This window comes from Antechinus flavipes, chromosome 5, assembly GCF_016432865.1.
Source record: "Antechinus flavipes isolate AdamAnt ecotype Samford, QLD, Australia chromosome 5, AdamAnt_v2, whole genome shotgun sequence".
NCBI classification, from domain to species: domain Eukaryota; kingdom Metazoa; phylum Chordata; class Mammalia; order Dasyuromorphia; family Dasyuridae; genus Antechinus; species Antechinus flavipes.
Window position 1 is genome coordinate 205,323,330 of NC_067402.1, and position 72,089 is coordinate 205,395,418.

A 72,089-nucleotide genomic window follows, 5' to 3' on the forward strand; every position below is an offset into this window, starting at 1 on the left:
AGGTTAATTGATGACTCAGTAGTCTCGGTTTCCTTCTCTCTCTGTTTCTCTGTCTTTTCCTCTCCTTCTCCCTCCCTCTCTCCTTCCCCCCACTCCTGTGTGTGTGTGTGGGTATTTAGGACTGTTTCCCTACTTAAAAACCTAAGAGTAAAAATGATGTTTTTTTACTTCATAATAAGATTATAATGAATGATGAAAGAATACTTCTGGAGAGACCAGAGTATAAGGTCCCTCTCTTTGCTTTTCAATGATTCTGACTTTTTTTGTGTCCTTCTATTTGCTCTCACAATAAACAAACACTAGTAGTAAGGGAATGAAAAATGATCTTATTAGAATCTTGAAATCAGTTGTGAACTTTTGTACTGAATGAATGAATGAAGTACTTACCATATACCAAGCTCTATTTGAAGAGTTGGGCTTGGGGGTAGGCGGGGTGGAGAGAGGCGAATACAAATTTAAATTTATGATCAGATGAAATACATGGAAACACAATGGCAATTTCCCATCAACTAATCTGTTTATATAATATATTACAGCATCTTCCATGAAGATTCAAAGTTTGCCATCAGCCTGATGGTTTTGATCCAAGGAATTGAAATTTTTTTCTTTGGCCTGGGGAGGGGAGAGGTAATCAGGGTTAAATGACATGCCAGGGTCACACATCTACTATGTGTCTGAGGTAAAATTTAAACTCAGGTCCTCCTGATTCCAGGATGGTATTCTATCTATTGTTGCCCCAAGGAAATTACTTTCTATTAGATGGAGATTATAAGGAGGCCTTTTATTGTGCTTTGGACAATCCAGGAAAACTTTAATGAGTAGAGCCATAAAGGACTCTTCTAATGGTAAAATTCATATTTTTTAAATTATGTTTCCAGAATTGGAAAACAAAGGAGATAGGAAGGGATTACAGGATAAATAAGACAGCAGGATTTTAGGTGAAAAAATGACTGGAATCTGCTAAAAGTAGTGGTTTGATGTGAGATACTTGAATCAATATAGCAGACATTTCAAACTAGATTTAATACTTCTTGCTAGTAGCACAGGGGCAGTTAAGAAGAAGAATTTATATGGTTATCACTAATTTTAGAAGCAGGTAGATAGCACAGTGAATAGAATTTAGGCTCTGATGACAGCAGGAGCTGAGTTCCAATCCAGCCTCAGATACTCAATGTGTCTGTGTGCCCCTGGACTAGTCACTTAACCCTGTTTATCTGTTTCCTCATCTGTAAAATGAGCTGGAGAAGGAAATGGAAAACCCACTCCATCTGTGCCAAGTAAATCCCAAATTGGGTCACTGAGAGCCAGACATAACAAAACACTATTATTTATTTATTTGGTTGGTTATTTATGGCAGGTAGATGGTGCAGTAGATGAAGCTCTAGTCTCAGAGTCAAGAAGACCTGAATTCAAATTGGACCAAAGACACTTCCTAGCTATTTGAACTTAGTCAAATCCCTTAATTTCTGTTCAGCACAAGAATAATAATAGTATCTATTCCTAAGGTTCTTGTGAGGATCAATTCAATTAAAAAAAAATTTGTGAAGCACCTACTATATGCCAGTAACTGAGCTAAGTTTTTGTGATTAAAAATAAGAAAAAGGAAGATAATTTTTATCTTTAAGAAGTTTATAATCAATGATGAAGATAAGACACAAAGGAATGTGGAAAAGGGAGGGCATCGTGATGTTTTATGGAGCACCAAATGAAATAGTATTTATAAAGCACTTACCAAAGCAGCTGGAACATAGTGAGTACTCTATAAATGCTGCTTATTATTATTTAGACTAGATCTGTGATTTCTTTGCTATTAGGAACTCTAGGGAACAAACCTTTTTACCAATGCAGGTTGGAATTTGCACTGCTATTTAGTCTTTTGTAAAAAGTAATTAATTTTTTATTTTTATATGTACATTCAAAAAAATATATTTCCTTATGAATCATATTGGGAGAGAAAAATCAGAAACGGAAAAAGGAAAAACCATGAGAGAAAAAGAAATCAGAAGATAAAGAAAAAAAAAGAACATACCATGTGTTGATTTACATTCAGTCTCCATAGTTCTCTCTCGAAATGTGGATGGCGTTTTTCTGTCTAGTTTATTGGACATAGTTGTTCACTGCACAATCTTACTGTTACTGTGTACACTGTATTCCTGGTTCTGCTTGTTTCACTCAGCATCAATTCATGTAAATCTTTCCAGGCCTTTCTAAAGTTGGCTTATTCATCATTTTTTATTGGACAATAATATTCCATTACCTTTACATGTCACAGGTTGTTCAGCTATTCCCCAACTGATGGGCATCCACTCAGTTTTCAGTTCCTTGCCTCCATAAAAAGAGCTGCTACAAACATTTTTTGCACATGTGGGTTCTTTTCCTTCTATTATTTCTTTGAGATACAGACCTAGTAATGGCACTATTGGGTCAAAGGGTATGCACAGTTTTATAGTCTTTTGGGCATACTTCTAAATTGCTCTCCAGAATGGTTGCATCATTTCATAACTCCACTAACAATGCTGCAATTTAGTTTTTAAAAGTCTTCTAAGTTTAAAATAAGTAACTTGTCCAGTCTCACACAATCGGGGTCACTCAAGGGTAGGACTTTTACTGAGGTTTTGCTAACTTCAGGCTAATTGGCTAGCTCTTCACTACCTTATACTGTTTCTCCATTTTTTAAAGTCTATTCATTAACCCTAAAACCCCAAGACATCTTGATCAGTAAGAAGAAAAATTTGTAGGCCCGAACTGTGAAGATATCATTCTTCAGCATTGAGACTTTGACAGTTCATGATTCACAGCACTCTCATTTTCCTTCTCTTCTTCTCATCATTATTTACATTTTATACATTAACTGATGTGAAAGATAAAATCTAAGTTACATTCAAAAAGTAACATTGGAATAAACATCAAATTAGTTTTATTATGATACAAATAAATTAGCACTTCATCTAAGACTTAAGATCTTAGGGATCTGAATATTGGGCCAAAGCAAAATGAGAAGGAAAAGAAAAGCAAGTAAGAAGAAGAAGAAAAGAAAGAAGGGTTAAAAAGAAAGAAATTTCACTAAAAAAAAAAGCAATATAGACCATTCCCACTGGGTTCCTAAGAACAGTTCCAACACTTATTACCGTAACTGGGAGTGGTGAGCCAGTTGAAGAAAAAAAAAATTATTCCTATATTATGTGTCAGGGGACTGTTAACAGAGCAAATGAAATTCTGAAATAGGAGGCTTAATGCAGCCAAAAGGCTTCAGAAGCATGGGTGGGGAGTGGCTAGCTGTCTCATTTTCATAGCCTGCTGTGTGGCAGTTGTTTGAGATTGCTTTTTTTAAGTGAGCTTTTAGCTCTTCAGTAAAGACAGTAGCCAGAACTGCTGGACAGCTGCAGAGATTTAAAAAGTCCTGAACTCTGGTTTTCCAAATTCTCCAACAAAAGAAGCTTTTACTATCAAGAAGTTTGTATTACAAGGGACATTGAAAGATGGTTTCAATACAGGTCATATTATTTTAAAAGATTAAAGAAAATGACCAGGATTAGGTGAACCTGAATTTAATACGGTGATAAATGTTAGATTCTACTGTGAGATATAGGTACATCCCATTAAAATGACTAAGAGGTAATTTTTTTTAAATCCCCCACTATCACATTACTACAATATAATCAAAGACCCAAACTCCAATTTAAAGTCAAGTAAAAGTTCAAATTCAAACTAAATCTAAATCAGAAATAATGCCACTGATGATTCAAGCAGGAAAAGGATTTGCACCTGTGCTTACCCAAAAACTCTCTTTGAACATTTATTCTAAAATGTGCCTTTCCTCTTTCCCCTTTATGGAAATTTCTATGTCTCCGGATTTTAAAACTATGGCTTCCTCTGGTCCTCTCTTCTTGGAACATCAGAAATGTGGAACTAATCAGGTTTCTCAGAGCAAAGAGCTGTGCCCTCCTTACAAAACCCAAAACTCTTGCCCTCATCATTGAGCTGACCTGGTGTGAAGATACTGGGGAACTCCCTGAGGGTGCTCTTGCCACATAGATAACTACCTCCCCCTTCTTCTTGCCATGATGCCCAAATTCCTACAGCACCTGAATTGTTTCCTCCCCTTCTGCCCCTGCCCTGCCAGGAGCCTCTTTCTAGACCTTGGATGAGATAATTACAATAAAAATCTATTATGCTATAGAACACTAATCTGCCCATTTCTTTTGTTAAGTCTCTTATAAGTTACCAAAGTGCTATAACAGACTGGATCAGCGTGTAACATAATTTCAAAGCAATCCCAGATGGTTTCAGAGAAATCTAGGAAGAAATTTATGAGGCAAAACACAATAAAGAGAACAAAAGCAGGAAAAAAAAGTAAATAATTAACATTATAGACACAGGGAGATGTTAGTGCTTGTCCATGTAGGACATGTAAAGCAAACTGCGTTTTCATGTCACAGTTATTTCAGGTTGACTGATGATTCAATTCTCCCTTCATCTGTACCAGCCCATGGAATATGTTCATGTCGCATCATCTTTCAATGGTTTCCTTAATTTAATGACTCCCAGTCTGGGAGTGGATGCTTCAAATGACTGATTTGTCCATACCCCACCCAATATAAATAAACTGCAGTTTGGCAAGAGAGTGGGAGGCAGCGAGGAAGAGAGGGGTGGAAAAAGTGGTTTCTCTATGAAAGGGGAAAACAACATCAACAAAGGTGATTTTGTTTTTGGAGAAGGAAGCTGGACCTCAGGAGGTCCATGTGCTGATCTCCTGATGCACAAAAAGGTCTCAAATTTCAAGAATTTGGCGATATGGCCAGAGAGAAATCATTCTGTAATCATAGAGATCAACAAATTGTAGCCAGTGGGCCAGATTGGGTCTGCCTGTTTTTGTAAGACCTATGAGCTAAAATTAGTTTTTATATTTATAAAAATGATACTATTTTTTAAAATATAAAAAAAAAATCATTCTTAACTTGCAAGCCATACAAAAACAGGCTGCCAGGTGGGATGTGATCCACTAGACTTACTTTGAAAACTCCTGGTATGTCACAGTCTCAAAGATCTGGATTTCAGTTTGGACTTGAGATACATACTGTCTGTCTAGGCAAGGTACTTAATTTTGTAATTCTTCTAAGAAACACTCTGACATTGTAAATTGTAGTTCTGCTATGCCTGAAGGGCTATCAAACTGTGCAGCTCCTTTGATCCAGCAGTGTCTCTACTAGGTCTGTATCCCAAAGAGATCAAAAAAAAGGAGAAAGGATCCACATGTACAAAAATGTTTGTAGCAGCCCTTTTTGTAGTAGTGAGTTAGAGAATGGAATATTATTGCTCTATAAGAAATAATCGGCAGGATGATTTCAGAAAGGTCTGCAGAGACTCACATGAACTGATACTAAATAAAGTGAGTAGAACCAAGAGAACATTGTACACAGCAACAAGATTATGTGATGATCAGCTGTAGTGGACTTGACTCTTCTCATCAATGAGATGATTTAGGGCAATTCCAATAGATTTGTCATGGGGAGAGCCATCTGCATCCAGAGAGAGGGCTGAATGTGAATCACAACATAGTATTTCATCTTTTTTATTGTATGCTTGCTTGTTTTTTCTTTCTTATTTTTCTCTCTTTTTGATCTGATTTTTCTTGTGCAGCATGATAAATGTAGAAATATGTTTAGAAGAATTGCACATGTTTAGCCTATATTGGATTGCTTGCTATCTAGGGGAGAGCAAGAGGGAGGGAGAAAAACTTGGAACATAAAGTTTTGCAAAGTTGAATGTTAAAAACTATCTTGCATGTATTTTGAAAAATAAAAAGCTAGTATTGTTTTAAAAAATTATAATGCTTGAACATGTTTAACATATGTTGTATTACTTGCCATATAGGGGAGGGAAGGGGGAGAAGTGGAGGAAAATTTGGAACAGAAGGAAAATTTGCAAGGGTCAATGTTGAAAAATTAACCATATTTATGTTTTGAAAATAAAAAGCTTTAATAATTTTTAAAATTATAATTCTTTTATTTTTCTTCATCAGTAGAGGGAGTCTCTTCACCTGGGAGTACCTTGTACCAATGAAATCATTACACCTTACAACAACAACAAAAAAGTGACCAAATGAAGTACATTAAAATATCTTTCAACATCATATTTCAAGTACTCTAGGAGAGTATACTGAAACAGGGAGCTCCAGAGGGACAAGGACTGGACTTATGGTTTACATTGGTATGGGGAACACCTGTCTAAGAAAGCTCAAGTGACAATGACAGTTGGTGCCTCCTCAGCAATATTCAGTTTTGAACTCTCTAAATCACTAGATCAACATCTAGATCACTGTGAAAAGTCCATTAACTTGCCCATGGGTCAGAGTGGAGTTTTGAACCCAAGTCTTTTTATCTAAAGAGGTGGCTCTTATGTTACCTCTTAACTGAATTTCTATGATCTTAGCATAAATCTTGAACAATGGACTCTGGTCCCCAAAGATTATTTCTCTGTTGTCACCTTTGGTAGATGGTAAGTAAAAAAGAACCATGCTGGTTTCCCAGAAAAAAATTCAGTAATAAGTAGAGCGAAGTCAATTTCTTGTTTTCATTCTGTGACACAAGACTGATTCACATTTTTACTGCACTCAAGTGCCTGATGTAGTTGATTCCCCCTGCCCCATGCTATCTTTTCCCTATGCAGAAACTACAATGGGTCTCAGGATTGAGTCAACAAGATATCTCAAATCTGCCAGGTTTTTGTCATCATAAATACTTCATTGAAATTAGCATTTAAGAGCCAAAAGACTCTGAATTTTGTTGCTTTGGTTTTGTTCACCATGCTCTTCATCATTTTTTACAAGTCTTTCCATGTTTTTCTAAGATCATTGAGCTCATCATTTCTTATGGAACAGTAGTATACCATCACAAGTATACATACCAGAGCTTAATCATCTCTAATGCTGGAATGAGATAATTAAGTGAAGACCTCTCATAAGGATGTAGCTTCGATCTGTGCCCTATTGTGACTTGAGACTGCAATAATAAGTTGAGCTATAACTAAAAAGCTGCTGGTGTTTGACTGTCTTAAATGAACATTTCCCCCTCTGTTCCTCTACCTCTTAATTAGCAGTTAAATACTTGATGGGTAAAGAATTTACTCTTTACTAGTATTCTTTTGTTTCTGGGATGGATTTCTGTGCTTAGAACCTGAATCCCCCCACACAATGGTAGAAAAGGTCAGTGTGAGGGCTTCTGCATTTAGTGTCTATATAATCTTGTGTTTTGCAGTTTGTGCTTTGCACTCCCCTACTGACATGTTGTCCATTGGGAGTTGACCTTTCTTTTCTTTCTTTCTTTTTTTTTTTTTTTTTTTTTTTTTTTGCTTTTTACCTTGAGAGTCTTTGATTTTAGTTTGAATAAGGGTCACTGTTCCATACAAGGGGATCCCTAAAATGACCAATTCTTTCCCATCACAAAGAGAACCATTATAAACATCCTATTTACAGTCAAAGTTATAATTAGTATTGTGAATTTTTCTCCATTTTATTTTTTTCTGTTTTTTTGTCTTTCTTTTTACTCTTAATATCCCTCCCCCATCACTATCCACTTCACCTACTCCTCCAAGAATTCCCTCCATTTCTTCCCCCATCTACACCTTCCACCCTCAATCTACTTACCCTTCTAAAAGTCTCTCAACAACCCTATCTCCCAGTTTTTTCACCTCTCTCAATATTCAAAGATTTCTATACTCTTCCAGATATATGCCTTGTATCCCCTTCAACCCAATTAAGAATAAGATGTAAATATTAACAGCCCTCCTACGTGCTTCCTTTATATTAATTTTTCCTTTTATACTCCCTTTTTAGACAATGAACTGCTCCTTTTATCTTTCCTTACCCACTTTTGTCATTGAGAATTAGTCATCTTGCAAAACTTAAAATTACCCATAATTCACAAGTGAGCCCTCACCTTTTTTCAAATTGCCCTCAGGACAGATGACAGTTTGGCATTCTAAAAAATGGGAATAGGACAGACTTTTCCAGGCTCTCCAGATTTCTTTCACAAATGTATAGAATATCACCATAGTTTGAACATAGAGAAGCAAAAATAAAAGGGTAAAGCAGTTGTCCTTCTAAAATATCTTTAGAGGACCTCAGAGAAGTTCCCACCTGCTGAAGTTTGGTCTCAATGAAGAACAGACACTTCCAAGCTAATTCCACTAAAAGGATAGCTGGCCTCAGACAAGCAAATGAGCTTTGGGTAAATTTTACCCCAACTTTCACATCCTTCACAGCTATAAGAAATTTTACCCCATGAATTTTGATCTCACAAAATTTCATCTAAAAACAGCAGACCCTAAATGGGAGCAGACTGAAGGAGCCTCTGCTATTTAGGAAAGTCAGCCCTAGCAGGGCAGACCAGTCACGATATCTTGCTGTAGCAGTAGATGAGGAGTAGTGAGCTCATACCCAGTGAGTGGGGTATAGGTACTGCAAGGAAAAAGAACATTTTTGGATCAGTGTAACTGGAGCTTAGGGGAGAAAGAGAGGAGTCCCTAAGTCTGAGCCCCCTGACAGAATTCAGGAAGCAACAGTTAAGAGGACCTAAGGGTGAAGGCAACATTACCTACAACTTAGGATCAAAATTTTGATAATATTAAACTGCTAAAAATAAAACAAAATAAAAATGAGTTAGCAAAGGAAAAAAGAACCTAACCATGGCTATTTTTGTGTAAAAGAAACTCTGAGTTCATATTCAGAGTTCTTCAAAACAAAAGAGTAACATCAAATTATCCACAAGCTCAAAAAAGAAATCTTAGAAGAAAATAAAAAGTAAGTAAAAAATCAAATAAGAGAAAATGAGGAAAAAAAATTTTTAAATAAGTAATTCAAGAAAATTTTGAAAAGAAAGTTAACCAATTAAAAAAAGAAAAAAATCATAAGAAAATAAAAAGATATTCAAGTAAAAGAATAGGAAAAATTGGGAGAAAAGTAATTCAAGAAAATTTCAAAGAAAGTTAACCAATTGAGAATGTTGAAGTTAGGAAGGGACCCCAAAAGGCTGAGGTCATAGACCTGTGACAAGAGGTATCTCAAAAGAATTTGCAAGTTTGAACCCATTTCCTAGTCAAGGGGCAAAATTTATTGTAATTGTAATGTCAATTGGAAGCGGTCTAAATTCCAAGAGAATTTAGCAGAGAAACAGAAGCAAGAAGACACATTTATCTAGTTCTCCATGTTATAGATATGCTAATTTTATGGCCCAGAGGTAGGATCAAGGAATGGTCTCTGGAATTTGGTTCTCCCTGACCAACAGATTATCTCTTTGACAGTCAATAATGAACTAAGGAGTGGTCTATTTACTAGTGTCTCAGGAATATGATCCATGGGACTATCCTGAAGCTAGAAGGCTTTAGAATATACTGACTGAACATGGGAGTTCCTAAGGCCAGACTCTAAAGCCAGAGGACTTTAAATCACTGACTTATTGTTAGAATAGAAGCCCCTTAAGGTCAGGATTCCTCAAAATCATTGCTGTCTCCTAGAAGCTATATTACATCAAGAAGAGATATAAAATTGTAAGAAAAAAGAAATTTAAAAATCAAGAGAAAATGAGGAAAAACTGGGGGGAAAGTAATTCAAGAAAATAATGCAAAAAAAATTAACCAATGAAAAATATAAACAAAGAAATGCAAAAATCGAGATAAGGAAAATTAGGGAAAAAATAAAAGCAAGAAAATTATGGAAAGAAGATAACCAATTGAAAAAAGATACAAAATGAAAAGGAGAAAAATAAAAAAATGTGAGAAATGAATTTATTTGGTTTCCACAGTGTTAAATTGGAGAAATGAAACTTAAATTAGAAAATTGAAATCCATAGGGACATCAAAAAATAATCAGGGATGTAGGTTATCTCAACCCAAAAGATATAGGAATGTAAGCTCCTTAGAGGCAGGGACTAGGTTTGGTAATTAGGGGTGGTGGTCTGAGATTTGAAAATCTTTTGTTTTTTGCTTCTAGCTTTCCCCAGTTATCTTCCCCTTCTAGAATGAAAGATCCTTGGGGCCTGTGACTAAATTGAATTGGAAACAACCATACTCTGTTAAGCTTTTGATAGCCTCAGGCTTTCTTACCTAATTTTAAAAAGAAACTACTTTTAGAAACCCCAGTCAATGGGGAAAGGAGCCAGGGGTTGGGGAAGGGAGCTGGAGTTGTAATAAAAAAAAAAGGGATGCCCTTTTCCTACCTGTGTCTCTCTCTAAAACCATGCTTTGTGTGTCATAGATTGCACACCCTTTCCCATGAGAAAGAAATAAACTTTTTCCTACACTCGTACTCAGACTTCTGATCATTTTAGCAATTACTATTGTCCCACACAAAAGGAATCCAAAAATCGAAAGAGAATGAGAAAAAATTAGGGGAGGAGGGAAGTAATTCAAGAAAATTATTGGAGGGAAAGTTAGCCAATTGAAAAGAAATAAAAAATTGTAAGAAGAAAAGGAATTTAAAAAATCAAATAAGAGATAAGGACAAATTAAGGAATAAAATAAGAGCAATTAAAAAAAACTTATGAAAAGAAAGTTAACCAATTGAAAAGACGATGCGGTTAGTGGCAGTGCGTGTGAGAATCCCCTCGTGGTCGGCACAGATCCAACATGAAAGAATTCACGAACCCGAAATATTAGTGGTAAAAAGGAAGTTTTATTGGTACTGAGAAGTCAGCTTTGCTAGGAAGACAGACTTTCTCAGTGGCAACTCACTCTCAGTTCTCAGACTCTCCTGGTAGGGAAATAGAAGTCCTAGCAGAGAAATCCTGGCAGAGAAGTAAAAAGGGGTTATCACTGAGAAGGGAATGTCTTCACAGCCCGCAGGGGTTCTAGTAGGCAATTGTGCCAAGATGGGAGAGGTCCCTTGGCAAAGCATACTACTTCAGACTCCTCCAAGTTATGACTTTAAGATTGTGTTCTTAATAGGAAATCTAAGACTGAGGTTTCAATTGAATGAGATTCCTTCAATGTTGTCACTGACCCCAGGCCTAGATTTTCTGTTGAATGAGACCACTTAAGTTCCAGCTATTGGAGGGGTCCTGGACTAATTTTCAGCTCAATAGAGGGTGTAGCCAGTCCCACCAAGATAACAGAATGAAGTCACTTTATTTTGATTCCCTGAGGGGGGCCTCTCCCAGAGAAGAGTTTCTCAGAGTTCACCCTCATGGCTTCCCCTTTCCCCCAGGGAGGACAGTTTCAGGTTCCCCCCCTCCCATCAAAGAGATACAAAATTGTAAGAAAAATAATTCAAAAATCAAATAAAAGATAAGGAAAATTAGAGTAAAAATAAGAGCAATACAAGAAAATTATAGAAAGAAATTAACTAATTAAAAAAAGATACAGAATCATAAGGAAAAACAAAAGGAATCCAAAAAATCCAAAAGAGAGAGAAAAAATTAGGAAGAAAAAAAGCAATTCAAGAAAACTATGAAAGGAATGTTAACCAATGGAAAAGAGATATAAAATTGTAAGTAAAATAAAAAATCAAAAATCAAATAAGAAAAAAATTAAGGAAACAATAAAAGCAACTTAAGAAAATCATGGAAAGTTAACTGATTGAAATGAGATATAAAATTATAAGAAAAAAGGAATTCAAAAAACAAGAGAATAAGAAAAAAATTAGGGGAAAATGTTAAAAACAAAATAATGGGAAGTTAAGCAATTAGAAAAGGAGATTCAAATTTTTAAGGAAGAAAATAAAAAGGGGAAAAAAACTAAAATTGGCAAATGGAATCTATGACATTATCTCATTCTAAAATAAAATAAAATTAGAAAAATAGAATCTGAAACATATCCTTAGAAAAACAACTGATCTAGAGAACAAATCAAGGAGATACAATATAAGAATTCAATATAAGTTATGATCAAAAAAAGAATCAGCATACTGATGTGTTCTATGATGTGGGATTTGTCACTGTATGAAATGAACTAAGTGAAGACCCTCTCATGAGAATATGGCCTTAAACTATTCTCTAATTATGACTTGAGATTTTTGCAATAACAAGTTGAGCTATGTCTTGAATGCTTCCTACTACCTTTTAATTAGCACTTAAATACTTCTTTTAAAGGTGATGATGGCTTTGAATTTTCTCATTTGAGGATATCTGCTTGTTTAGCAGTTCTCTAGGGAAATTTAAATTAAGAGTTTATTATTGACTTGTATAGATTTCTGGGTTTAGGATATAAGCCTGGACTCCTGGAGTAAAGGTTAAGGTGGGGAGAGGGATGGTTCTGGTCTATTTAATCTTGTGCTTTGCAGTTTGTACTTTGCACTCCTTTACTGATGAACACTTTGTCAGATGGGAGATGCTTTTTCTCCTAAGATTGTAATAAACCCCTTTTTGCTTTTTCTTACTCTAAGACTCTCTGATTGTTTTCATAGTCACTATTATTGTTGAAGGGTGAGAGATAAGGGATGAGATACCCTAATAGCAATAGAATCCCCAGGCTGTTGTCACAGGTTTTTGTGAAAGAATTGGCAGTCCCAATCTGCAGGGAGTTTTTTGGGAAAAAAAAAAGGGGGAGCGGTGTATTTTTACACTGAGAAGCTACCCAGCCACCTAGTTCCAGATAGGAATTAGCAAATGTTTGGGTGTAAATATGATTATATTTAGGTTTAAGTGACCCAGGGCTAGGGAGCTATCTCCAGATGAATTTGAGTTACTAATCAATAATGAGTGATAATTATGCCCCAGGCCAAGATCTCCAATTGAATTATAGGTGGAGATTATTATGGGAGTTTTCCCTAGGAATAGGAGGGTGAGGTTGCTCCCAAAAGTTAGGAGAGGTTGAGATGTAAGGTTTTTCCAACCCAGGTCCATCCCCGCCCAAAGATCAGGGGGACCAAATTCCTATTACATCATTATCTCACACAGTTTGGGGGTTCTTTCTGGGATATTTTCTGTTCATGAGAGGTCTCTCCTGTACCAAATTCTTGGGCAGGCACCTTCTGGAGAGTTCTCCAATGGCTCAGGAATTTCTTCTCCCATCGGGTAAATTCCTGAAGAGAAACACTTACAGAAAGCAAAAATGGAAGTAGGCTAGCAAAAATAAAGGATTAATTCAGCCCAGGAGATAAACCACCTGAAAAAAGTTTGAAATCAGTCAGGTAAGTTGTGCAGCACAGCACAGATGATTAACAACGAGTGAGGAGAGTAGAAATTCTATCTGTAAGAGATCTTTTCTCTGCCAAGTAACTGGTGAACCACCTGGATAACTGGGATTGGGATTGGGAGAATGTAGGCAAGTAGAATCTGTAAAAGGCTCACATTTTTCTTTGATAGTGAGAAAATTCTAGGTGGTTCAAGTCTGTAAGGATTTTCCCATTTTCCTTTGATAAGATTGGTGAGTAACTGGCTCTAAACCTATTTAGTGTTCTGGGAAGATGCTTTTTAGGAAAAATTGGGATGAAATACCAAAATGTATAGGATTAAATACTGTTGTTTTGTTTGGGCAGGTGCCCCATTCTTTCAGAGGAACTGTCGATCCTCCAGGGCTGGATGTGAATTCCAAGGAGTGTTCAATACCCAATGGCATCCTGGTGTTTCCTTATGGCTTCAGTTCCAAAACTCCCTTCCTTGCTTCCACTCCAAGATGGAGCTGAGAACTGGAGTTAGATTGATTTAGAAAAGCAGCTTGTGTTTGTGTGTTTTGTCTCCCGTATTTCTCTTAGTCAGTCTAACTACAAAGGTAAAAAGATCTGGCTATTTGGGATTTTAAAAGTGCTTGTATAATTGGACTTAAGCAAATACCTTTTGGCTGGAAAGAGAGAAAGGACTAGTTCTGAAATAGGAAAAGTTTTTAACTGCCACACCAAAAGCAAAACAAAACAAAACAAAACTGACATTTCTGTTGACCTAGAACTGGCCAATTTGGGCCTACAAAAATAGTTACAGAACTGTTAAAACATTTTAGCAGATTCTGAGGTTTTTGAGACTAAATTTTAAGTTGGTTGGCACCATCAATAAAGTTGAGTTAGTCTATTGTATTTTTAAGTAGTCCTAATTATATGTAATAGTAACTCCACACAAGGAAAATTAACCTATCACAAAAATGGATAGGAATCTCATGTAATTACAGTTAACTTTCCAATTTTAACATACACACCAATTTTTAAAAAGGTTACTTTAAAAATCAATACTTTAGCTTATGATATTCTAACTGGATGTTCCTTCAAACTATCAATTGCTTTTGCAAATCAATCTTATCATTTGTTTCTGCTGATCATTTCTTATAGAACAATAATATTCCATAATATTAATATACCATACTTTATTCAGCCATTCTCCAACTAATGGGCTTTCACTCAGTTTCCAGTTTCTTGCTACCACAAAAAGAACTGCCACAAACATTTTTGCATTTGTGGGTCCCTTTCCCTCCTTTAAGATCTCTTTGTGATATAAGCCCAGTAGAAACACTGCTGAATAAAAGGGTATGCACATTTTGATAGTCCTTTGGGATAGTTCCAATTTAGAGCTGACTAAAATTTAAAGCATAGTTCATAATTTTTACAAATTACCCAATATACATTTTAGAAAACACCATATTTCATCTAATTAGGAGATGCAAACATATGACCTCTTTAGGCAAATTAACAGAGAATTTTGTTTTAATAACCTATTTTTTAAACTTCAAATCAAATACAGATTTAAACTTCTAGTAGCAATACTACAATATTGATTCACACATATTTTAAAAATCCTATACCCAAATGCATCAATTGAAATTAATTCTCATATGCCATTTAAATTTAAACATACAGTAATTTAGGTTACATCTCTTGTGTAGATCCTTCTTGCATTCTGGTGTAGAGATCTCCATACTCCAGTGATCCCATATCACTAATATTTACTCAACTCTAGATTTTCTGATATTCCCTCTCTTCCAGAACTATATGAGAGATATGTCTCAGGAGTTCCTACTCCTTGGAGCCATTAAGTTCCCTATCTTAACTAACCTTTCTGACACCTCAGACCCTGTAAGATGGCCTTAGTCATTAAAGGCAATACTAGATAGTCCATATTTTTACCTTTAGTCTGTGCATAGAGTTTACCTGGCAGCTACAGAAGTTTTCCCTTCCTGTTTATTGGATTCATTAATGACCTTACTTCATAGTCCTAGGATTTTTGGACAATTATGAGGGGATAAGTCTGAGCTGAGCCATGAAAATGTTGAAATCAACAGGACACTCGTGCTTCAACAGGGCCACCTCCAACTCATAATGTCTGAATCCCAGACAAGCCCCCATTTATAAGAAAAAACATATTTTACCAAGAACTTCACTGATTCACTGATGAATGCAGGAAATATCTATTTTACATTCTTGCAAGAATGGGTGCTTAGGTGAATAGACACACTTTTGAAACTCCAAAAGCAGCATTTTATTTCCTATCCTGAAGCACAAGTCCTTCCCCTAATTTTTCATTATTTGGATGTTACAGAAATTATACCCATGAAACTCTACCCCTCATTATATAATCCAATCCTGCCCCAAAGGAGCTTCCATTTCAAAAGTGGAGGAGTAACAGTGGAGAGCTAAGAAAAAATAATAAAAAATTTTCAAAAGTCAAGCCATCATTCCTGATTACAAAAATCAGTCCCTGTACCCAAGGAGCTTACTTTCTTTTGGGGGAAAATCACCTCTACTCTTGATTATTCCTTTATGTATTTGTGGGCTTCAGTTGTCTAATTTAACTTTCATTTCTCCAATTTAATTTTCATAATTGCGGAAAATAAATGTCCATCCATTTCTCACAGGTGGTGTCCCTGGCTGTTCCGAATTCTTCTGGGGTTTGCACTGGTGCCCCAACATCTTTGACATGGTCCCTCCCCTCGTGCCCCCCCCCCCCAGCATTTTTCGCATGGAGGGTGATGTAGTCACTGGGACACAGACCTACAGCCTGGGTCCAAATTCCCCAACTCTCTTTCCCAGGATCCTAAAATCCATAATTTGATTAAAGCCTTGTGAATGGACTTGAAAGAGTAGTTTTCTATCACCTAAAATTTGGGGGCTGTGCATGTTTATATTGGAATTCTGATTTTAAAATTATATGAGATAATTACTATAACTATGCTAAAATTGTGAATTTGTTTATTCTGATATAAGCTTTTAGAAATGTGTGTGCATTGATATTGAAGTATTAAAAATTTAAATCTGTATTTGATTTGATTTTAAATTAAAAATTTTGGTTCTCTGGTAACTAACCTAAAGAGGTTATATGTTTGTATCTCCTAATAAGATGAAATATATTTAAACTATTATATTGCTTGCTATATTGTATATTTGGTAATTCATAAAAATTGTATGAGCTATGCTTTAACATTTTGTCAATCCAATTTGATATGTGATATAAATTTCATGGAATTTAGTACAAAGCTATTTAGACTATTAATCATAAGATTTGTCTTGCTTTCTCCCTTTAACAAAGAAGTAAAAGCAAGAAAATTTAGTGTATAAGGATAAGTGTAATTGCAGAATAAATTGAATCTAAAAAGTGTGTAATATGGCTAAAGATAAATAAGAAGGGATTGAGGAGGTGTTCTTCCACAGGGAGGGAGCCTGGCTCCAATATATTCAGGTTAGGTCTTAATGAAATGACACCAATAGGTGAGGGTAGAAGCTTTTCCCCTAAGGTCTATTGCTTTAAGAGGGGTTAGTGGAATAACTTTGGAACAAACTGTATCTAAATATGGATTGGTAGAGATTACTGATTCTAATAATGAAACATATTTTTACTTTTAAGGTTTTATAAGAAATAATGGGGAGGGACTGCAAATTGAGTAGCAATTCCACATACCTAGGCATCTATCCTCATTGGAGAAAGTGGAAAGAATGAATCAGATTCTTAAGAAATGGATTACTAAATTGATATTAGAAACCGAATTGCATTGGACCAAATGTTTGCCTATGCTTTGTCAAAAGAATTAGAACTGTTGAGGGACTTCTCAGGGGTGGAGACAAGATGGTGGAAAAGATACAAGTTTCTTTCTGACCTTCTCCTACAACCCTCAGACCAATTAACAAATCAACTTCTGAATTAGTTCTGGGCCAGCATTATCCATGAATATTGGGAGAGCTACAAATTACCAGCAGAAGATAATTTCAAAGATTGCCAGAAAAAGTCTGTTTTAATCAGGAATGGAGAGAGACAGGCCAAGCATAAGCAAGCTGAGCACAGATGCCAGCACAGACAGCACAGAGTCCTAGGGCAAATGCTGCTGGGTGGTGCAGACTCCACATGGAGGAGAATCTATGGGGAGGAATCTACAGCAGCAGTGTTGGCTACTTTGCCCTGGTTGCAAGACAGTAGATCAGCAGAAAAGTTATAAAACATCCAACATAAACACAAAAGATCAATAATGAACCCCAAAATGCTAGAATCTCACAGTACCTGGCCATGCCCACCTAGCACTAGGAGTGAGTTGCTGTAGAGAAAGCTTGGAAAATCTCCCCTGCCCTAAAAGCAGACCTTAACAATTGTGTTTGGTTGGTTTTTAATGAGTAAAAAAGCAAAGAGAACTCTGACAATAGACAGTTTTTATGGTGAAAGAGAAGAACGGATTTCAAACCCTGAGGAGACTAAAAGCAGATCATCTTCAGATGAAGCCCCAAAAGGTGATATAACCTGGTCCCCATCACACAAGGCTCTCCTAAAAGAAATTTAAAAGGATCTTAAAAGAGACCGAGAAGGAAAATGGGGAAAGAAAATGAAAACTTTGCAAGAGGGTTTGGGAAAAGGCATATAACTCATTAAAAGATAGATTTGATAAAATAAAAAAAAGAAAACAACTCTCATAAAAACACAATTTGTGAAATGTAAAAAATTACATAGAATAAAACAATTCATTTAAAAATTCAATTGGACAAATACAAAAAGAATTTAAAAAATTAAATGAAGAAAATAATTCACTAAAATTCAGAACTGAACAAATGGAAATGAATGACTCAATGAGGCAATAAGAATCAGTCAAGCAAAACCAAAAAAATGAAAAAAATAGGAAAAAAAGTAAAATATCTAATTGGGAAAACAACTAACCTGGAAAATAGATCTAGGAAAGACAATCTAAGGATAATTGGACTCCCTGGAAAATATGATGAAAAAAAGAGTCTAGATACTATTTTTCAGGAAATCATCAAAGAGAACTGCCCAGATGTCATAGAATCAAAAGATAAAATAACCATTGAAAGAATTCACTGAACACCTCCTGAAAGAGACCCCAAAATTAAAACCCCAAGGAATATCATGGCTAAATTTGAGAACTATTGAACCAAGGAAAAAATATTACAAGCAGTCAGAAAGAAACAATTCAAATACAGAGAAGCCATAACATGTATTACTCAGGATCTATCAGCTTCCACTTTAAAGGATCAAAGGGCCTGGAATCTGATATTCCAAAAGGCTAAGGAACTTGGAATGCAGCCAAGAATAAATTACCCTGATAAACTGAGCATTTTCTTTCAGGGAAGAAGATAGACATTCAATGAAACAGGTGAATTCCATTTATTTCTGATGAAAAAACCAGAGCTAAATAAAAATTTTGACCTTCAAATAAAGAACTCAAGAGAAGCATAAAAAAGTAAAAAGAAAAGAACTCTTGAGAACTGTATTTCTATTATAGGTACACATAGAGAGTGCATGTATAATCTGATTTTACTGTTATAAAAAAGAAACTAGAAGTGAAAAGGGGAATATACTGGAAAAAAGGAGAAAGTGGAGGTTAAGTGAAGGAAATTACATCTCAGGATGAGGCAAAGAAAACCTATTATAATTGAAGGAAAGAAGGAAGGGTGATGAACATTATGCAAATCTTACTCTTATCAAATCTGGCTCAAAGAAAGACTATTAGACATATTTGATTTCACTGAGAAACCTCTCACATTATAGAAAAGCAGAAAAGGAAAGGGGTAGGTTAAATAGAAAGGGAAAACAGAAATAGTAGGGGAAAGGTATAAGAAAGGGGGAGGGTCTCTAAAGAGGGAGGACTGCTTGAGGCAAGTAGTGCTCATAAGTAAAATACTAAGGAGGAGGGAAAGGGGAAAAGGAAAGAGAAAAGTATAATTTGGGGCTAATAAGATAGCAGGAAATACAGAATTAGTAGTTTTAACCATAAATGTGAATGGGGCAAACTCTCCCAAGTGGAAGTAGATAGCAGACTGCATTAAAAGCCAGAATCTTACAATATGTTGTTTACAAGAAACACATTTAAAGTAGAGCAATACATACAGAGCAAAGGTAAAAAGCTGAAGCAGAATCTATTATGCTTCAATGAAGCAAAAATAAAAATAAAAAAAGCAAGGGTAGCCATTCTGATCTCAGATCAAGCAAAAGAAAAAATTAATCTAATTAGAAGAGATAGGAAGGAAACTATATCTTCCTAAAGGATACCATAGCTAATGAAGCAATATCAATATTAAAAATATATGCACCAAGTGGTTTAGCATCTAAATTTCTAAAGGAGAAATTAAGAGAGTTGCAAGAAGAAATAGACAGCAAAACTATAATAGTGGAAGATTTCAACCTCTCCAAACTAGATAAGTCAAACCACAAAATTAAATAAGAAAGAAGTTAAAGAGGTAAATAGAACACTAGAAAAGTTAGGTATGACAGACCATTGGAGAAAACTAAATGGAGACAGAAAGGAGTACACTTTCTTCTTGGCAGTTTATGGTTCTTCTACAAAAATTGACCATATATTAGAACATAAAGATCTCAAAATCAAATGCAGAAAGGCAGCAATAGTAAATGCATTTTTTTTTTGGATCATGATGCAATGAAAATTATTATCAATAAAAGAAACAAGAAAAAATAGACCAAAAAGTAATTGGAAACTGAAAAATGTCATTCTAAAGAATGAATGAGTAAAACAGCAAATCATAGACACAGTCAATAATTTCATCCAAGAGAATGACAATAATTAGACAGCATACCAAAATTTGTGGGATGCTGCCAAAGCGGTAAAAAAAAAAAAAAAAAAAAAAAACTCTAGATGCTTACTTGCAAAAAATAGAAAAAGAGAAAATCCATGAACTGGGCTTGCAATTTAAAAAAGAAAGAAAAAGAACAAATTTAAAACTCCTAATCAAATACCAAACTTGAAATTCTAAAAATAAAAGGAGAGATCAATAAAATTGAAACTAAAAAAAAAACTATTGAATTAATAAATAAAACTAAGAGTTTATTTTATGGGGAAAAAAAAACTAACAAAATAGATAAACCTTTAGCGAATTTGATTAGAAAAAAGAAAGAGGAAAATCAAATTGTTAGACTCAAAAATGAAAAGGGAGAACTTTCAACCAATGAAGAGGAAATTAGAGCAACAATTAGGAGTTACTTTGCCCAACTTTATGCCAATAGATTTGACAACCTAAGTGAAATGGAAGAATCTCTGCAAAAATATAGATTGCCCAGATTAATAGAAGAGGAAATGAATTATTTAAAAGTCCCATTTTAGAAAAAGAAATAGAACAAACTATTAATCAACTCCCTAAGAAAAAATCCCCTGGACCAGATGGATTTACATGGGAATTCTACCAAACATTTAAAGAATAAATAACTCCAATACTATACAAAATATTTGGAAAAATAGGAAATGAAGGACTCCTACCAAATTCCTTTTATGACACAGACATTGTACTGATACCTAAAGTAGATAAAATGAAAACAGAGAAAGAAAATTATAGACCAATCACCCTAATGAATAATGATGCAAAAATCTTAAATAAAATATTAGCAAAGAGATTACAAAAAATCATCCCCAAGATAATACACCATAACCAAGTAAGATTTATACTAGGAATGAAGGGCTGGTTCAATATTAGGAAAACTGTCGGCATAATTGACTATATCAATAACCAAATTAACAAAAAAACATATGATTATCTCAATAGTTGCAGAAAAAGCATTTGATAAAATCCAACACTCATTCCTATTAAAAAAAAAATCACTAGAGAGTATAGGAACAAATGGACTTTTCCTTAAAACAGTAGCATCTATTTAAAACCATCAGCAAACATCAAATGTAAGGGGGATAAACTGGAACCATTACCAATAAGATCAGGGTTGCAACAAGATTGCCCACTATCACCATTAGTATTCAAAATTAGATTAGAAATAAGAGAAGGAAAAAAAAAAGATTAAAGGAATTAGAATAGGTAATGAGGAAACCAAATTATCACTCTTTGCAGATGATATGATGGTATACTTAGAGAACCCTAGAGAATCAACTAAAAAACTATTAGAAGTAACCCACAACTTTAGCAAACTTGTAGGATACAAAATAAATCCACACAAATCATCAGCATTTTTATACATCACTAACAAAATCCAACAGCAAAAGATACATAGAGAAATTCCATTTAAAATAACTGTAGATAGGATAAAATATTTGGGAATCTATCTGCCAAGGGAGGGTCAGGAACTATATGAGCAAAACTATAAAACACTTTCCACACAAATAAAGTCAGATTTAAGCATTTGGAAAAATATCAAGTGCTCTTGGATAGGTTGAACAAATATAATAAAGATGACAATATTATCTAAAATGATCTGTTTATTTAGTGCCTTACCGTTCAAACTCCCAATAAATTATTTTACTGACCTAGAAAAAAAAACAACAAAATTCATCTAGAAGAACAAAAGGTTAAGAATTTCAAGGTAATTAATGAAAAGTAAAGCAAATGAAGGTGGTTTAGGTGTAGAGAGTAGATATAAAACTATATTATAAAGCAGTGGTAATCAAAACCATTTGGTATAGGCTAAGAAACAGAGCAATTGATTAGTGAAACAGGTTAGGTTCACAGAACAAAATAGTCAATGACTATAGAAATCTAATATTTGATAAACCCAAAGACCCCAGCTTTTGGATAAGAATTCACTAGTTGACAAAAATTGCTAGGAAAATTGAAAATGAGTATGGCAAAAAATAGGCATACACCCACACCTAACACCATATACCAAGATAAGATAGAAATGGGTTCATGATCTAGACATAGAAGAACCTAGGACAGTTTACCTCTCAGATCTGTGGAGGTGGAAGGAATTTGCAACCAAAGAAGAACTAGAGATCATTATTGATCACAAAATAGATAATTTTGAGTATATTAAGTTAAAAAGTTTTTGTACAAACAAAACTAATACAGACAAGATTAGAACGGAAGCAATAAACTGAAAAAAACATTTTTACATTCAAAGGTTCTGATATAGGCCTCATTTCTAAAATATATAGAGAATTGACTCAAATTTATAATAGTTCAAACCATTCTCCAATCGATAAATGGTCAAAAGAAATGAACAGACAATTTTCAGATGAAGAAATTGAAACTATTTGTAGTCATATGAAAAGGTGCTCCAAATCACTATTGATCAGAAAAATGCAAATTAAGACAACTCTGAGATACCACTACACACCCATCAGATTGGCTAAGATGACAGGAAAAGAAAATGATGAAAGTTGGAGAGAATGTGGGAAAACTGGGACACTGATACATTGTTGGTGGAGTTGTGAATGAATCTAACATTCTGGAGAGCAGTTTGGAACTATGCTCAAAAAGTTATCAAACTGTGTGTGCTCTTTGATCCAGATGTTTCTACTGGGATTACATCCCAAAGAGATCTTAAAGGAGGGAAAGGAACCCGTATGTGCAAAAATGTTTGTGGCAGCCCTCTTTGTAGTAACTAGAAACTGGAAATTGGTGGATGCTCATCAGTTGGAGAATGGCTAAGTTATGGTCTATGAATGTTATGGAATATTATTGTTCTATAAGAAATGATCAGCAGGATTTCAGAGGGCCTGGAGAGAGCCTTACATGAACTGATGCTAAGTGAAATGAGCAGAACCAGGAGATCCTTATACACAGCAACAACAATGCTATATGAGAATCAATTCTGATGGATGTGATTCTCTTCAACAATAAGATGATTCAAACCAGTGCCACTAGTTCAGTGATGAACATAGCCAGCTGCACCCAGAGAGAAAACTGTGAGAACTGAGTATGGACCACAAAACATCATTTTCACTCTCTCTATTGTTGTTTGCTTGCATTGTGTTTTCTTTCTCAGTTTTTTCTTCCTTCTTGATCTGATTTTTCTTGTGCAGCAAGATAACTGTATATATATATATATATATATATATATATATATATATATATATATATATATATATATATATATATATATATATATATAGGATTTAACATATTTAACATGTATTGGACTACTTGCCAGCTAGAGGAGGGGGTGAGGGGAAGAAGGGGAAAATTTGGAACAAAAGGTTTTGCAAGATCATTGTTGAAAAATTACCCATGCATATGTTTTATAAATAAAAAGCTTTAAAAAAAAAAAAAAAGAATTAGAACTGTTGCCAGAAATGATCTAGTACTTTCTCCATATGAAATTGGTTTATTTTATTTGTGAGGAAAAAGGGAAATATTCTCTTTTGAAACAAATAATAAGTTTTAAAGAAATTATATACTGGCTGCCTCCTCATCCCTTTTTAGCCTTTAGGAAACAAGGATTGCTGATCCAGACAGCAGCTTTGGAGTTTGCAGTTCTAGAAGTCCTGGAAGAAGCAGAGTGGGAAGGACCTTACTAGAAGTTACAGATGACTGAGACTGCAGCCTAGAGATTGAGAACACCAGGTTTATAGGGCTTGTGGAAGAACCTCAAGAATGCACTGTTAAGGACAATTAATAACCTCTAAAATTGACTTTGCAGTTAAGAATGTTTTGGTGGGAGGGGAGATTAATTGTCCTTAGAGGAATTTTAACAATATTGATATTGTACCTGTTATTTATATTTTCAGAAAAATATGAATGCTAATTCTGATAGGATTCTTTAATGTGAAATTAGGACAGTATGTTCTATGCTCTATGTGAGTTTTAATTGGTTATATCACATGATTTTAAAGCTGTTCCCATTGTTTAGGGAGATTGAGAACAGTATATGTCTTTGTCCCTTTGAACATGTTTAATGATATGTTTTGATATAGATTGGTTATTGAGCATCTTAAAGTAAAATGATTTTGTGTAATATTGCATTTAAAACCCATATACTTAGATATAAAGATAAGGTGTGAATTTTCTATGATGAACCTCTTATTGTTATCAATGTAAACAGATATAGTCAATCCTTATTTAGAATATGGTGATCCTTGAAGGCTAAATTCATCTGAAGCTTTAATTAATAAGACTTGCTATTTGAGATAAAATATCATGGGACTATAGCTGATATTTGAAGTTCTGAATTCAGATACAATTATCTGATGGGTCATCAAGCCAATAATCTACCATCTGAAAGAAATATGGCACTAGTGCTCAAAGGAGTGTGATCCTGAATTTTTACAGGTGCAGATTAGCACCTTCTCTGATGAGGGACCACTGTGCCAGTATATACCTCCCATGTCATTAAATCAATTCTAAAGTTTTTAAATAGAAATTTTGAGAGTATCCTTGCACCACTTTTCCTGACCACTTTGTAAGCGCTTACCTGTAAGCTTTTGAGTTCTCCATAAAATAGTCTTTTTGGCAAGCGTACATTTGGCATTTGAACAAGGTGGCCAACCCAAGGGAGTTGTGCTCTCTGCACTAGAGGAAATGCTTGGCAGTTTAGTTCAAGGAAGGTCCTCAGTGTCTTATATCCTATCTTGCCAGACAATCTTCAGAATCTTCCTCAAACAATTCAAATGGAAGCAATTTCAATTTCTGGGCATGACACTACTATGCTGTCCAGGTCTCACAAGCAAAAGCAAAAGAGCTGGGACTGCATCCAAGAATCACTTACCCAGCAAAGTTGAATACAAACCTGAAGGGAAAAAAAGGCCATTTGATGAACTGAAAGATTTGTCTATTTGTAACAGAAACCAGAATTCAAATGAAAAATTTGACATCAAAGATCCAGAAGAAATAGAAGTAAAACCTTAATGGCTAATTATAAGGCCCTCATTAAGATCAAAATTTCCATATATATATAAATGTTCTCAGAATTATCAAATTGCACCACATCAGTCCATAAGTTTGGATAATATCTACTCTACACTTTGGAAAGTTGTGGGATATTCAAGGAGAATTAACACCTTTGAAGTGAGGGTTTCCCAAACCCTTTATAAGACAACTTAACCTTTGTTGATATCCACCTTCACCCAACTCCAAGAATCTGTCACATGAACAGCAACAAATTGCCTCAGCAGAGGCAACTAAACCAGACTAAGACTAAACTGATAGGCCTCAGATCCAATGGTGAATGAGAGATCAACTTGGGGAGATTCAGATTTCCCCTTTTCTCTATTCTCATTTCAATACCTCAATCTCTGAAAGTCGGGTTAACCTTCTCCTCTATCCAACTCCACTCAACTTTACTAGGAATCTCGAGTCTTAAAAATGAGTCTTATAAGATTTGAGCTATTAAGCCAAGAATTTTAGTTCTGTCTATATTCTGAACAACTATACGAGAATAATTATCTAACCTTGTCATCTGCTGTTACTAGCTATATATTCCTGTGTAAGTTAGGGTCCTTTAATTTGTTATAATGGTATGAAGATAATTAGGCAAATGATGCAAAGACTTGTGAAATCAGGATATAATTCTGTTATTTAGTGAAGCTAATATCATTACTGTCTCAGTTCTGTGTTAATGAAAAGAATGGCAGCACAATTAGTTACCTGAAGAATGGCCTGTGGTTTTTCAAAATGACATGAAGAGAGATTTATTTTTAATAGGGATTATTCATTTGAATGGGGCTAGAAGTTGAAAATGTTTTTTCTTGTAAATAGCTGACTTGATATGCATTGTTTTGAAAGTGATCGCTCAATGTATTCATGCCATCCTGGAAGTTAATCTGGCAACTTTTAAATGAATACATTTTTGTATTAGAATCCATCTTCTTATATAAAGTATTCTGTAATTAATTCCTTAGTAGTATCTCACCCTCTTTATTGGAGAATGAACGATGTCAAATATAAAAGTTAAGCTCTCATTTTCCATTTGTATTTGAGTTTCTTAGATATCAATATGAAAACTGATTAACCTAAAAATTATAAATTCTCTTGTCTAAAAGGTCCCAAATTTTCTTTTCTTTTTTTCATTTTTATTATATTATCTTTTTAATTTTTTATTAAAGCTTTTTATTTTTCAAATCATATGTGTAGATAATTCTTCAACATTAGCCCTTGCAAAACCTTGTGTTCCAATTTCTCCCCCTTCCACTCCCTCCCCTAGAGGGGGATATATTTTAAACATGGTAGAAATATAGATTAAATCCAATATATGCATACATATTTATACAATTATTTTGCTGCACAAGAAAAATCAAATCAAATTAGAAAAAAAAGAGAAGCAAAATAAAATGCAAGCAAACAACAAAAAGAGTGAAAATGCTATGGCTATGAACTATCCTGAGTTCCCACAGGCCTCACTCTGGATGTAGATGGCTCTCTTCATCACTAAACAATTGGAACTAATTTGATTCATCTTGTTGAAGAGAGCCACATCCATCAGACTTGATCATTGTATAGTCTTGTTGTTGCCATGAATAATGATCTCCTAGTTCTGCTCATTTCACTTAGTATCAGTTCATAAAAGTCTCTCCAGACCTCTCTGAAATCAGAACAATAATATTCCATAACATTCATATATCACAACTTATTCAGTCATTCTCCAACTGATGGGCATTCATTCAGTTTCCAGTTTCTCGCCACTATAAACAGGGCTGCCACAAACATTTTTGCACATACAGGTCCCTTTCCCTCCTCTAAGATCTCTTTGGGATATAAACCCAGTAGAAACACTACTGGATCAAAGGGTATACACAGTTTGACAACATTTTAAGCATAGTTCCAAATTGCTCTCCAGAATGGTTGAATCTGTTCACAGTTCTACCAACAATGGATTAGTCCAAATTTTGTTTTCTAATAATGGAGACATAATGTTTGAACTAACTTTTATTATCTGACTAGTTATTGGCAAAGTAAATTTAAAATCATGTTAAGACCAACTTTGTAGGAAATTTTTAGCAGAGAAGAAAATGTCTACAAGTGATCTGAGCCAGAGAAAAATCCACACCCAAACCAGTGAGCTGCATCAGAAGATTCCAAAGAACTAGAGAAAAGAAAATTTATTTTTACTATTAACCTTTTCCCTTTGCGCCTTTTATCTGTAAATTCTATTTATAAAAGGGGAATGCTCCCTCTGGTTTTGTCATAGTACTGTCCATTTCTTCCCTTTCCTTTTTATACTGTCAGCTCTCATAAGCCCCACAGTTAGAAGATCTTAATGAAGTATGTCATATCAATTAGTGATTCAGTGAGAAGAATGCATCTTTTAATTAATAGAATCAAATGAGGGAATGAGAGAAATATTAATAATCAATAATTTAGAGGGATTCAGATTTCCCTCTTTTCTTTACCCTCATTTTAAGACCTCAATCTTTAAAAGCTAAGCTAATATTCTATTCATTCAAAATGTCAAGCTTTGTTTGAGCAGACTTTTTTTATCCAAATTGTCCAAGACCAGAGATAGCATGGGTATAATAGGGAGTCTTCTCTGTCCAAGGGTGACATGATGTTACTCTTATACCCTTATTGGAGTAAGTCTATTTCTATTTGTAAAATCCACCTATCATTAATTGTTAACCAAAGTTGACTACCATAGTTTTGTATGCTCCTCTTCCAAAAGAAGATAAAAATATGTCTTGAACTCACTGCTGTGATTGTCATTGGTCTAAGAGAGAGGTTCAAATGATCATCCTTTTATTAAAATGCTGGCGTTATTAATAAAAGTGATTAAATTATGTTTTTTGAACCTTTTAAAAAACCACAGTGAGTTAGGGGGAATGTCTACCTCAACCATGTGAAGACTTACCCCAGTAGACTGGGGGGGATAAGAACAACTTGATCCAACTGTCATTTATGGTCTGTGAAGTGCTTAGACTTTGGTCAGACATAGAAAATGCTAGGGTCATCCAATGTATTCATCTCTGGTCATTTTGGCTTTTGTCCTACCATTGAACTTCTCTTCTTCTGGAAAAAAGCTAAGCTGATGACTTTGTGCAACTCTGCCTCACTTAAATCCAATTCACTTGTGAATCAACATATCACCCTGTGATGTCATTGATCCTCTTTGAAAATGATGAACAACTTCACTAATTACCTGAGTCCAAAGAAAATCTTGGAACTCTTTTATATACTAAGAGGTTGAGAGAAGGGAGGGAGGAAAAAGATTTTTTATGTATTGAAAAAAAATAATTTAACCCCCCATAATTATGGATAGTTGTTTGATTGCTTTGTCTTCCCTGTCAACCTCCCTTTAACCCCCCCCCAGAATTCTTAATCCCAACATGCTATAATCTATATATCAATAATTGTTCAATATGTTAATTCTACTTATTAGTAGATCAAATGAACTCATATTTGTAAAACACCCTGGCACATAGAAGATGCTTAATAAATGCTTATTCTATTCCCTTCTTTGACTATTGCTTGAGCTCAGCAAAAGTGCAATAGAAGGCTCAAGAAAAGAAATTATCATTGAACTAGAAACCTAGTGACTATAGAATAACAATAATAATAATAATTGGCATTCATATAGTGCTTTAAGGTTTGCAAAGTGATTTATATCCATTATCTCATTTGAGCCTTATAATCTCCTGGATCATACCTTATCATTTACTCCACCCCATTTCAGTTGATGTAATCAAAGAAAGCCCAGAATATAATCACTTGGTATTAATGAAGAATTAAACTAACAACATAGCTAGATCAGTTTCCTGATCCCTTTATGAGATGTAATACCTCTATGAATCCAGAAGAACTCAACTTAATTGACTGAGCAAGCAAATTAGCCATGCTTCTTGGGCTTTAAATAGCTAAAGCCTCAATTTGAAACTATGCCCAAAGAACAATGAAACCATGCATATCTTTGGCCAAACAATACCACTGCTAGATGGTATCCCAAAAATAGAAGAAAAAAAAAAAAGGACCTATGTATATACATAGGTCCTTTTTTTTTTCTTCTATTTTTAGCAGAATGCCTTTTTATATGCCACCTTTTAGTGGTGACAAAGAATAGGAAATTGAGAGAAATCCATCAAATGGATAATGGCTGAACAAGTTGTATATAATTGTGATAGAATGCTATTGTGCTTTAAAAAAATGAACTTCTAAATCACTATTGAGTAGGGAAATGCAAATCAAGACAACTCTGAGATACTACTTTACACCTCTGACTAGCTAAGATGATAGGAAAAGACAAAGATAAATGTTGGAGGGAATGTGGAAAAACTGGGACAGTTAATATATTATTGGTAGAATTGTGAACTGATCCAACCATTCTGGAGAGCAATTTAGAGCTATGCCCAAATGGCTATAAAACTGTGCATACATGTGATCTAGCAATGTCTCTACTGAGTCCATATCCTGAAGAGATCATTAAAAAGGGAAAAGGACCCACATGTGCAAAAACATTTGTAGCAGCCCTTTTTGTACTGGCAAGGAACTGAAAACTAAGTGGATATCATCAGAGAATGATTGAATAAGTTGTGGTATATAAATGTGCTGGATATCGTTCTATAAAAAATGACAAATAGGCTAATTTCAGAAAAGCCTGGAAAGACATGAACTTTTGCTAAGCAAAGTGAGTAGAACTAAGAACATTATACACAGCAACAGCAAGATTGTGTGATGACTAATTGTGATGGATTTGGTTCTCTTCAACAATGAGGTGATTCAAGGCAGTTTTTATGATAGAAAGAGTTATTCACATCCAGAGAGAGAACTATGGAGACTAAATGAGGATCAGAGCATAGTAATTTTTTTGTGTGTGGTGTTATTTGTTTGCTTGATTTTTTCTAATTTTTTTCCCTTTTTGATCTGATTTTTCTTGCTCAGCATAATAAATATGGAAATATGTTTAGAAGAATCACACATGTCTAACCTATACTGGATTGCTTGCTGTCTAGGGGAGAGGAAAGGGAGAAAAGGAGGTAGGAAAAAAATTGGAACGCAAGCACAAGGTTTTGCAAAGATGAATATTGCATGAATCTTTGCATGTATTTGGAAAAATAAAAAGCTATTATTAAAAGAAATGATGAGCAGGATTTTCTCAAAAAAATATATGGAAAGATATGAACTGATAGAATGATCGGAACTAGAACATTGTACATAATAACAGCAATACTGTATGATCTATTATGAGTAACTTAATTATTCTCAGCAGTGGAGATAATTTTGTAGGTCTTAAAATGAAAGAACTGGTAAATCCTGAATGCAGATCAAAAATATTTTCTTTGCTTTATTATTCTTGGGTTGAGGGTGGGGAGAAGTTGTGTTTTCTTTCATAGAAAGACTTACACGAAAATGTTTTGCATGACTACACACGCATAACCTCTTGTCAAATTGCTTTCATTCTCAATGAGGGGGGAGAGAAAAAATTTAAATTCAAAAATTGAAAAAAAAAGAATGTTAAAAATGTTTTTGCCTGTAATTGGGAAATAATCATCATCTTTTTTTAAAGAAAAGAAATAAATAGCTAAGCCCTGGATGAGTTTTGGAGTCTCAAGGTAAGAGTAATAGAGCTGGTTGTGGAAGATCCCCCAAAAGGGGAGAGAAAATATTTCCTCCTGTCGTCTCCCCTCCATATTGGCCACATAGTTTTGACTGGGAGTTACTTCCCCAATAGTAGACATTGTATGCAATGAGGAGCAGATACACAAACTTTAGACATTAATTGCTAGAGAGAGATTGTAACCTGAGAGAGAAAGCAGCTTTGGAGAACACGACATCTAGTATCAGAGAAGAGATTTGGATTATGGATGGGAGCAGACCACATGTGCATTCTACATCTGCGATTCACTATTCTGTAGTCAAAATTCAAGGTCATGGATACTATGTGTTTTTCAGGAGAGTATGTCCACAGGCTTACAGGACAGAATGGTATAACTGCTTTTCTTGCTATGCCCTTTGAAAAAGTGTTTTTGCTAAAGAATAATTGTGCTTGCTTACTGATTGTTCATGGAAAGCACATGGATGGGGGCAAATGAGAATAGACCCTTCTTCTTTGGGAAGTAGCCCAGATGAATTTTTTAGTGTATTTCCTTACTAGTGGAGATCTTAATCTTTTTTTGTGTAAAGATCTAAACTTTTGGATAATCTAGTAATTGGACCCCTTCTCAGAGTAATGAATTTTTTAAATGACAAGTAAAACACATAGGGTTGCAAATGAAATTATGTAAATATATATACATATATGTACTGCATACATATACAAACATCTATATGGCTGTATGTACATACATATGTACATCCGTTACATACACACATATATAAACCATGAAGATAACATTATATATTTGATTATATATTTATGTGGATACACACACATGTATATGTGCATGTGTATAATATTACTAGTCCCCAAGTTAAGAAAACCTGCCCTAGCAGATTGGAAGTCTTGTGAGGGAAAGGATTGCCTTTCTTTTGTATTTATATCCCCAGCACCTAGTATAGTTCCATGTAGGTTCTTTATAAATGTTTGTTGGTTGATTGATTAAAGAAAAAGACTGGAGACTGCAAGTAGCCATCTGGACCAATTTTCAAGAGTAAACAGTATTAAGTAGATCATATTTAATGGACCAAAACTATATATTAGAATTGTAATTCTAATACATTAGAGTATGTTAAATAATTGCAAGAACTTCATGTATAGTCCAAGTCCAAAACCTCCCAGAGGAAAGAGAAATCTTAAGAGAATTTGCGGAATGAGGAAATCAGTGTGGATATACATTTTCATAATTCTTAGATGCACATTTCTTTTGCTCTTTTGCTAAGACTATTTTAGGGACAGAGATGGTGAAGAAAAAAAAAGGAAGTGTACAGGCTTGCATTTGGCTTTCTGGTTATGAGTAGGGGAATTTTAATTTGATTGAGAGCCAACATTTGTGCCCCCAAAAAACAGTTTATTTGTGGTTTCTTGATATAGGTAAAATTCTAAACAAAATTAACAGCAAAATTAGATTTATTAGGTTACAGACAGAAATACCCAACAAGTTACAAAGTGGAAAAGTACACATAATATTTACTTCCATTCTTCTCCTTGCTAATCCTCCATTATTCCAAAGAAAGCAGATTAGCATGATCTATCAATTAACGCTTATCTATCAATTATTTAGTCAGCTGAGGGGAGAAGTATATTGTCCATTAAATGTAGCCACCCAAGAGTAGCCTATTTGCCCTAACTTCAACATCAGTCTATTTGCTATGGTCTGGAATGTGCTATAAAATGACAAAATCTCTTTTGTCATTTAGCTCAAGTCCCTATTTTCCATGGGCTAGTTTCACTCTCAGTCTCAATCACTATAATTCATAGGATTCAATAAGTTACTGTTAATAGATACATGATTTATTGATACAGTTGGACAGCATACAGAATTAAAAAAAAAATTAAAATGCTTTTTAAAAGCAAGGTTTTTTTTTTTAATGTTTTGCCCCACTCTTTTTGTCCATAGCTCTGAAAGTAACAAAAAGAAGGCAATGAAAGTAGACAGATTTAAAAAGCTATAAAGAATTTTTTCAGCTCACTTTAAGGAAGCAAGGAAGAAAAGAAGCTCGTGGTGATAAGGCGATTCCCATCTCGCTAATATAAGTCCCTACCTTTGCCCTGATGTGGTCCATGCTCTGACTTCAGGCCACGACCCGGGCTCCATGGCACATATTGCCCTATTTCAATCTGTGCTCTTTTTTCCCATACTCATATAACTAGAGAGTCAAATGCAAGCCTGTACATGTCCTTTTCCCCCCACTATCTCTGTCCCCAAAATAGTTGTGGCAAAAGAGTAAAGGAAATGTATACTTAAGAACTATGAAAACATATACCCACACTGATTTCTTCATTCAGCAAAATCTTTATGATCCCTTTTTCCTCTGGGAGGTCTTGGACCTGTACTACACATAAAGATGAAGTTCTTGGGATTATTTAACATATTTCATATAGAACATACTCCAAAAAATATTCCTAAAGCATTTTCTTAAAAAAAATACAAAATGTGTGCCAAAATGTTTGTGGCAGCCCTGTTTGTAGTGGCTAGAAGCTGGAAAATGAAAGGATGTCCATCAATTGGAGAATGGTTGAGTAAATTGTGGTATATGAATGTTATGGAATATTATTGTTCTGTAAGGGACGACCAGCAGGATGAATACAGAGAGGACTGGCGAGACTTACATGAACTGATGCTGAGTGAAATGAGCAGAACCAGGAGATCATTATATACCTCAACAATGATACTGTTTGAGGATGTATTCTAATGGAAGTGGATCTCTTCGATAAAGAGAGCTTTAATTGATCAAAGATGGACAGAAGCAGCTACACCCAGAGAAAGAACACTGGAAATGAATATAAACTGTTTGCATTTATGTTTTTCCTCCCGGGTTATTTATACCTTCTGAATTCAATTCTCCCTGTGCAACAAGAAAACTGTTTGGTTCTGCACACATATATTGTATCCAGGATATACTGCAACCCATTCAACATGTAAAGGACTCTTGCCATCTGGGGTGAAGGGGTGGAGGGAGGAAGGGGAAAAATCGGAACAGAAATGAATGCAAGGGATAATGCTGTAAAAAATTACCCTGGCATGCGTTCTATCAATAAAAAATTATTTAAAAAAAAATACAAAATGAAAAAATTTTTTAAAAACCTTTGCTGGGTACATAGCAGAACATAAAAAAGGATTCAATATAAAAAATTAAATTCCTGCTTCAGGAAAACCTATGTAATAAATACTACATATTATTTTTAAAGCCATCTAGTTTTTCTGAGCTTCCTTTTAAGTGTTGTTTGTTCTCTGCTGAACACTTTTAATTTTTTTTCCTCCCTACTCAATTTTGGTCCTAGAGAAGATTACAATTAAACACAAATATATATACATATACATACATATCTATAAACATATATACACCTCTCTATATTACATATATAAAAAATTGTATTATGTATATTTCTGATGCAGCATAGTCTACCTGGCCTTGTGAGCAATCTAGTTAAATATGATATACTTCTGACCAGAATGCTAAGATAACAAATATTTATGGCTATTGGTCAGTGATAATGGGGTTCTGGGACTAATGAGCTACAATAATGAGGTACTTAAAGTTGATACAGGTACAAAACAAAATTGGGTGTCTATCACACTTGACCTAGTGATGTTTCAGGCCTAAAAACACACCTCCAGAAGGTTCTCCCTCCCAACTTTGCCCAGAGAATTATGAATATTGTACCTGTGCATCAAGTCAGAACCAGACCACCCCTCAACTCCATCTCTAAGCCATAAAATGAGCATATCAGTGACATGAAGCACCTGATCCTTACTTTTCCCTACAAATTTACTTTCCTGATCCTGGTTCTTTACTAAACTCTTTTGAAATTTAGCCTGCTTCAATTGGTGTTACAATTACAATAAACTTTACCCCTTGACTTGAAGATGAAACTGAGCCTGAAAATTCTTTTGAGACATCTCATGACGCTAGCTTGAAATCCCATTATTTGGAGGTTCTTGTGAACCTCAACATTTCTATTTATTAATTCTTTCTCTGGAGGTGGATAACATCTTTCTTCATAGGTCTAAGGCTTATCATGTTTTTTTAAATCAATCAATTTATTATATATCACAGAAACATTTTATCACAATCATACACACAGCTTGTTTAGCCACTCTCCAATTGAAGGCAATCTGTCATTTTAGCTAATATGATAGGTGCAAGATGATATCTCAAAATTGTTTTAGTTTGCATTTCTCTAATAATGATTTAAAGCATATTTTCCTATATATAGTTTTGATTTTTGCATTGAAAAACTGCCTATTTGTTTCCCTTGACCATTTATTGATTGGGTTATGACTCATATTCTTAAAAAATTTGACAATAAAATAATTTTCCTAAAAAATAATGCAACCTATTTTTAAATGATCTTGGGACAAGGCCCTATCCAAATGTTAGATATTATTAATTATTATTATAAATGTGTTATATAAGAATCACCAAATAAGCAAACTTTCCATTTTTAATGGATGTCATTCATACATAAAAATAGAGGGTATGCATTCTGAGTTATTTTTTTCCAGTAGGGAGAAGAGTTTGTATTGTAAAGCACCTGATTTGGGGAAGTATTGATGCAAATAGTGTGAGTTGGAGAATATGGCATGCATACAACCAGGCCTGGATTATGGTTGAGTTTGCTTTTTGTCAAGTTACCTTGCCAAGTGTTGGGCCCCTAAACTCCAACAAGGGGAAAGGGTAATGTTGAAAAGATCCAGAAGAAAGCAGCAAACATGATTAAAGGCCTGGAAAATGTAGCTGATGAAAGAAGAAACCAGATCTGTTTATCCTGGATAAAAACAGGAAAAAAGTATTTAATCAAGGTCTCCTCCAATAACAAGGCATTTATGTTTTCAGTTTCTGAATGGAAACCTCTTTCCTTCCACCAAGACTGCAGAGTATTCCATCCACTGAGCTATGAATAGGGTTTCCTTACTAATAGTTGTTTGAGGTAGCACATTTAACTCTGGCAAAAGCTATTTACTAAGTCCTGGAGCAAAGTATAAGGAAAATAAGTGGGTGATGTCTCCTGAAAATCAAATAACTTTAGGCATTTGTCAGTGGTAACCATCATGCAGGGCACTATGAATAAAGCCAGTGACTGTTCATTACAGACTATAAATTCATGCTGGCCTATTGGTTCTTTACAAATATGTTTACTACTCACACACCCAGACATATGGCATAACTGTGTGGGTTTTAACTAAAGTAAAATCCAGAATGCCAACAGGAAGGAGTGTTTCACAAGATATTGTAAACCTGGGAATCTCCAGGGTGTCACAGTTGGCATATGGTTCCAGGTGTTTCTCAAGTGCATGGAGTTTTTCTTTAAGACTAGAGAATGTTGTTCAATATAAATTTACAGGGATGGAGTAAGAAAGATGGCCAAGTGGTGTCACAGGGTGTCACAGTTGGCATATGTTCCAGGTGTTTCTCAAGTGCATGAAGTTTTTCTTTAAGACTAAAGAATGTTGTTCAATAGAAGTTTACAGAGATGGAGTAAGAAAGATGGCCAAGTGGAATAAAAATGAGCTTCGGGACATGTAGTCTGAAATTTCTAAGTCCAGCTCTGCCTTATGCGATTTGAGGTTCTGTGACTCCTTCAGCTTTGGAGACTCCCTTCACTGAGACCAATAGAAACTTATGATTTAAAAAAAAAAAGATATGTTTTAGGTACAGGAGTTTTTAACCTATACTCTATGAACTTTCTTTTCCTTCTTGACCCCCTAATTCTCTGTCTTTATATATTTATATATGTAAATATATATATATATATACATGTATATATGTATATGTATGTATTTACATATACATACATATATGTCAATGTAATTTGTGTTCTTTGTAATCCTATGTATTTTATTTTATGCATTTAAAAAACATCACTAAAAAGAGATTCATAGGTTTCAATCAGACTAGCAATGGGGACCATGACACACACAAAAATGAACTCTTACCCTATTTGAATGTAATTGGGGAAAAATATTAAATAAATAAATCAAAATTAAAAAAAAAATTTAAAGAAAGAATCCTTACCTAGGAAGTTGTCTGAGGTACCCTAGAGAGTTGTCTGAAGTACAACTGACTTCAATGACTTGCCAAGGATCAAAGGCTAGTAATCAACCAGCCAATAAATCAATAAACATTTATTGAATACCATCATATAAATTGCAGCATGTCATAAATTTAGACAAGGTCTAGAAACAAAGAATAAGCATTTATCAAGTGCCTACTACATGCCAAGCACTGTTAAACCATGTGCCATTATTGTTTTATTCAAGTCCCCCAACAAACTTGGGAGGTAGTTGCTATTATGATCTCCATTTTGCAATTGAGGATACTACTGAATGTCTGAGGCCAAATTTGAATTTAGATCTTCCTGACTCCAGGTCCAGCCTTCCATCTATTTGTGCCAATGAACTATCTCTGAAATGCATAATAAACTAATACAGGAATTGAGGGGGGGAAAGTGTCAACTAAATGTCAGTTCCTGTATTAGGTACTGGAGATACAAAGATAAAAGAGAAACAGTGTCTGTTCTCAAGAGGCTCATTGTATATACAAAATATTAAGGGCTAGACCCTGGATCCTTCATTTCATGAAGACAGAACTCCCAGATGAAATATTCCCTCCACCATCATAGGTCTGCATCTTCAATGTAATTTGGATTCTTTGCCTAAAGCCCTGGGAAGCTGTGAGGTCATACAAGTCATCCAGACAATGTACAGGACTTGAAGTGAGATCTTCTTGGCTCAGAGCTAACTTGTTAGAGATGGTAATTCCATCCAAGAGAGTTGATGAGTCAACAAGTTGAAGAGAATAAAAAGAAAAATAGAAGAGGATTCAAGAAAAAGTGTGATATAGATGATAAACCAGCCACCAGATGATTCTTTCTGAAAAGAACAGCAAGAGAGAAAAAAGGGGTGAGGGGGAAGGAAGGAGGAACAAAGAGAGAGATTGAGAGACAGAGACAAAGACAGAGACAGACAGACAGACAGACAGACAGACAGAAGCAGAGAGAGCAAAACTTAAAAATTCAGAGAAAACACAGAATCCAAGAGGGGAAGTCAAAGAGGATTGAGAAAAGGCAATCATACTTAACAGTTAAGAGATCAGTGGTAATGTTAACAAAAGAAGTTTCAATTGAGTGATGAGATCTTTGAAAAGTAATGAGAAGTGAATGAGAAGAGACAAGTGGAGGTGATGAATGTTAATAGATTTTCCTAAGAGCTCAGAGAGTATAGAAAGTAGGAAAAATATATAAAAATCGCTCAAGAAAAAATGTAGGGCCTAGTGAGGGTCTTTGTCTTTTTTTTTCCCCCAGAAAGATTTGGGCCCGTGTATAGGTAACAGGAAAGAAGCTAGGAGATAGTGAGAGAGCAAAGATAGGAAAAAAAAAATAAAGAGATGATTTGTGGGCACTCTGCCAGAGAAGATGGGAGGGGATAAAATCAAGGACAAATGTAAAAGAAACTAGGCGTCAGTGTAGTTAAGATTCTGGATTCACTCTCCCAGCCCACACTAACACTGGTAAGTCAGGTTCCCCAGAACAAAACTATTAGAAAAATGAGCTTCATCTTAGCAACAGATAGGAGAATTTTTGTCTGAGGAAGCAATTTTCATTCAGCTGTATGTTGGACTGAATGACCTGGAGGTACCCTTCTAAAATTGTGATTCTATAATTCTGATTAGTCCCACTTCTGTGGCCACCAGAGGAATAGGAGGAGAAAGGGACAATACCCTACTGATAAGAGACCTTGTGTGGAAACTACTGCCTTGCTGAATGAATGTCTGCCCTCTTATTCGATGATAGAATTTTTATTTAATAATAATTTAATAATTTCTGTGTTGCATTTTCAGTCAGTAGGAGCAAATTCCCATTAATTCTGGTTTTTCTTTGATTTTAGTTTTATTTTCAATGAAAACACGGATTATTATTCAGGAGTTGTTCTCAAAAGTATATAATGGTTTTGATTTTGGGCACTAAAAGACATAACTAGACAATACAACAGTGAGGCAATGCAAATGCTCCAGTATTTCCTCAATAAATATTCAGGTCATGTTTTTGTCTTCCATTGCCATCTGAAATTATGTGTTTTGTTTGGGACTCTTTCCAGAGTGTGGCTCACTGCAAATTATTTAACCTTTGAACTGAGTTAATGGTCTCACATCTTACATGTAGATATGGTGGGGATTAGCTAATTAATTACCATGAGCAGTGAATGCTGACATCAAAGATGAAGGCCCATGGTGACTTTGAGTGAGATAACCTAAGTGGAGTTGGATTTTTAATTGTGAGAAGATGACTCTTCTTAAAGTGCTAATCCATTAGAGGCCATTGGGGTAAAAAGCCAACAGAAAGAGAAGAAGATTTAAATGAGTCCCAAGATTTCAAAGGTCACTTCAATGGAAGGCCAAGAAGATATCAAAATGAGAAGAAACATATGTGGGTTTTGGAGGACAGAGAGAAGAATGGGTAGCTGTTAAGAGAGAGAGGGGGTATTTCAGGCCCATGGTAAGAATTGAAAAATAAAAATTCATGTTTTTTTCCTTTAACATGTTGAGGCTTAAAGACACTTAATTCCACTCCTTCCTTCATATCGGATGATTATACCTTAAGAAAACATAGTCCTTGAATAAGAAAACTCTCTTCACTGTTATTTATATGAGCTTTCTTTTTCCCACACATCCATGTGAGTGAGTAATGGTGACATAAGAGTAACAAAAAAGTATTTACAGTAATTCTTCTGCAAGAGCATACATGTTTTTCAGACCCCTGTTTTCTTTTCCATATGACTTAGCAACATTTCCTTAGAATTTTTTTAAATTGACCCTCCTCTTCCTCAATTAAACTGAATCAAATATCTCTTTTGACTGGTATTTTCCATTTCAATTTGATATGGCATGAATTATAGAGTGATAAAGTGGAAGGAAAGTTGGCCTTGGATTGAGCTAGGTTCAAGTCCTGCCATTGACACATCCTGTCTATATAACTGTATTTAAGTCTCTTAATTTCTCACTGTCCCCAGGAATTTCCCTAAGATTTCAAGTAACAGACTGGTTGAAAATGTGCATTAGTAAAAGGTGCTTCCTCTCCAGGAACACCTTGTATGGTAGGTATTTAATATCTTTGTTGATTGATTTTTTTTAAAAAGCATAACTGAATTTCAAGTTTTAAACATAATTCAACAAGAATAATAACCAACTTTAGAGTCAAATGAACAAGAAATCTTTTTAATGTGGATTAATTTATTTACAACAAAATCTTTTTTTTAAATATCAGTCCTACAAAAGCAGCTACACCCAAAGAAAGAACACTGGGAAACGAATGTGAACTATCTGCATTTTTGTTTTTCTTCCCGGGTTATTTATACCTTCTGAATCCAATTCTCCCTATGCAACAAGAGAATTGTTCGGTTCTGCAAACATATATTGTATATAGGATATACTGCAACATATCCAACATATAAAGGACTGCTTGCCATCTAGGGGAGGGGGTGGAGGGAGGGAAGGGAAAAAAAATCGGAACAGAAACGAGTGTCAATATAAAGTAATTATTAAATAAAAAATTTTAAAAAATAAAATAAAATAAAATAAAATAAAATATCAGTCCTAATCAGCAAAACTTTTTGGTACTGGCTTAGAAATAGACTGGTAGATCAATGTAATTGGTTAAGTATACAAGGCAGTATTAAATGACTATAGTAGTCTACTTTCTAATAAACCCAAAAACTCCAGCTTCTGGATTAAGAAGCCTACTGGGAAAACTGAAAAAATAGTATGGCACAAACGAGGCATAAACCAACATCTCCCATTCTACATCAAGACGAGGTCAAAATGAGGATGTGATTTAGGCACAGAGGGTGATAGATATCACAAGCAAATTAGGAGAACAAGGAATAGTCCAGCTGTCAGATCTAAGGAAAAGAGAAGAATTTATGACCAAACAAAAGAAAGAGAACATTAACGAAAGTGAAATTGATAACTTTGATTACATTAAATTAAAAGTTTTTGCACAAAGCCAATGCTTTGATTAGATTCGATTAGAAGGAAAGCAGAAAGCTGGCAAACAATTTTTACAGCCAGTTCTTTTGATAACTGCCATATGTCTAAAATTTATAAAGAATGGAATCAAATTTTTCAGAATACAAGACATCTCCTAAATGAAAAATGGCCCAATGATAGGAACAGGCAGTTTTCAGATGAAGAAATTAAAATAATCTCTATTAATATTTTAAAATGCTCTAATTCACTATTGATTTGGGAAATGCAAATTAAAACAATTTTGTGATACCATCTCACACCTATCAGATTGGTTAATATAAAGAAAAAGAAAAGGATAAATATTGGAGAAGATAGGAGAAAATAGGAACACTAATACATTGTTGGTAGAATTGTGAACTGATCAAACACTCTGGAGAGCACTTTGGAACAGTGCCTAAAGGCTAAAACTGCATATTCTTTGATCCATCGGTGCCTCTACTGGGTCTGTTTCCAAAAGAGATCATAAAAAAGGGGAAAGGACCTATATGTGCAAAAATGTGTTTGTTTGTTTGTTTGTTTTGTGGTGGCAAGGAATTGGAAATTGAGTGAATATCCATCAACTGGAGAATGGCTAAATAAGTTGTGATAATGTAACAGAATACTGTTGTTCTATGAGAAATGATGAGCAGATTGATTCCAGAAAAGCCTGGAAAGACTTAACTGATGCTGAGTGAAGTGAGCAGAACCAGGAGAGCATTGTACACAGGAACATTGTACATTGTGAGATGATCAACTATCATAAATGTAATTCTTCAGCAACTCAGTAACAAGACAATTTCAAGGAACTCATATGGAAAATGTTGGCCACATGCAGAGAAAGAATTGTGAGGTCTTTATGCAGATCAAAGCATACTATTTTCACTTTTTTGCTTTCTCTTTATGAAATTCTAATATCTGCATCCTAGAGTATTTCCACCAGTAGAATGTAAGCTTCCTGGAGCCAGGGACCAGCTTTCTTTTTGCTTATATTTATATGCTCAACACTTAGCACAGGGCTTAGAAATGCTTAACAAATTCCATTAACCAAATTCTTTTCTCCAACATGATATTCTTTCTAGCCAGTATGCTACTGCTAAGAATAAATAAAAACTAAAAACAACTATAATCTCTAAATACTTAAAAGTAGGAAAAAATAGATCTAGTACATAGAGCCTAAAACTATTGAAGTTGATGAAAAAGAAGTTTGAACTGATGAATCATAGATACTTGACAAAACTAGGCATAGAAAGCATCAAATTGGAACAAACCAAAGGGTTAAAAAGCAAAACTTTGAAGTGTTTTCCAATGAGAGTAAATTCTTAACAAAAGAAGCTATGTTCTTGGCTTAGATGATTTGGGGACCTCACTTTTCCTAGGTGAAGAATCACATCTGCAAATATCTATTCCACAATTGCTAATTATGAGCATCATCAACCAACTACAACTATAATTAACTGCTTGTCCCTCATTTTCAGGGTACAATTAGATAATTGCAGGTATAATCATCTGTGCACCCAATTTTGCAACAACAAACAATTGTGTTATTAAAAAAAAACTTGGTTTATTAAAAGGGAGGGGTAATTGAGGTTCCCTTTAACAAGTTGGCCTTCAATTTTTAACAAAGCTAATAAATAAATTTATTGATGGAAAATATTCAAGTTCTTTATTTTCAAAATAATTTTATAAGAACTACCTAAATAGTTTTTTAATGTACCTCACTGTGGAATCATTGTTGTCATGCTAACATAATGAAACTGTGTATGTAAAATACCACTTCATAGACAAGTAGTAATCCCATTCAAATTTTATAGAAGTTGTAAAGCAAATATAAAAGTGGCCAAAAAAAAAAACCAAAACAATCCCAACCCAACTCAAGCAAAGCTATCTTGACCTAAAACAACTCCAACATTGTTAACAGGATAAGAGATCAAGGAATTTAAAGTTGGCTTTGGTCCATTCTCAAAATGAAAATAAAAAGAAGCCATCCTTTAATTATAGTTTTGTTGTGCTTAAAATTATAGAAGTTCACAAGAGAACATTCTATACAGCTACAACAAGAACTTATGATGATCAATTCTGATGGATGTGGCTTTATTTAATAGCAAGATTATTCAGGCCACTTCCAATTGTCTTGTGATAAAGAGAGCCATCTGCATCCAGAGAGAGAGAGAGAGTGGGGATTGAGTGTGGATCACAACATAGCATTTTCACTTATTTTTGTTATTGTTGTTTGCTTGCACTTTGTTTTCTTTCTAATGTTTTTCTTTTTTGATTCAATTTTTCTTGTGTAGCATGATCATTGTGGAAATACAAAGAAGAACTGCACATGTTTAACCTATATTGGATTACTTGCTGTCTAGGGGTGGGGGGAAGGGAAGAGAAAAAAAATTGGAACACAAGGTTTTGCAAAGATGAATGTTGAAAACTATTTATACATATGTTTTGAAAATAAAAAGCTTTATTAAAAATTCTATAGAAGTTAAGATTTGACTATGACCTTAGAGGTCAATTATTCAAACTCTCTCCCAATCCTAGAATGCACAAATAAAATCAAACAGAATCTCAGAGCTAGAAGGGACAAAAATGATAGAATCTCAGAGTCAAAATATGCCTCCTCTAACTCATAGCTGAATCCTTTCTACAACACTTTGGACAAGCAATAAATTATTTAATCTTTCCTTAAAGACCTCTACTGAGAGAGAAACATTATCTCCCAAGGAAGACTATGCTACTTTTGAAGAACTCCAATTTAGGGAAAATTTATGTTGAGCTCAAATCTTCTGAGTTATAATCGCCACCTATTGCTATTAGTTTTGTTCCCTGGGGAACAGATCTAATTTTCCTTCTACCAACCATTCTTCAAAGATAACTATCATGTACCCACTTGTCCCCAAGTTAAACATTTCCATTTCCTTCAATTAATCCTCATATGATTTGGTCTCTAGTGTCATTAGCATCCTTGTTATCCTCCTCTGGACATTTTCCAGCTTGTCAACTAAAAAGCAGTACCCTCAAACTGAATATAATCTCAAAAATGTTGCCTAACCAGAACAGAGAAGAATTAAACTATCCTTTTTTATGTTGTCTTGACATTTTGCCACTAAATGCAACCCAAGATAGCATTTTTTTGGCTATACCTCTTTCACCTTTTATTATGAGCTTTATTTTTTGAACCTGTGTGCTACTTTACATTGATCTTGATTACACTTAGGTTTATCAAATCAAGCTCTGTATTTTAGCTTAATTTTTCTATCTAATGTGTAGCTATGATTCCTTAGTTTCATATCATCAATGAGATGATCAAATGAAATAATACTTGTAAAGTACAATCTCCGCCTTAAAAAAGCTCACATTTAATGGGAGATAACATTCTAATAACTATTTACATATCCTATTTATGTGGGTGCATATATATATATAAAATACATATATGTATATACAAATACATATATGTGTATTGTGTATAGTCTAAAAAGATGGAAAAGCAATAAAGATGTGCTTAATAAATGCTTCTTCCCTTCCCCATTCAACCTGCAAATTGGTTAAACAAGTCATCTCCGTCTTCATTGAAATCACTTAGAAACACGTTAGATAACAAAGGACCAAGGATCATCAGATAAACCATTAGAAACTTCTCTCAGTATTGCTATTAACCCATTAATAATTACTCTCTGTGTCTGGTCATTAACCAGTTTTGGATCCAATTGCCATTACTATTACTTTGTCTATGTTTTTCTATCTTGTTCAACATGAAAAACTTCATAAAAAATTTAGCATTATTATGTTTAAAACATTCCTCTAATCTACTCATCTAATTAATTCTGCCAAAATAAGATGTGAGGTGAGTCTAGAAAGAATTCTTTATAATTGTTGGTTTTCAAATTTCATTTTTATCTTTGAATATAACAAACATCAATAAACACTCGCACATCATTAAACAAATAAACAAATGAAAAAAATTATATATAAAACTATAAATTTGTTATGCTATTTTTAGGCATATTAACTTTAATAACACTAAAATTGCCCTGATACTTACCATGTCTCCTTCTGAACTTTCTTGTGTTATCTTCTGCTTATTTAAAAAATATTTAAGTGCTTATTATAATATTTTAAATATTTCATTAATTTTCTCTTCTTTCTTTTCTTCAGGTACCAAATAGATGTCTTTTCCTTATGATCAATAAGTTAAGTCAAATAAAATAAATCAAGACATTATACATGTCTATAAATGTATATCTATTTCTGCATCTCTAGTGTAACATGTAAACAAGTGCATAATGTATATACATGTGTGATATATATCACATATATGTATATTCTTATACATGCATATATATACAAAAATACTAGCATCTGGGCATTAGAAAAGTCTTCGGACAGGTTATGCATGAGCTGTATCTTAAAGGGAGACAGTTTCAAAGAGGTGGAGGTAAGGAAGGATTATTCCAGGTACTGTGGATAATTGATACAAAGATATTTTAAAAAATATGTATGCATGAGGAATGGCAAGTAGGCCAGTGTGGCTGGACACAGTATGCATAGAGTAATACTCAAGAAAGCTAGAAAGTTAGGAAGGGACCAAAGTATGATGATATTTAAATATGAAGCAGGGGTGTTTACATTTGATTATAGAGGTTGACATAAACTCCCACTTTAGAAAAATCTCTTTGGTGGCTATGTAGAAAATAGATTGAAATCCAGTGAATTGGAAAAAAAATAATTAGAAAGTCACTGCTATTGGAACAATTCAACTAGGTGTATGCTGGTAAATGCTTGACAACTAGCTCTTTATATACCCATAAGTTTTAAAGTTTACTCTATTATTAACATTTTCTTCATCACCATCTTCAGCCTAGAAAATTAACAAAAAAATAAATTAATCCCTGACTTGTAGCACTTGCTGATTTCTGAAGAATAAATGTTCACACTGAGAATTTAACAATCAGATCTCATGAGTTAGTACCAGAGGTCCCAGCGTGGCTCCCTGACTGAAGAGAGGTGATAAAGGCATGAATTCAGGTAATGGCTGTGTGATGGATATAAGGAGATGGGAAGGGTATTTAGTTTTTTGTTTTGTTTTGATTTTTATTTTTTATTAAAACACATGCATAGATAATTTTCAACATTTACCCTTGCAAAATCTTGTGTTCCAAATTTTTTTCCTCCCTCCCTTCCCCACCACCCCCTCTCCTAGATAGCAAGTAATGCAATATATGTTAAACACGTGCAATTATTCTATACATACTTTCATAACTATCATGCTACACAAGAAAAATCAGATCAGAAAGGAGAGAAAAGGAGAAAAAAAATGAAATGTGAACAAGCTAAAGTAAAAAAATGAAAATTCTGTGATGTGATCCATACTCAGTCCCCATAGTTCCCTCTCTGGGTGCAGATAACTTCCCTTCATCACAAGACCATAGGAACTGGCCTGAATCACCTCGCTGTTGAAAAGAACCACATCCATCAGAATTGATCATCATATAATCTTGTTGTTGTTGTGTATACTGTTCTCTTGGTTCTACTTACTACACTCAGCATCAGTTCATGTAGGTCTCTCCAGGCCTCTCTGAAATGAACCTGCTGATCATTTCTTATAGAACAATAATATTCCATAACATTCACATACCATAACTTATTCAGCCATTCTCCACCTGATGATACCCACTCATTGGGAAGGATATGTGAACATAGAAATGAAAGATTTACCTATTGATTAGATATAGGGGGAAGGAGAATAAGTGAGAATGAGGATTTGATGATAAGTTGTGAGCTTGGGTGACTGGAAGGATGTTGTTGGCCATCCTTCATTTTCAAAAAGAATCAATGATAGGACAGGGTGATCTCTTGACTTTCACATGAACTAGATTGAGGCAGAGGTTCACAAAGTCATCAGCCTCCCTATCTCTTCCATTGAAATCTAGGGACAACACAAAAGCTAAGATGATGGTGATGACCCAGGGCGAAGCAGATGACCTTGGCATATTCAATATTTGAACAAGCTCTCCAAACTCTGTGACACCTGCTTAGCCAGCTTCATGGCTATTGGAACAAATTGTTCTCATCGGCCTCAGTCTTCCCATGTTTGGGGTAGCTATCTCCCTAAGTCACCAACAGGTTTGGGGCCCCTCAGTTAACCTCAATCTGGTTTAGTTCATTTGCCAAGAGGGTTTCACTGGGTATGGCCATTGTGCGTGCTTCAGCTTCTTGGAACCACAGGTGAGTTAGGTAACAGATGGATACTAGAAGTGGATGAGCACTTTTCTCATCCTGAAAGATGCTCAGCAGCCTTCACATCAGAGATAATAATCCTCCATGATACCACATACACATAAGAAGGGTGATGTTCTCAAAAATAATGAAGTTCCAAAGATAAGTAGATTTGAGGAAGAAAAATGAGTACTTTTTAAGATATGTTGAGTTTGAGATGTCTGCAAAGCATCCAGTTCAAAATGTCCAGTAGCAATTTTGTGATGCAAGACTGATGCTCAGGAAGGTCATATCATATATAGATCTGTGTATCGTTTATACAGAGATGATAATTGAATCCATGTGAACTTATGAGGAAATAAAGTGGAAAGAGTAAGGAGAGAAAAAGAAGATAGTTTGGGGCAGAGCTTTATCATGTGCCATTAGTGGACATGATATATATATATAATGAATGGAGACTGAGGAGGATTCAGAAGACCAATAAATGAGGACCCAAAAAAGAGAGCAGTGACAAGAGAACTCAGAGAGGAGAAAGTATCAAGGAGGAGAGATTGATCAACTGGGTCAGATACTATGCAAAGGTCAAGAAGGATGAGGATTAAGAATTTATTTGACAATGAAGACATCATGGCAACTCTTGAGAGAACTGTTTCAGTTGAACAATGAGATTAAAAGTCCGATGCCCAGGAAGTAGAAGAAAATGCAGAAAGGGGAAGTGGAGACATCAATTATGAATAGCTTTTTCAACAACTTTATCAGAGAAATGGAGGAGAGCTATAGTATGATACTAGCAAGGAAGGATATTGAAATCTTCCAAGAGGTTTTTTTTTAATATAGGGAGAGATGGATCCCTATATTAAGGAATTAGCAGATGGGGGAGAGCAGGTAAGTGACACAGTGAATACAGTACCTATCTTGGAGTCAGGAAGATTCATCTCCATATTTTCAAATCTGGCCTCAGACATTTATTACCCATATGACCCTGGGCAAGTCACTTAACCCTTTTTGCCTCAATTTCCTCTCTGGAATGATCTGGAGAAAGAAATGGCAAACCATTCCAATGTCTTTGCAGAAAAAACCCAAATGGGGTCATGAAGAACTGGACATGACTGAAAATTACTAAACAATAACCAATACCTCTGAGAAAGTCACTTAACCTATTTGCCTCAGTTTCCTCAATTATAAAATGAGCAGGAATAGGAAATGGCAAAACCACTCTCATATCTTTGCCCCAAAAACTCCAAAATAGGGTCCCGGAGAGTTGGACACAACTGAACAACTAACAGAGATTAAAAATTAGAGGGATAGATGGTAATGATAATAGGAACAATTGCTGGAGAAGACAGAAGATTGGCTCAAAAGTACATGTTTGACCTTAGCTTAAAGGGGGGGAGGTACCTTTTATTTTATTTTTATTAAAACTTTTTATTTTCAAAACATGCATAGTTAATTTTTCAATATTTATCCTTGCATAGCCTTGTGTTCCAAATTTTCTCCTCCTTTCCCCCTTCCCTAGATGGCAAGTAATCCAATATATGTTATACATGCTAAAATTTATATTAAATCCAACATATGTAAACATATTTGTATAATTATCTTGCTGCACAAGAAAGATCAGACCAAAAAGGAAAGGAAACGAAGAAGGAAAAAAAAATGCAAATGAACAACAAAAAGAGTGAGAATGTTATGTGGTGATCCACACTCTGTTCCCACAGTTTTCTCTCTGGTATAGATGGCTCTCTTTATCATGAGATCATTGAAACTGGCCTCAATCATTGACAGAAAGAATCACATCCATCAGAATTGATTGTTGTATAATATTGTACAATATATCTATGTACAATGATCTCCTGCTTTTGCTCATTTCACTTAACATCAGTTCATGTAAGTCTCTCCAGGCATCTCTAAAATCATCCTTCTGATTGTTTTATAGAACACAATATTCCATAACATTCACATACCATAACTTATTCAGCCATTCTCCAACTGATGGGCATCCACTCAATTTCCAGTTCCCTGCTGTTACAAAGAGACCTGCCACAAACATTTTTGCACATGTGGGTCCCTTTCCCTTCTTTAAGATCTCTTTGGGATATAAGCCCAGTAGTACACCTGCTGGATCAAAGGGTATGCACAGTTTGATCATTTTTGAGCATAGTTCCAAATTGCTCTCCAGAATGGCTGGATCCATTCACAGTTTCACCAGCAATGTATTAACCTTTTATCAGAAACTAGAGTAAAGAAACAATAGGGGAAGAGAAACCTTTCATCCAATGGTGTCATTTTTATAGATCCTCAGCTGAAAGGATGGGTAGAGAATGTGTTGTGGCAAGTTTGAAGAAAGAAGAAAATTTCAACAATCACTATGGAGAATAGTTTAGAAAATGGGTTAAGAAGAAGCAGAAAGCATCACTGCAGTTACAGCCAAATTGAGATTAAATATCACCAATCTGTATGATTTCATGAATTCTGTTACTTCTGTTCAATAACACATGAGCAGAAACAGAGCAGATAAATTATAAGCGTAATCAAGAATGGGCACTTGTTGAGAAGTGAATGGTAATAAACAAAGACAAAAGAAAATCAAGAGTATTGAATAGTGAAGAGTTGAACTGGTCCACTAGAAGGTTGAGATTGGTAAGAGAAGAGAGGATAATTTATGTTTTCACTTCCAGCTTCCATGAGAGATGGTTGTGAGGAAAAAGAGGGCTTGAGCTGAATAAGAAGAAGAAAGAACTTGGGATAGTTACTCAGATAGATTTGGACCAGGAAAGTAAATAAGGTGTTAAATCTGGGAAGAAGAATCTGAGCAAATTTGGCAAATTTGAAGGAAAATAGTTTTGAGACCCAGCTAGTGGTAGAGATTTTCCTTCCAAGTTAAAGGAGGAACAGGATCCAGAACAATTAAGAAGGATAGAAAGGATTAAGGAATATGAAGGATTATAGAAGAGAACCAAGGAACATATTTATAATGGAAAAGGAGAAAACTGGCAACACAAATAAGAAAAGGTTAGTAGAACAATTAGAAGGTAAAGCAGGTTGATAGGTGGATTAGTATATGAGGCAAACTGGTGAAACAGATAGGGGATTGGTGATACAAGGCTGACAAGAAAAAAAATGTAATTGTGGAATTTTTTGAGATCAAGGAAAGGAAGTAGGATTGTCTACTTCCTAAAACATTAAGATTGACTGTGAAGGTTTTAATCAGGTGCTTAAAGTTGAATGGAAAAACTCACAACTAGTTAAAAAAAACAAGGTTGAAAATCTCAATAATTATTAAGAGAAGGAAAAATTGTGCAGTGACTTGTTTTGATTATACAATGCTTAGATTTCTGCCAATCAGTTAGTGAATGTTATCTGTTTTTCAGATGTAAATTGTTCTCCAACCCAGTGACGAATGAAGGAACTTAGAGATCATCTCTCCATGTTCTATACTGTTAGAGGAGAAAAAAGTGCTCCTCATGGAAACAGATGCAAGCTTCAGTGGGAGAAAGATGGAGCATATCTAATGATAACTAGTAGGGTTACAATTGTTGGGTATGTGTGGGTGTCTATTCCACATATAGAAAGAAAAGGTGAAGAACTTACAGGAATATGTGAGTTCTATTTCTGTATTTTATTTTCATTATTTCTGTGTTTCCCTTATGACCTGTATAATATATGCAGGCCCATATGTACTTGAGCCTTGGCCAGCTATATCTGAAGCCTGAAGGCCTGATTTTCTGTTTCCTAGAAATCAAGTGATTTTGGGGAAACAGAAACTTTCCATTCCAGCCTCTCTGGATAGCAACAACCAATTAGATGCCTCCCTCTCCCCTTCTCAATGCTCTCTTACTTGTGATATACTCTCTTGTATAAAAGCTGTGTATTTTTACTACTTCCTTAGCCCTCCTATCGCAAGCTTTCTTTTTCCCTTATCTCATGATAGACAGGCTCATCCTCCATAGGCACAATAAACGACCTTTCTGCTTTCTATTTTGAGTGATCTCTGAGTATTCATTTTGGGTAAGGGTCTTCTACATGCCACACATTGAATCTTACAAATCTAATCAAAAGGGCTCTCACCTACAAAAGATGGGGCAGAGAGAACTTCCTATTAATATCCCCCAGGTTAGATACCATAAAGGCTAAATTTTTCTAAAGGAAGACTAGTAACTAATATACCCAAAAATCTGCAAGAGACAAAATGTGAAAAAGAACCAATAGTAAAGATTTTAAAAGTCCATAAACAAATGCCCAAAGTTTGGATAACAACAGAAACTAAAGATCTTGATGCAAAGAGAAAAATTTGACATAATAGGTGTCACTGAGAGTTGGTAGGATGAAATCCATGAGAAGATCATGGCTTTTTGAATATATCTACATTATTCAAAGGAAAACTAATAAATGTAATTAGAGGAAATCTAAGGACCAGATAGGGAAAATACATTGGAAAGTATTTGTGTGATGCTCTCCCTCCTTCTCTAGAGAAAAAAAAAAAAAAGAAGTAATTTTGTCTTTGGAATATACTATAGATAACAATGGACAGAAAAAAAATTAATAGATGAAAAGTTGAGAAAAGATATCATCATGACACAGAGATATCATCATGGGACATTTCAACTATCTAGACATTAGCTAGAATTCTCTCTGCCAAAAAGAGAGAAGCTAGTAATTTCTTTATTTTTCTTAGTAATAATTTCATCCTTCAAAAGGTAGAAGAACCAACAAGGGTGCTGAGGTCTAGATTTGGGGTACCTAAATGAAATTACGGTTTAGTTGAGGTCTAGTGGCAGGTTTGGGGTACAGGAAGTCAGGCAAAGCTCCCCTGCAACCCCCTTGGATTTGGCGCAAGGATACAGTGGTAAATGAGGTCTAGTAGCAGTGCGAGTCCCCAAAAAAGCATTTTTTGGCTCGAGAGCTAGATTGATAAAAGGTTTATTATTGGGTTTGGAAGTTAGGAGATAGGTGAAGGTAGAGATAAGGAGGGCACTGGAGTCCAGTGGACAGAGGGTACTCACATGGCTAGCGTGTTAGGGACCGCTGGAAATAAGGGGTCCCAGAGTGTCCCTTTTATAATGGGAGATTTAGCTCAAGGGGCTTTTGGGTGTAGCCCCAAAGTTGGCTCAGGTCCTGGTGGGGTTGGGACAGGCTTGGATCTTCTATTGGAATACAAAGGGACCAGGATTTGTGAGTTAAAGGGTAATTACATTAACTAGAAGGAGTTGGGAGTCACAAAGAAAGGAATCTTTCCCACATCGAGGGGAAACTCTAGGATCACAAGAAGAACTTAATGCAGAGTTGGAGATTATGGCAGTTCTGGGTGGAATTAACCATTCCTTCCCAGAATTACTATGGAGTGCAGTAGACAGAGTGGTAGGCCTAGAGTTCAAAGACTTACTTGCTTGAATTCAGATCTGTGCTTAGACACTTACTAGCTGTGTGACACTGGCCAAATCACTTAACCTTATTAGACTCAGTTTCCTCTTCTGTAAAATAAGCTGGCAAACCACTCCAGGATCTTTGTCAAGAAAACTCCAAATGAAAATACAGTCAAACAGTACTGGAAATGATCCAACAACAACTTCTAGAGTTAGGGATAAGTAAAGAAAAGAAATTCAGCATCTCCTAGAATTAAGGATAAGTAAAGAAAAGAAAATCAACAACAATAACTCCTAGAGGTAGGGATAAGTAAGAAAAAGAAACTCAATAAAAAACAACTCCTAGAGTTAGGGTACCTTGGACTTGAGAAGCAAATTTCAAATAGCTCAGAGAAAAGAGAAACAGATCTCATGTATTAAATATGCAAGAGGGATGGGATATGCTTGGAAATGAAATTATGAAGACCCAAAGAGGGAACAGTTTCAATAAGAAAATGCTTGGCACTATGTCTGGCACATACTAAGTGCTTAATAAATGTTTATTGACTGACTAAGAAAGAAAAATGGGATTTGTTTGAAGAGATCAATAAGAATAAGTAGAGAAAGCATCCATATCAATGAGGTCACAGATCCGTCTAAGCATACAAGTAGGGATATGCTGCTTCTTTTGTTCAGTCATGTCAGACTCTGCATGACCCCATTTGGGATTTTTTTGCTACTTCCTCATTCAGCTCATTTTACAGATGAGGAAATTGAGGCACACAAAATTAAATGACTTGCCCAAGGTCACATAGCTAGAAATGTCTGGGGCCAGATTTGAACTCAGGAAGATGAGTCTTCACTCTAGGCTCAGCACTTTTATCCACTGTGCTGATGAGAGTCCATTGTTAAAATTTTCATATGGGCATTTACACCTCAGAAATTGGCAAATACAACAAATTGGGCTTGTTTTTTTGTTTTGTTAGTTTTCTAGACTTAAGAAAACAATAATTCAGATTAAACTAAAAATGTGTGTGCATATCTCCCCCCATTCCCACTTCCACCCCCAATGCTGTCATTAAACATTTATCAGCACATCCCTGTATTGCTCTGTAAACATTGCTTGAGTTCAGCAGGAGGACAGCAGAAGGTTCAGGGAAGGAAGTTATCATCAAACTGGAGGCCTGGGACTGGAGGTGAATAATAATAACAACAACAACAATATCGACTAGCATTTATACAGTGCTTTAAGTAAACAAAGTGCTTTACATCTGTTATCTTAGATATTTCTTCATGTAGGATCTGTTCCTCTGATTTAACATGAATCTATTTAGCAGCCTCCTCTCTCCTTTTACCCCCATCCCCACAAATGTGTTTTTCTTCACTTTTTACAAATTTCTTAAAAGTGTTTTATTTTTTCCAAATACATTCAAAGATAGTTTTCAACATTCACCTTTGCAAAACCTTGTGTTCCAAATGTTTTTTCCCTCTCTCCGTTCCTCCCCCCTCCCAAGATAGCAAATAATCTGATATAATTTAAACATGTACAATTCTTCCTAACATAATTTCATATTTGTCATGCTGAACATTTTCTTCATTTTTAAAAACATAAATATCTATGTTTTTCTTTTCACTCCTCTAAAAGATTTTCCTCTTATTTAAGACAACTATTTCCTTTCATGCTTTAATAAGTAGCAGCAAAGCCCTTTAGCCAAGTACTAGGAAGGTTCCCTGGAAGGTGAATTTGAAGGAAGGGGCTAAGTTTTGCTAAAATATCAAAGATGATTATTTTTCACAAATCTAAAAATGTCTACAGATACTGTGGTCCTTGTAAATGACCAGATGTATGCCATATCCTTCCATGATTGACTATGATGATTCCTATCAGCATTTGATTTCCTTACCCAGTTCCCCAGTTTCCTTCAAAGCTTAGCTAATTATCACCTTGTTTTTTTTTTTTGAAGCCTTTCTTGATCCTTCTTCTCTTCTAAAAATTATCCAGTTTATACTATTCATTTTCTATATACGTGTGTATTTAGATCTAGATAGACATATACCTTGTCTCCTACAATAGAATGTAAATTCCCTGGGGACAAGAACTATTTCACTTTTATTAGTGGATATCCAGAATCTAAGGGCAGCTATATGGATCAGTGGAAAGAACACTAAGCCTGGAGTCAGGAAGATCTGATTTCAAATCTGACTTCAGATATTTAGTAGCAGTATGACCCTGTTTGTGTGTTTCCTCATCTGTAAAATTTACTAGAGAAGGAAATACCAAACCACTCCAGTGTCTTTGCCAAGAAAACCCCAAATGGGATCACATAAAGTCAAACACAACCAAAAAATGACTAAACAACAATCCCTAGCATCTAGCAGAGTGCTTGTCACAGAGTAGGTGTCTAATAAATATTTTTGATTGATTAAATGACAGCTGAGGTGTAATGTAATAGCAGAAATACAAATGTATATGTATGTGTATTTACGTGAGTATTATATGTACATTATCTGGCAGCTTAAAATATATGTGAAAATACATTTTGATATATGCATAAATCTGTATTTACAAATATATTTCTATATATGAATTTTTCATTTTTATGTGGATACATTTTTATTTCTTTATGATGTCTTATATATATTATATATGTCTATATTATGTGTCAAATGTCAACATTATATTTTAACATTATATCTTATATGTGTATTATTTTAAAAATACACTTAGATGTGTGATACTAAACATATAAATATGTATGTATTATGTATATATATATGTCTGTGTGTGTGTGTGTGTGTGTGTGTATATATATATATATATTTTTTTTTTTTTTTTAAGTTGCCAGGGAAACAATTAGACAGGAAGGACTCTGTAGTTGCAATTCAAAGCTTACTCATTTGACAGATGTTTCCTTGCCTAAAGGCCAGTATTGTTTGCAGAGACTGTTTTGATAAACCTAGTTAAGGAAATAATGGGCTGGTCAGGACTCAAGCTAAGGGGGATTAAGCCATCTCAAAAATTGGATTCTGAAATCCCTAATTTGGCCTGGGCAATTGATTGTATGGCATTGTCCAGGCCTGTTCAAATATTTTCTTTGTTCAGCTTCTAAGTGCTTTCTTTTTTCTTTCTTTCTTTCTTTTTTTTTAAAATCACACTGTGTGGCTCTGTCAGGCTGAAGTTAAGTCACGTGTCCAGACAGGGTCTCCTGGGTTATATCAGATGCCTAAAATAGTCATTGAGGAAACACAGACTATGGTCTTAACACTAGAAGAACCTAAATTGTCCAAGGAAATGGGTCCCAGATGGACTGAGATGTACTACGGAATGCAGTGTGACTGCAGGGGAGTGGTGGAGGAAGGTGAGGACAGGAGGCTATAGAAACAGAAGGCTAATGGTCCCAGAGTCACTTTTCTGAGAACTACATTTCAGAGAGGGTAATTGAGCTCAATGTAAAGTTATTGACTTGAGCTTATATTTCTATCCAAAGAAACCTGAGCTACTGGTAAAAGAAACAAGGGAAAATGTGCAAAAGAGATAATGGGCTCTCACGAGTGGCTTTTAGAATCTTTTCCAGGAGATAAAGGACAACTGCACACATTTTCTTAATTCCCACTTGGAACAGCTGGGCTGGTCCTTCCTGGCAGCTGACTTTAATGTCACAATCCCTGTTGATTTTTAATGGGGATCATTTCCCAAGCTAAGTTAAATGATGCAGACTTGTCCCTAAGACCTAGCTACCGTGAAAGCCCCTTCCAGGGACAAATAAATGATGGAGAGGCAGTCAGAAGGAGAAAGCTTTGTCTTTTTTATATGCAATATGAGTATTCAGTGTGCTTCCATATACTTATCTATCCTGCTAGAGAATATCCCAAGAGAGCTGAGTTCATGTCCCCCGAAGTGGGAATGAAAATAAAAAAAAGAAAAGGAACTACTCTTTAAATTATTAATTTGCCTTTCCTAGTCACAGTTAAATAACTACTCTGTTGTATATATAACCCCACTTTCACATAAGTAAGAGAAAACAACTCAGTGGGAGTTTTCTCTTAGCTGTCTCTAGCGTTGCAGACTTCGGAAGTCAAGGAAAATGTTGGGACCATATTCTGTGTCCCTGGAAAGAACTCAGGTCCATCGCTCAAAATTTTATATTTGACTCTCTCTACCTCTTCCAGAAGTCTCTCTCAATCAAAACCAAATCAAACCAAATCAAAACAAACCAAAAATCTTCCTCTGTTTATACAGGTTCATAAGCCTAGGCCAATTGGGAGTTATGTCTGCATCTCCCCTATGCAGTACAGAAAAACATATAACCCCAGGCCTAGATCAGAACAGGGTTACATGTATTTCTAGATAAAAGATTTATTTAACATTTAGAAAATAAGTCAGCATAATGGATAGAGCCCCAGGCTTGGAGATGAGAAGACCTGACTTGAAATTTAAATTCCTCTTCAAATACCTATTAGCTGTGTGACTCTCCACAAGTCACTTAACTTGGTTAGACCTGTTTCCTCATGTCTGAAATGAGAGGATTGAACTGAATGCCTCTCTATCAAGTCAAATAACCAGGTCATCTACACCATCACCTAAGATGGAAGGAGCACAGTAGCCCTCGGGTTGATTCTGGGTACAGAGGAAAGCCTGCTAAACTGCAAATCACAGAACCTGAATTTCTAACAATCTTCTTTGTCTTAGAAGGACCACTTGCTAAGTTTTACCATTCAATACTGCTTAATACCAAATCTTTTAGCCTTTTTGGGTCTTAGTTCCCTCATTTATATAATGGCATGGGGGTGATGGTGGTGGTGACTTTGGTTGCTGTTGTTGCTATTGTTCTTGTTCAGTCATATTTTAGTCATGTCCAACTCTTTGTGGCCCCATTTGGGGTTTTCTTGACAAAGATACTAGAGTGGTTTACCATTTCCTTCTCCGGCTCATTTTACAGATGAAAACTGAGGAAAACAGGGCTAGGTGACTTGACCAGCATCACACAGCTAATAAGTGTCAGATGCCAGATTTGAAGTCAGGAAGATGAGTCTTCTTGACTCCAGACCTGGCACTTTTTTGGGTGCCATTTAATTGTCCACGGAATCTGGTTTAGACTTGTGCTATAAGGAGAAGAGTCTGCAAAGGCAAGGAATTGTAATTCTAGGTCATACAGCTCTGAACGTGGCAAATGAAAATGAAAAAAAATCCAAGTTTTAAACTACCGAATACTCTAAGGGATGAATGTTCACAATTAGATATTAAACACAGACTTAATAAGGGGGAAAGGATTAAGGCAGAAATTGCAGGTATTCCCATTCATGTAGATAAGAGACCCAAATTAGATTTCCAGATATAGATAAAAGAAAGGTGAGATGAGTAGAAAACATATATCTCTAGATGCAAATATAGATTCTAGAGTTTGGTATTGTGAATGAACAGTAGGGCTCTGTAGTTTAGTAGATAAAATAATAAATAATATACATAGTTACTTTATCTTCATGATTTTAGGCAAATCACACCATCATCTGTAAAACAGATATATATGTGAGAATCATGTAATAATTTGGTCAATTACCCTACCCCACTTAAAATAATTGATGAACTATTATAATACTTTAGGTTAAGAACACATCTCTATCTATCTATCATATAGTTCAAATTAAATGTAAAAAAATTTTAAGACCATTGCATGAATTGCAATAGTGTTACAAAGAAAATAAATTTAGATTATCTGAGGAAACCTAGTCACTCCTTGTTAACAGGTCATTTACGAAATATTAGTCCTAATTTTTAGCCCAGTTAAACTATAGAGGAGTCACTTGGGAATAGGAGAAAGAGAGCATCTTGGCTTTGCTCTTAGTTTCTACTGCCCACCTTGGCCAGAGGAGAATTCTTTGAGTTTCAAAGGGTCTAGGGGATTTGGGGCTTCCCATTAACATCCTGGTATCATCCCAGGACAATGGCAATTAGCATCAATCTCTGGTTGGGTAGTTGAGGACAGATAAATGAGAAAAAAATAATTCAAATTCAACAGCTGAAAAACTATAACACACATAGGGGGAATACCTCGATGAGTCTAGCAAAAGGACTTCCAAAATCCCTTTGCTGGGGTATATAGGGTATTCAGAGGAGACCAGCATCTCTGGTGTGAAGGTTTGCTCATCCACCTTTGCTGTCCACTTGATCCTCAACTCTCACCTGTGACTTCAAGATGGTATGACATTCACAACAGGCACACCTTGGTAAAAACCATCTTGGCATATGGACTAAACCAGGTTGAAGGTAAACAACAAGCCTCAATCCTGCTGGTGAGTTAGAGAAAGGTCTACTCCAAGCCTGTGAAGACTTCCCCTAGCAGAATGGATAGCTGAGAATAGTTTGTTCCAACAGCCTCGAAGCAAGCATTATGGAGCTGTTAGAGCTTAGTATGATGTTGGAGGCAGCTAGATCATCCACTAAGGTCTTTACCAGTTTTCTTGACTTTTGTCTTGTCACTGGACTGGGATAACTCAGGAAGAAAGAGTGAGGCTGACAAATATGCACAACTTTAAACACAATTCCCAAGCAAATCCAGGTATCACCCACATGACAATCTCTTTGCCACATGTACTTTCTAAGCTTAAAACTACTTTCTACCAGACTCTGTATATACCCATGGGAATATCTAACACAAATTTTTAAGGGAGATGTTTTGGGCCAATTAAATCACCATAGGAAATACTCATTTCATATACATGGCTTATAAATGATATCAACAAATGATATCCTGATAATCATAGGATAGAAACACATTGGTAGTGACTCAACTATCAGTCAGAACTGAAGTTGGAATAGCCACCAGAGTATGCTGCATTCAGGAAATAATTAACTGTTTATTGCTAAACAGATTTTTAAAAGTAATAATATAAATCTGGTTTGGGTCAATGTAAAATATCTTGTAAATAAGACACAGCAATTAATTTCAGTATTCTGGAAAATAGTTTATTAAAGAAAATAAGAGATTAAGAGTCCTTAAATTCCAGGGAAGGAAGCATTCACTACATGCAATTTGACTCAGGTACTAACAAAAGAGCAACACAGAATTAAAGGTTTGGTCCTCAAACCTGGTAACCAGGGCTTATTTAACTGCAAAGCATTTCATCTCTTGGCAATGAGCATTTTCTCTGGCTGTCCCCCATGCCTAAAACACTCTCCCTCTTTCACTCCAACTACTGATCTGCCTGACTTTCTTTGAGTCCCAACCAAAATTCCATCTTTCCCATCCCTTCTTAATTCCAGCGCCACTCCCACCCCCTGTTAATTGTTTTCTATTAATCCTGTAGATAGTTCACTTTATATAAATTTGTTTGCATGTTTTCTCCCTCATTAGATTATAACCTTCTTGAGAACAGGGACTATCATTTGCCTCTTTTTGCATCACCAACACTTAGCAGAATGTGGAACATATATCAAGTGTTTCATAAATGTTGATTGATTGGAAGAGAAGGGACTTTGTGGGCATGTTGGTAAATGTTTCCCTAGGAGAGGAGAGAGATGGAGAGTTCTGAGGCTTTCCAAGTTGCTGAAATAACAAGGAATGCTGAGAGTCTTCTAAATTCAGCTGTCATTCCCACAAACTTTCAAGAATACTCTTCCTGCTGGAATTCCCCTTTCTTCTTCTCACTTTCATTCCAACCCATCATTACCCCATGCAGAATGACAAATTTAACCAGTGCTGGTGCTTCTCACCAAAGAAACCCTAAGATCATTTCCTAGTAATCATTAATCCTAGCCCGATGTTGATCACGGACATAAACAAAAAAATCAGGTGTTTTTAAAAATGCCTACCCCAAAAAAATATTTAGCAGTACAGAGAATTTTCTGCCTTGGTAAGAAGCATGAAAATCAATGTCAAATTCAGGTTATAACCCAAGGAACAGCCTTTGATATGTAGTGTTTTCCGTAGTTAATTCACAGGTATCAATCAAGTAAATGACAGATCTTCCTGTGGCATAAGAAGGTAGTGTCCAAGAATGTTTGGGATGATGCAGAAAACCAGTTAGTAAATATTTACTATATGTCAAGAACTTAGGCTAAGTCTTGGAAATAAAAATAAAAAAAGCAAGAAAGATGTTGCTTTCACAAAGCTGCCATTGTAATGGAGAAGATAAATATAGAAGGTTTGACCACACAGTCTAAGGCCCAGGGGTACTTAGATGGTACTGGAGGAGAAAGTGAGCCTGGTGACCTTGCACAGTCCTCCCTCACTTAAATCTAATTCACTTGCATGTCATGACATCCATGATGTCATGGTCCTGTTCGAGAACCAAGAACAAACAAGAAACTTAGGGGTGAAAGAATCATAAGGGAAAGCAAATCCTCTCAGCAATATCTCTCTATTTGCCCAGGTATAGCCTTTCACTGCCTTTTTCTTTCCCTTCCCCCTGTACCGCCATTTTATTAGTGAGTCTCAGAGCAAGAAAAAATGAAGTGACTATTTATGCTGTAGAGATTTGTGCTCCAAGTATGGTTTGGATAAGGATCTCCCAGAACCCTTCCAGTTCTTACATGATTCTCTCCAGAGCCTAAATTTGGATAGTTTTCTATCAGAATTAATTAAGTCTGCATGAGATTCAAATCTGTAATTTTCCTGGATTGCTGTGATTTGTCTGCTTCTTAAATAAACAAATTCATTGTTAAAGAAGCAAATTGTTTCTACAAATTTAATATGTAGCTGCCAAGGTGATTTTTCCCCCTCTTTTTTTTTTCATTCTGAGCTTAAATGCCAAAGCAAAGTATTTTCATAAACACATCAGAACAGAAAAAAAAGAATTTTACATGAAATTGTAGTCCTCGTTTCAAACTGTTTCCTTAAAAAAAAGATTATATGTATAACAAATTTTATGTATTATTTTCAAAGCTATCCTACTTATCTGTTCTTTCTGAACCTTTTCCTGTGCATTAAAAATTATACATAAATAACCTTTTATTTTTCTTTTTTGCATTACTATTCCAAAGTAATTTTTCTAATGCAAAGATCTAACCATAACACTTTCCTATTCAATAACTTTCCATGATTTTCTATTACTTTCCTTATCAAATACAAACTCCTTTGTTTAGCATTCCAAGTTCTTAAGGTCTAGTCCTTTCCTACTTTTCCAATCTTTTTTCATTTGGTTTTCTCCAGACATTCTACAATCCAACTATGTTAGATTGGTTGTAGTTTCTCAGTCAGGATACTCCAACTCCTGTTTCCAGGTCTGCACTAGCTGTCCCTCATGTCTGGAATGCTTGGCCCTCTGATCTATCACTCTTGTTGCTCTGCTTTCCTTCAAGATTCAGCTCAAATTCCATCTTCTGCAAAAAGTTTTTCATTGTTCTCCCAGTGACTTCTATTTCTATTGAAAATCTCTGTCTCTCTGTCTCTCCCCCCCTCCTTCTCTTTCTCTGTCTATCTCTGTTTTCTCTCTGTCTCCGTTTTCTCCATATCTCTGTCTGTCTGTGTCTGCCTCTTTCTCTTTCTGTCTCCTTTTCTCTCCCTCTCTTTTTCTTTCTCCCTCTGAGTGTGTGTGTGGAGGGGGTAGGGGGTAGGGGGAGTGTTTAAATCATTCTTCTGATTTTAGGCAAAACTAGAAATAAAAAACTGATAACCAGCACTAAGAGATTGTCAGTTTTTCTGATAAACGTTTGCTGTTAAACTGAATTGATTCCTCAAAACAAAAACAAAAACAAAACTGTTTATTAGAATTTCTCACTGTTGATCTTCATTTTGAACTTCTGTTCATCCATATTTATAGCATATTTCATGGATTATTTGCACATCAATTCATATAAGTCTTTCAAAGTTTCTCTGAATTCCTCATACTCATTTCAATTTCAAAAATATTTTATTATATCCACATGCCACAATTTGGTTAGATATTTTCCAGGTCACACCCACTAAAGATGGATATTCCCCAGTGTCCTCTCCTGGACCCTTATTTTCTCCCTTTATTCCATTTCATTTGGCAGCATCATCAGTTCCCATGGATATAATTATCATCTCTAACTAGATGAATCTTGGATCTATTTATTCAGCTTTAATCTCTTTCTCTCAACTTCCAAACTTACATCTCCAAATGCTTATTGAGCATCTCAAACTGAATATCCTGTGATCATCTGAAACTCAACATATCCCAAAATGGACTCGTTATCTTTTCTCCAAAACTTTTCCCTCTTCTAAACTTCTATATTACTATTAAAAGCACCTCTCTCCCAGTTACCCAGGCTCACAACTTACATGTCATAATTGACTTCACTTTCTCTCATCCCTCATATGCAATCTGTTGCCAAGGTCTGCCATTTTTACTTTCATAACATCTCTCATATACATCACCTTATGACCTGTCACCACTCTGGTATAGGCCTTTATTACCTCAAGTCTGGATTACGGAAATAACCTACTAATTGGTCTTTCTGTTTCAAGTCTCTCCCCACTCCAGGATGCCAAACTAATCTTTCTAAAGTACAGGTTTTAACCAAACTCAGTTTATACCAATAGCTTTCTATAACTTTCAAAGTCAAATATAAAATTCTCTAGTATTCAAAACCTTTCCAGTCTTCATACATATTACCTCCCCATTTCCATATACTTTTCTTTTTTAGCCCTCTATATTCAATTAGCTATCAGGCCTTGTATATTCCATATTCTTAAAATGTCTTGCATCAATGCCCTTTCTACCTACATGTCCCCTTTAACTCTCACCAAAATATCACAATAGACTTCTGTTTTTCTTTTTTTTTTAAACATGGTAAAAATATATGTAAATCCAATATAGGTATATATTTATACAATTATCTTGCTGCACAGAAAAATCAGATCAAAAAGGGGAAAATGAGAAAGAAAATAAAATTCAAGCAAACAATAACAAAAAAAGTGAAAATGCTATGCTGTGATCCACACTCAGTTCCCAAGTCAATAAAGATTAGATTGGATGTAGATGGCTCTCATCATCATAACATTCTGCTCATTTCACTTAGCATCAGTTCATGTAAGTCTCTCCAGACCTCTCTGAAATCATCTTGCCGATCTTTTCTTATAGAACAGTAATATTCCATAACATTCATATACCATAACTTATTCAACCATTCTCCAACTGATGGGTATCCACTCAGTTTCCTGTTTCTTGCCACTACAAAAAGGGCTGCCACAAGCATTTTTGCACAAAATGACCATAATAATGCTTGCCATGCTTTGAAAACTTAGAAGTGCCAAATAAATTAGTGTTATTATGTCTCCTTTTTAAAAAATCTCTTTGGAATACAAGCTAAGTAGAGATACTGCTGGATCAAAGGGTAGGCAGAATTTGATAACCCTTTGAGCATAGTTTCAATTATTCTCCAGAATGGTTGAATCCATTCACAATTCCATAAATAATGGGACACCAAATTAGTGTCCCAGTTTTCCCACATTCCCTCCAACATTCATCACTATCTTTTCCTGCCATCTAAGCCAATCTGAAAGGTGTATAATGATACCTCACAGTTGTTTTAATTAGTATTTCTCTGATCAATAGTGATTTAGAGGACCTTTTCATATGACTAGAAATGGTTTCAATTTCTTCATCTGACAATTGTCTGTTCATATCCTTTGACCATTTATCAATTGGATAATGGCTTGAATTCTTATAAATTTGAATCAATTCTCTATATATTTTAGAAATGAGACCTTTATCAGAACCCTTGGATATAAAAATGTTTTCCCAATTTATTGTTTCCCTTCTAATCTTATTTGCGTTAGTACAAAAACTTTTTAACCTAATATAATCAAAACTATTTTGTGTTCAATAATGAGTTCCAGTTCTTTGGATCCAGTTCTCCACAGATCTAAGAGGTAAACTATCCTTATGTTCTTCTAATTTACTTATAATATCACTCTTTATATCTAACTCATGAACCCATTTTAACATTATCTTAGTATATGATGTTAGGGGTGGGTCAATGCCTAATATGTAGCTGTGAGAGTTGAACTATAAGGAAAACTGAGTACCACAGAATCAATGCTTTTGAATTTTGGTGCTGGAGAAGATTTCTGAGAATGTCTTGGACAGCAAAGAGATCCAATTCAGATTATTCACTAGAAGGTCAAATGTTGAAGTTGAAATTTAAATACTTTGGCCATACAATGAAAAGATGGGACTATTAGGAAAGATTGAAGGCAAAAGTAAAAGGGGATAGCAGAGATGAAATAACATTAAGAAAACAATGAACATGGATTTGGACAGACTTCAAGAGACAGTGGAGAATAGAAAGACCTGGCTTGTTATGTTATGTGGGGTCATGAAGAGTTGGACACAACTGAACAATTTCTCAAAGTCACACAGACTAGTACTAAATTGTTCCATCTTTTTTTACTCTTTGTCAATTTGCTGGATATGAAATAAGACCTCAGAGATAATTTAATTTGCATTTCTTTTATTATTAGTGATTTGGAATAAGCTCTTGTGGGTTATGGCTAGTTTGCAATTCTTTTGAGATGTTTGTTCAAATTTTTGATTACTTATTTATTAAAGAATGCATTCTTTTCTCTCCTAGTAAAAGAAATTCTATTTAGTAGACTGTTTTTGTGTCTGAACAGTTCTAATTGCCATATCTAATTTTAGCCTCTCCTTGTAGAGGGTCACAGACAGTGGGGAAACTCTGGGTGAGGTATAAGACCCGTCAGTCCATTAGGAACATGCTGACAATGTCTGCTTTGGCTCTCCATCTCTCCTAAGAGCCCTCGGCTTTCCTGAGAAGTCAGGGGGTGATGACAAGCTGTGTTGTAATTGAAGCAGAGCGAAATCAGGTGGCAAACTACATACAATAGCAAGTTGTTCCACATGTGCAGTACATACTTAGTGTGTCCAGTGTTTTTGTTACATAAGGATATGAAGGTATTAAAAAGGGGAAAGTCCTTGAAATTAATGGACTCCATTTTTCTCCCATTCTCAGGAGTCCTGCCGTATCACTTTTCCACTAGGACGGTATATTTTAATCACCCTGGTGTGGGGGCTCTAGAAAGCATGGTACATTTTGTTACACCAACTTGGGGGCTTTAGAAAGCAGGACACAACTTCCCCTACTATGAGTATAGCAATTATCTCAGGGATTCTTATGACATTTGTCACCAGTATGTTCATGAAGTCTACAGTATAGCAAGGCGATAAGATTTAAAGGCAAATATTTGTAATGTTTAAAATATGAAAAGTGAATTAAAGAGAAAACTCAATTGTAGTCACCTATTCAAGTCATCTAACTCCTCTGAGGCTATTTTCAGTATTTCTATACTATTCCCATCTACAAAATAGACATAATAATGCTTGCCATGCTGTGAGAAAAGTGCTTTGAAAACTTAAAAGTGCTAAGTAAATTAGTGTTATTATATCTCCTTTATGGCACTAAGCACTAAGCCACGAGTCCACTATTATATAAGATGACATTATTAGAACTCTGCTTATGTAGCATTTCCTCTAGGGAAGCTAGGTGGTAACATAGTGCATAGAGCCTGGGATCAAGAAAACATCTCCCTGGAGTTCAGATCTAGCCTCAGACACTTATTAGCTGTGTAACTCCTTAACTCTGTTTGCCTCAGTTTGCCTCATCTGTGAAATGAGCTGGAGAAGTAAATAGCAAACCACTTTTGTATTTTTGCCAAGAAAACCCCAAATAGGGTCATTAAGAGTTGAACACAACTGAAAGAATAACAACTGGGAGAAGCTTTCAAATCAGAAAATACATAATTGTTTTGCATGTTATCTTCCTATTAGATTATGACCTTCTTGAGGGCAAGAGAGTGTATTTGCCTTTCTTTGCTCCCCAGCACTTAACATAGTGCCTGAAATATAGTAAGTGCTTAATAAGTGCTGTGATGATGAAGATGAAGATGATAATGATGATGATAAGGGAGACCAACAGATTATTTCAAAAGCCTAGACAAGAGTTGATGAAGTCATAATCTAAAGTAAAAATAATGGAAGAGGAAAGGAAGGAATAGATATGAGGGATATTTAAGATGTAGAATTAAACAGTATTTAAGAATATAACACATTATAATCTACAAAGGACTTTCACACATAATAGAAATTGAATTTGGCTTACTAAATTAGAAATTATACCAAAGCTCCAAGATGAAAGTTCCAATACACTAGCATTCTTCAATCTTTCTCTCCCCATATTGTTTTGTCGGCCAAAATTGACCCACTGAGGGCATAGACTATGTTTTATTCATTTTGTATACTCTACAATTCTAGAACAATCTTGCTAAATATAGGTGCTAAATCAACATTTGTTGAATGTATGAAGTAGGGAAGGAACAAAATCATGAAGAAGAGAAAATGGAGGCTGGAGAAAATGGAAGTAGGAAGTAGGGGGTTAGCAATGGAGACCACAAAGAAGATGACCTAGATGCTCATAAATGTAGATTACACCCAGTCATCATTAATCTAGATATACAAGGATCTACTATAGTTGAGCTACCGACCTCACTTAAATAGTGTCTCTTCTCTTTCTAAAGTATAGACAAATCTTCCAGTGAATGGTCCCAGATGTGTTTCTTCATTCCTGAAACCATTCCCAATATCCTTTTTCTTTTCTTCCTTCTTATCCTTATGACAGCTAGATGCTAAGCAGTAGAGTTAAGAAGACCCAACTTCAGATTCTGTCTCCTATATTTACTGTGTGATCCTGGACAAGTCATTAATTTCTGTATGCCTCAGTTTCCTCATCTGTAAAATGAAAATAATAACAGTATTCAATCTGCTGGAACTATTATGAGAATAAAGTAAGATAATATTGGTAAAGCACTTTGGAAATCTAAAAGTCCTATATACATGTTATTTTCTTCTTTTTCTTTTAATTGCAATTGTTATCCTCTCCATTGTCCTTGTCTTCTCTGTACAGCTAAATTTTTTCCCCTTCCTTCCTTTAGATGCTATGGTTTTTATTAATATGTATTAATATTTATTAATGGTTTTTCCTTTTATTAATATTTAAATGAACAAAGGTTTTCATATGTGGAAAGACTAATTAGAAAAATGTGCATTAAATGAATATAGATCAACTATGATAGATCCTTCTGTATCTAGATTAATGATGATTGGGCATAATCTACATTTATTTATACATGTATAATGTACAAATTTTCTTATATCAAATCAGCCTATCTTTGATGACTGTCATTAAGTGTTATATAAGGGAGTAAATGGTCCCCCAAGACTCCCAGGGACTTGGCAGAAGTTCAGATGCCATGAGTTGGTGTTCCTGTGCACTCTACTCTGTATCTATTCTGGTTTCTGACTTTGCATCTTGGAAGTCAGGAATACATACTATTTTCTCTTAGATGTGGACACATGGGCACCTAAATCCCACTGCTGCTCCAAAGATTAGATAGAGTATAACAAAGATGCTAGCTGAATTCTGATGATACATCTCACAGATCTGAACTACAATAGTAGGTCTGATGCTCCATGATTAAATCCAGTTCTCATTCTCTCAAGTAGGAGTGCCAAATCGTGAGCATGGACAAGTAGAGAAAAAGGGAAAAGAGACTAGGAGGCAGATTGGGGAGGACAGGATGTTAAAAACAAGTTTCCTCATCTAATATAGCATCTGGTGCTGAGCCAACATAGTAAACTCATTTTCATCAACTTCTGCCAAAAGAATTATGTAGCCAAGAGGAAGTGTTTCATTTATGTGATTTCTCAACTAGCCTTCTTTGAATGGTACAGAATTCCTTTAAGCAGTTCATCATACACTATTATGTAGAGTTCTCAGAACACTCTGTTCATAAATTTGTTTGTCTTGTCTCGTCTCATCAACTTGATCCCAAATGCCTTAATTTGTTTTATATATCTTTTGTATCCCTGCGGTGCTTGACATTCAATAAATATTTGTGGATTGACCGATTGACAAAGGACATTCAACAAACAAGTATTAAATGAAATCTGAAAAGAAGAAGCATGATGTAGGAAAAAACCAGGTTTGGACTCAGAAAGCCTGGGCTTAAGAGTTGCCCCTTTACTCCCCCAATCCCCACTCCAGTCTAGCTTATGCATTAACTGTATGAATATGATCAAGCCACTTACTTCTCAATAGCCCCAAGCTGCTCTCTAAAGCCATGTGACAACTGAGTAGCCAGTCTGCATAAGTGAAGGAAATTTCTATTTCAGAAGTTCCCTACACTGATTAAAGACTAACATGAAACAAAAAATTTTTAAATCATATTATAACTGAGAGATGTTTCATTTGCATAATTGAATAAAACTATTAATCATAATTTTGATCCAAATAAAATGCTTACTTGCCAGTTAGATTCTATGATACTTTTTCATTGAAAAATGTTTTTTTTTTAAAAAAAAAAAGAGGAAAGAAAAGAAAGGAAAAAATGTACAGACTGCTGAGAATCAAGAATAGTGATAAGGTGGTTAGAATAATAGAATGTTACAGCTGGAAGGAAACTTGAGAGATTGTCTAGCTAAATTTTAGATAGATAGCAACCAATCTCTTTTTTTTTTTTAATTTAATTTTTATTTAATAATTACTTTATATTGACACTGGTTTCTGTTCCGATTTTTTTCCCCTCCCTCCCTCCACCCCCTCCCCTAGATGGCAAGCAGTCCTTTATATGTTGGATATGTTGCAGTATATCCTAGATACAATATATGTTTGCAGAACCGAACAGTTCTCTTGTTGCACAGGGAGAATTGGATTCAGAAGGTATAAATAACCCGGGAAGAAAAACAAAAATGCAGATAGTTCACATTCGTTTCCCAGTGTTCTTTCTTTGGGTGTAGCTGCTTCTGTCCGTCATTTATCAATTGAAACTCAGGTCTCTTTGTCAAAGAAATCCACTTCCATCAAAATATGTCCTCATACAATATCGTTGTCGAAGTGTATAATGATCTCCTGGTTCTGCTCATTTCACTTAGCATAAATTCATGTAAGTCTCGCCAGTCCTCTGTGTATTCATCCTGCTGGTCATTTCTTACAGAACAATAATATTCCATAACATTCATATACCACAGTTTACCCAGCCATTCTCCAATTGATGGGCAACCCTTCATTTTCCAGTTTCTAGCCACTACAAACAGGGCTGATAGCAACCAATCTCTTTAAGGTATGGGGAAAGCAATAATCTCCTAAATTTGGCCCCCACCATTAATCCATCTTTTGGGGCTTAACTTTCATTTTTGATCCCTTATATACTTTCCTAAAAGAAAAGGGTTAGGTTTAAGAGAAAGGTAAAAAGTTTGAAAAAGATTTAAGACTGAAGAAATATTTGTTTTTTAATATTTCAGTTGAATTAAGAAGATTCTTAATATGCTTCCACAGGAATGGAAAATAATATTACTCCCATTTACTGATGAGAAAATTGAGGCTCCTAAATTTAGATTGGCATGGCTAAGGCAGGACTTAAAATGTTCCCCTCATTATTAACATTAGAGTTTATGTAACACCTTAAAGTTTGAAAAGCACTTTATAAATGTTATTATCTCTTCTAATCCTCAAAATAATCCTGAGAGATGCTATTATCATCATTTTACAGATGAGGAAACTGAAGTATTTAGAGGTTAAACAATTTGCCTAAAGTTACATGCCTGGTGTCTGAGACAAGATTTGAAATCAGGTCTTCCAGAATCTAAACCAAACAGTATATTTTCTATACTAGCTAGTTGCCTCATTAGTAATTCAACAGGCATGGAATCACACACTTGGCAATGAAAAGTCTGGCAAAGGTGGTGACCAGTCAATATACTTCAAGACATGTTTTGTAGTCTACCTCATCCTTCTGAGTTTGATAGTAACAATTTTAATAAGCTTTCTGTCTATAAATTCCATTAGGTCAATTGAGTTTGTAAAAAAACAAAAGGACAAAAACAAAAACAAAACAAAATAGTTCCATTGTCAGAAATGATGTTGTCGGGAAAGTTGTACATTGCACATAAAGGGGCACATTGTCCATTGTTTCACTGTGGGTAGGAGATGGAACTCTGTTTTTAACCCCCTTTGAGTGGCCAATTTTTCTCCTTGAAATACCCTGCAAAAATTAATGGCTACTGCCTTCCAGCTAGGTGGGGCATCATAATGCATAGAGTACTGGACTTAAAATCAGGAAGACTCATCTAGCCTCAGATATTTACTAACTATTAACTATGATTCAAACCACTGGATGCACCATGCCCAATTCTACTCTGGGCTCCCAGAGAACCTCTACTTAATCTTCTCTGACCTTCCTTCTTTATTATGAGTACATCTTCACAATAAATCTGGCTTGCTTTTTCTCCCTGCTAATACTGTGTTGTTGGGCTTCCTTGTGCTATCTCTTGAGATACCATACTTTATTCAATATATATTTTAAAAGTTATGAACCAGAAATTCCAATATTGCATGGATAATGTATTCAACCCTTTCTTCTGGATTTGAGCATCTTCACTGGTTTTCTCCCATACCTGGAACTCTCTCTCTTCACTTCCTTGGCTTTCATCTTCCACTCAAATCCTATCTTCTACATGAAGGGAAAATAAAGAGCATTTATTAAGCTCCTACTATGTTCCAGGAACTTTACTAAGCTGAGTTTTGTTGTGTTTTGGGGTGGGTTGTTTTTTTTTTTTTGGCAGTTTTTTATTTTAATTTATGGAACAAAATAAGCATTTCCATAACATAATACAATTTTTTAAAAAGATGATTGAATATGAAATTGCAAATCTACTATGCAGAATTATGCTATTCCTTTCAAATATACAACAAAACTATCTTGTAAATTTCTTTTTTTTCTTCCCTCCCTCACCTCTGCCCTAGAGATGGCTACCATTAGACACATATATACCTATTGCAAATATAGAATAATTTTACACATATAAATACATATTGTAAAGTTATATATATAAAATATTACATATATGTGTATATATATACATGTATGATTCTATACATACTTTTTTTTTTACCAGTTCTTCCTCTAGATGCAGATAGTATCTTTTTATCTATATTCTTTATGTTTAATTTGGATATTTTTAATTGTCAAAATGACTTATGTAATCAAAAATTGTTCTTAAAACAATATTGCTGTTGTTATATAAAATATTATCTTGGTTTTGTTCATTTCACTCTTTATTATTTCATGCAAGTCTTTTTGTGTTTTTCTAAAATCATTGAGCTCATCATTTCTTATATAGCACAGTACTATTCCATCACAATCACATAACACAACTTGTTCAGTTATATTAAATTAATTAGTATTTTAATTAAGCTGAAGCATAATAAATTCATCTTAATCTATATTAAAACAGCAATGAACAATATTGTAAAGATGGTGCATTCAACACTCTGTCTCCTGGATCTGGGCATTTCCACTGCCTCAGCTTCCTACAAGCTTCAGCTAAAATTCCTTCTTCTACAATGAAAGGAAAAAGGAAGTGAACAAGCAAATGCATGATTATCTATAAGCATGGAACAATAATTTAGATAATCATGCATTTGCTTGTAAGCAGTTATGAGGCCTTGGGTCCACTTCCTAAAGAAAATCTGAAAATCATTCTGTCAAACAAAGATCTACAGTAATGACCAAAAACTACTTAGATCAGATATAATCTGACCTAAGAATGCTATTGTTCTGATAATCTGTCCGTCAATAATTGTAAAAGTTCTCTGGCCTCGGAATGGTCCTGCAAACATTGCTGATTGTCAGATGGGTAGTCTGTTGGTCAGTAATAAGTTCCTGATGCAACAGTGTCAAATCTACCTGAAAGATATAAAATTAGCACATAAGTAATCCAATTCTGCATAAATGTATCCATGCTCTTAAGTCCCTTATTAAATTCACTTGAAATTAAGTTCACTTAAGGCATCTAGGTGGTATGGTGGATAGAGCACCAGCCCTGAAGTCAAGAAGGACCTGAGTTCAAATCTGGCCTCAGACACTTAACACTTCCTAGCTGTGTGATCC